Below are 72,089 nucleotides of genomic sequence, written 5' to 3' on the forward strand. Positions count from 1 at the left end.
GAGGTTTTGAATTAGGAAGAAAAGTTGCATACATAAAATCAAATGAAGCCAAGTTTTTGTGTCTGTTTTTAGAGCATTTGAATTAGGAAGAAAGATTGTATAAATGAAATCAAATGAAACCAAATGAAACCGAACTTTGTATAAATGAAACCAAACTTGAATAAGTCTTATATGTATGTGGCTTTATGTGCCTTACTTAAGATGGCCACTTAAGACAATATGATTAAGAGTCATATGTCTTAGTAGCGGCTTGCAGCCACGTGGGGGTGGGGGATTGTTTAAATCTTATCTTATAACTAATTAATTAATTAGGTGATGTCCCATTATCCGATAATGTCACGACCCCGGTTCGCCCTCCGTGAACCATTGTGACGGCACCTAGTATCTACGACTAGGTAAGCCTAACAATGCGGGAAATAAACCAATTTGTGGAAGAAATAATTAAAACCCGAAGTAGTGAAATAAAACAGTATTTTAAAGTGCCACTTAGCATACACAATATCAACTCTCGAAAGCTAATAACTTTTCCCAAAACCCGGAATCTCATGATCACAAGCCTTTGAAAGTCTATAAACATCTAACTCATGAAGATCTAACAAAGACACAAAGTACAGAAGGGCTAATACAAAAGGGAGAGTAGAAAGGGACTCTTCAGTCTGCGAGCGCGGCAGATATACCTCGGAGTCTCTACATACGCCTCGTCTCAAGCGTGATAAGTCTGAGTGGAGGTACTTAGATCTGCACAAGAAAAACATGTACAGAAAGGGCATGGGTATACCACAGCGGTACTCAGTAAGTGTCAAGCCTAACCTCGGTCGGGTAGTGACGAGGAAGGTCAGGGTCCTACTAAGATTAAATAAAATATAAGGTATGACAGAATAAGATAAGCAGTATAGCTGAAAGCTAATAGTAAGAATTTAATACAGGATAATAAGGAATACAATAACTGGAACTAAGACAAAAACAATCACAAGGAAATACCACTCTTCACAAGGATAATAACCGGGGATCTCTCGGTATCCTTAATATAAGCTAGGGATCTCTTGGTATCCCGATGATCTCTCAGTATCCTCAATACAAGCTAGGGATCTCTTGGTATCCCGAGGATCTCTCGGTATCCTTAATATAAGCTAGGGATCTCTCGGTATGCTCAATATAAGCTAGGGATCTCTTGGTATCCCGAGGATCTCTCGGTATCCTCAATATAAGCTAGGGATCTCTTGGTATCCCGAGGATCTCTTGGTATCTTCAATATATGTGCTAGGGATCTCTCGGTATCCCGCACCTCAGCTCAAATCATAAATATGTGCACGGGATCTCCCGGGATGCCGTCCCGTAGTCCCAAAGTAAAACACACAGCAACAACACAAAGAATACTCAACTAAGCTCAATTTCGTAACAAGTAAAATAGGTAATTCTAACCTATCATGCTTCACATAATACAACTAAGGCAATTTAAGCAATAAATCAATTAAGTCGATTAAACATGCTTTTCTAAGCTAACAACAAGCTTAAATTTCAAGTAGAGTAAGTAGGAAAGGAAAAACACAATTAAAGCTACTTTAGTGAAAACATGTTTTTCAACAATTAGCACAAGTACGCACTCATCACCTCACGTACAAGGCATTTCATTTACCACATTACCAAATCCTAAGGGGAATGTCCCCCACACACAAGGTTAGGCAAGCTACTTATCTCGAACCAGCTCAAATTCAACCCGAAACCGCGCTCTTGCCAGGAGTACTTGACTCTAAATGCACCAAATCTATTCAATTCAATTGCATAATGTAAATAACACTTCAAGTAATTGATTCTACAAATAAATTCTAAGCTAATACGTGAAATTAGGTAAAATGACCAAAACACCCCTAGGGCCTATGTCTAGGAATCGGGTAAAATTTATATTTTCAAAATCCTCATACTCTCATGAGTTCATTCATACCAAAATTATCCAAATCAATGTCAATTTCCCAATCAAAATTCGAATTCTAGGTCTAAGAACTTTCTTCCAATTTTTCCTCAATTTTCAACTCCAATCCGAAATTAAATGACAAAACTAATAATAGATTAATGGAATACAATTAGAAAGGATTAAGGAATTGTTAACCAATGATTTCCTCTTCAAATTCCTCCTAAAATCGCCCTCTCCCGAGCTTCAATTTGATTTTTCCAAGTTTTGAACCAAACCCTTGAAATTTTATATTTCTGCCCAGCGATTACCGCATCTACGGTCAAGGGAGCGTACCTGCGGTCCCACACCTGCGGAAGAAGGCATCGCAGGTGCAAAAATCACTTAACGGGCTGGGTCCGCTTCTGAGGTCGCTTGGCCGCATCTGCGGCACCGCATTTGCAAAAACCCAGCCGCACCTGTGGTCTTGGAGCTTTGGCCCAAACTCGCTTCTACAGCCACCTAGCCGCTTCTGCAGTGCCGCGCCTGTGGTCCCACACATGCAGGTGCGGTTATGACAGGTTTAGCAATTCAAATTCTTCCTAAGTCCAATTCAATTTCCGTTAAGCACCCAAAACTCATCCGAGGCCCCGGGGACCTCAACCAAACATGACAACCAATCCTAAAACATCATTCAAACTTGTTCCAACCTTCGGAACTCTCAAAAAAACATCAAAACACCAATGTAACATCGGATTCAAGCCTAAGAACTTCGAAAACTCACAAATTACGCCTTCGATCAAAAAGTCTATCAAACCTCGTCCGAATGACCTAAAATTTTGCACACACGTCACATTTGACACTACAGAGCTACTCCAACTTCCGGCATTCCATTTCGACCCTCGGATCAAAATCTCACTATCGAACCGAAAACTTCAAAAATTCAACTTTCGGCATTTCAAGCCTAAATTAGCTACGGACCTCCAAAACACAATCCGATCATGCCCCTAAGCTCGAAATCACTCAATGGAGCTAACAGAACCAACAAAATTCCATTTCGAGGCCGTCTTCACACTTGCTCCGACTACTGTCCAATTTTTAGAACTTAAACTCTCATTTAGGGACTAAGTGTCCCAAAACTCTCCGAAACTCAAAACCAAACATCCCGGCAAGTCAAAATAGCAGAAACAAATATGGGGAAAGCAGTTAATAAGGGATCAGGGTATTAATTCTTAAAACGACCGGCCAGGTCATCACATCCTCCCATACTTAAACATTCGTTCGTCCTCGAACGAGCGTAGAGACATACTTGAAGTAGTGAAAAAATGAGGGTAATGGCTGCGCATATCCTGCTCGGTCTCCCAGGTCGCCTCCTCAACCGGCTGACCCACCACTGAACCTTTACTGACGCAATGTTCTTTGACCTCAGCTTTCGAACCTGCCTGTCCAATATCGCTACTAGCTCCTCGACATAAGATAGATCTTTGTCCAACTGGACTGAACTGAAATCTAACACGTGCGACGGGTCACCGTGATACTTACGGAGAATCAAAATATGAAATACCGGATGAACCCCTGCCAAGCTAGGAGGTAAGGCAAGCTCATAAGCAACCTCCCCAACACGTCTCAATATCTCGAAAGGACCAATAAACCTCGGACTCAACTTCCCTTTCTTCCCAAATCTCATAACGCTCTTCATAGGCGAAACCCGAAGCAGAACCCGCTCTCCAACCATATAGGAAACATCACGAACCTTCCGGTTCGCGTAACTCTTCTATCTGGACTGGGTTGTACGAAGTCTATCCTGAATCACCTTAACCTTCTCCAAAGTATCCTGAACCAAGTCTGTGCCCAATAATCTGGCCTCACCCGGCTCAAACCAACCCACCAGGGATCTACACCGCCTACCATATAAAGCCTTATACGGCGCCATCTGAATGTTGGACTGATAGTTGTCGTTGTAGGAAAACTCTGCCAATGGCAAGAACTGATCCCATGACCCTCCAAACTCAATCACACACGCACAGAGCATATCCTCAAGAATCTGAGTAGTGCACTCGGACTGTCCATCCGTTTGAGGGTGAAATGTTGTACTCAACTCCACCCGAGTACCCAACTCATGCTGAACGGCCCTCTAAAACCGTGATGTGAACTGAGTACCTCTATCCGAAATGATGGAAACTAGAATACCATGCAGACGAACAATCTCCCGGATATAAATATCTGCCAACCGCTTTTAAGAATAAGTAGTACACATAGTAATGAAATGCGCAGACCTGGTCAGCTGATCCATAATCACCCAAATGGAGTCGAACTTCTTCAAAGTCCGTGGGAGTCCAACTACGAAGTCCATGGTGATTTTCTCCCACTTCCACTCCGAAATCTCTATCTGCTGAAGCAACCCTCCCGGTCTCTGGTGCTCATACTTCACTTGCTGACAATTGAGGCATCGAGCTACAAATCCAACTATATCTTTCATCATCTGCCTACACCAATAGTGTTGCCTCAAATCCTGATACATCTTCGCGACACTCGGATGAATGGAATACCATGAACTATGTGCCTCCTCTAGAATCAACTCCCGAATCCCATCAATTTTGGGTACACAAATCTGACCCAGTATCCTCAATACCCAGTCATCACCAATAGTCACATCTCTAGCATAACCATGCTGAACCTTGTCCTTGAGGACAAGCAAATGAGAGTCATCATACTGACTCTCCCTGATACGATCAAATAAGGAAGACCGAGAAACCACGCAAGCTAGAACCTGACTGGGCTCTGAAAGATCCAATCTCACAAACTGGTTGGCTAAGGCCTGAACATCCATCGCCATGGGCCTCTCCAATGCTGGTAAATAAGCTAAACTCTTCAAACTCTCTTCCCGACGACTCAAAGCATCAGCCACCACATTGGTCTTGCCCGGTTGATACAAAATAATGATATCATAGTCCTTCAGCAACTCTATCCACCTTCTCTGGCACAAATTTAGATCCTCTTGATTGAACAGGTGCTGCAAGCTCCAATGATTAGTATAAATCTCACAAGGAACACCGTACAAATAATGACGCCAGATCATCAAGGCGTGAACAATGGCAGCTAACTCGAGATCATGGACATGATAATTCTTCTCATGTACCTTCAACTACCTGGGCGCGTAAGCAATCACCCTACCGTCCTGCATCAATACCGCTCCAAGGCCAATCCTCGAGGCATCACAATAAAAAGTATAAGACCCTGAACCTATAGGCAATATCAAAACTGGGGCTATAGTCAAAGCTGTCTTGAGCTTCTGAAAACTTGCCTTACACTCTTTCGTCCACTAAAATGGAGCACTCTTTTGGGTCAGCCTGGTCATAGGTGCTGCAATAGATGAAAACCCCTCAACAAATCAACGGTAATAGCCTGCCAAGCCAAGAAAACTACGGATCTCTATCGCTGAGGATGGTCTGGGCCAATTCTGCACTGCTTCCACTTTCTTCGGATCCACCTGTATACCCTCACTCGATACTATGTGACCCACGAAAGCCACAGAATCCAACCAAAACTCACATTTTGAGAACTTTGCATATAACTTCTTTTCCCTCAATGTCTGAAGCATTGTCCTTAGGTGTTGCTCATGATCTTCCCGACTCCGGGAGTATACAAGGATATCATCAATAAAGACAATGATGAATGAATCAAGATATGGTCGGAACGCACTGTGCATCAAATGCATAAAGTTTGTTGGGGCATTGGTCAGCCCAAAAGGCATAACAAGGAACTCGTAATGACCATACCAAGTCCTGAAAGTAGTCTTCGGGATATCTGGCTCCCGAATCTTCAACTGATGGTAACCTGAGCGCAAGTCAACCTTAGAAAACACTTGTGCGCCCTGAAGCTGGTCAAACAAATCGTCAATACGAGACAAAGGATAACGGTTCTTCGCCGTAACTTTGTTCAACTGGCGATAATCAATGCACATACGCATAGAACCATCCTTTTTCTTCACAAAAAAGACATGAGCACCCCAAGGTGATACATTGGGATGAATAAAACCCTTATCAAGCAATTCCTGTAACTGATCCTTCAACTTTTTCAACTCAGGAGGAGCCATACGATATGGAGGAATAGAAATGGTCTGAGTGCCCAACAACAAATCAATGCCAAAATTAATATCTCTATCGGGCGGCATGCCCAAAAGGTCAGATGGAAACACATCAAAAAAATCCCATACTACTAGTACTGAATCAACGGAAGTGGTATCAATACTGACATCTCTCACATAAGCTAGATACGCGCCACACCCCTTCCTCAACCGTACGTTGAGCCTTAAGGAAAGAAATAACTCTACTGAGAGTGTGATCTAAATCACCCCTCCACTCCACACGCGATACACCTAGCATAGCCAGCATTACGGTTTTGGCATGACAATCAAGAATAACATAGTGGGGTGACAACCAGTCCATGCCCAAGATAATATTAAAATCAACCATGCTGAGTAACAATAAATCGACTCTGGTCTCAAACCACTAAGAGCAACCAAACACGACTGATAAATGTGGTCCACAATAAGAGAATCTCCCACAGGGGTAGAAACATAAATAGGGGAACTCAAAGAATCCCGAGGTATACCCAAATGTGGAGCAAAATAAGAAGACATATAAGAATAAGTGGAGCCCGGATCTAATAGAACCGATGCATCTTTGTGACAAACCAGTACGATACTTGTGATGACAGAATCAGAGGCAACAACCTCGGTATGGGCAGGAAGGTCATAGTATTGGGCTTGGTCTCCCCCTCTAGGACGACCTCTACCTCCCCGACCTCCACCTCTAGCTAGCTGAGCAGGTGGGGTAGCAACTGAAGCTGTAACCATAGCTTGAGTACTCTACGGGGTACGCTGTGGCTGAGAAGTTTGTGGAGGCGCACTCCTCCCAAGTCTAGGGCAATCCCTCACCACATGGAGTGTGTCACCACACTCAAAACAAGCTCTGGGAGGACGTGACGGCTGTGACTAGCTTGATCCAGGTCTGCTAGACTGACCTCTGAAAGCACTCCCGCAGGAAGCACGCTAGAAACTCAAGGTGCATAATAAGGCTCTTGAGGCCTAGGAGGAGCTGGAATACCACTGGCTGCTGGAAGAGATGAATGAACATGGCGACTCATATAACCCCTACCATGACGACCTGTAGCTGGGGCACGGGCACCAGAATAATAGCTCAACTCTCGAGACCTCTTGGCCTCCCTCTCCTCTCTCTTTCCCTAGCATGCATACCCTCAATCCTCCTAGCAATGCTCACCACCTGCTGATAAGAAATATCTATTTCCAACTCACGAGCCATGCTAGACTTGATGTTGGGAATAAGCCCCTCAATAAACCAGCGAACCCTCTCGCGAACAGTAGAAACCAAGGCTGGGGCATGTCTAGCCAAACTGGTATAATGGACAGCATACTCCAAGACATTCATAACACCCTGGCGCAAATACTCAAATTCTGCGTGACATGCATCCCTGAGGCTCTGAGGAACAAACTCTTTCAGGAACATATCTGAAAACCGAGTCCAAGTTAGTGAAGCTGCCTCATCCGGACTGTCTAACTCATAGGTGCGCCACCACTCATAGGCGGCTCCTCGAAGCTGGAAGGCAGTGAAAGAAACCCCGCTCGATCTTGATATACCCATAGTGTGGAGGATACAGTGACACTCCTCCAGAAATCCCAGGGCGTCATATGAAGCTAACCCACTAAATACAGGAGGATCATACTTCCTTAACCTCTGAAGCCTCCGCTGCTCATCCTCTAAAACCGCTGCCCTGTCCTCAGGCTGACCTGGGGCTGCAGGCGATACTGGAATAATCTCTCGAACCTGATCCATATGCACTCGCTGCTCAGGAGTGCGGGCGGCGGGAGTCTGTGTTCCTCCCCCGGCCTAGGATGTAGCTGCAACAAGGGGAAGTAACCCTGCCTGAGCCAAAGTGGTGTACATGCTCATGAACTGTGCTAGAGTCTCCTGAAGTGCTGGAGTAGTAGTAGCGGTAGGCGTATCAGGTGCCTGGACTCTGGCTGGAACTACTGGTGGTACCTCGGCGGCAGCTCGTGCAGGTGCTCTGGCTGCACCACGTGCGCGTCCTCGGCCTCTACCCCGGCCCTAGCCTCTGATGACTGTCGTAGGGGGCGCGGGTACATGATCATCTCGGGTAGCACGCGTCCTCACCATCTGTGAGAGAATAGAAGATAGAAGTTTAGATTTGTGATATCAAAATCTCGCATGACAAGGAAATCAAATGAAATGGAAATTTTTCCTAACAGTTACATAGCCTCTCACAGATAAGTACAGACGTCTCTGTACCGATCTGCGAGACTCTAATAAACCGGCTTATGATTCATGACTCCTATGAACCTAGAGCTCTAATACCAATTTGTCACGACCCAGGTTCGCCCTACGTGAACCATCGTGACGACACCTAGTCTCTACGACTAGGTAAGCCTAACAATGCGGGAAATAAACCAATTTGCGTAAGAAAAAATTAAAACCCGAAGTAGTGAAATGAAACAGTATTTTAAAGTACCACTTGGCATATACAATATCAACTCTCGAAAGCTAATAACTTTTCCCAAAACCCGGAATCTCATGATCACAAACCTTTGAAAGTCTACAAACATCTAACTCCAGAAGATCTAACAAAGACACAAAGTACAGAAGGGCTAATACAAAAGGGAGAGTAGAAAGGGACTCTTAGGTCTGCGGACGCTGTAGATATACCTCGGAGTCTCTACGAATGCCTCGTCTCAAGCATGATAAGTCTGAGTGGAGGTACCTGGATCTGCACATGAAAAATATGCACAGAAAAGGCATGAGTACACCATAGTGGTACTCTGCAAGTGCCAAGCCTAATCTCGGTCGGGTAGTGACGAGGAAAGTCAGGGCCCTACTGAGATTAAATAAAATATAAGGTATGACAGAATAAGATAAGCAGTACAGTTGAAAGCTAATAGTAAGAATTTAATACATGATAATAAGGAATACAATAACTAGAACTGAGACAAAAACAATCACAAGGAAATATCGCTCTTCACAAGGATAATAACCAGGGATCTCTCGGTATCCCGAGGATCTCTTAGTACCCTAAATATATGCCAAGGATCTCTTGATATCCCGAGGATCTCTCGGTATCCTCAATACAAGTTAGGGATCTCTTGGTATCCTCAATATATGCTAGGGATCTCTTGGTATCCCTAGGATCTCTTGGTATCCTCAATATATGTGCTAGAGATATCTCGGTATCCCGCACCTCAGCTCAAATTATAAATACGTGCAGGGGATCTCCCGGGATGTCGTCTCGTAGTCCCAAAGTAAAACACACAGCAACAATACAAAGAATACTCAACTAAGCTCAATTTCATACCAAATAAAACAGGTAATTCTAACCTATCATGCTTCACATAATACAACTAAGGTAGTTAATAAAAGAATTAAGTCGATTAAGCATGCTTTTCTAAGCTAACAGCAGGCATAAATTTCAAGTAGAGTACGTAGGAAAGGAAAAATACAATTAAAGCTACTTTAGTAAGAACATATTTTTCAACAATTAGCACAAGTACGCACTCGTCACCTCACGTACAAGGCATTTCAATTACCACATCACCAAATCCTAAGGGTAATGTCCCCCACACAAGGTTAGGCAAGCCAATTACCTCGAGACAGCTCAAATTCAACCTGAAACCACGCTCTTACCACGAGTACTCGACTCCAAATGACCCGAATCTATTCAATTTAATTGCATAATATAAATAACACTTCAAGTAACTAATTCTACAAATAAATTCTAAGCTAATACGCGAAATTAGGTAAAATGACCAAAACGCCCCTCGGGCCTACATCTCAGAATCGGGTAAAATTTATATTTTCAGAATCCTCATACTCTTATGAGTTCATGCATACCCAAATTATCCAAATCCAAGGTCAAATTCTCAATCAAAATTCGAATTTGAGGTCTAAGAACTCTCTTTCAATTTCCCCCCAATTTTCACCTCCAATCCGAAATTAAATGACAAAACTAACAATAGATTAATGGAATACAACTAGAAAGGATTAAGGAATTATTACCCAATGATTTCCTCTTCAAATTCCTCCCAAAATCGCCCTCTCCCGAGCTCCAATTTGATTTTTCCAAGTTTTGAACGAAACCCTCGAAATTTTATATTTCTGCCCAGCGATTACCGCATCTGCGGTCAAGGGAGCGCACCTGTGGTCCCATACTTGCGCAAGAAGGCATTGCATGTGCGAAAATCACTTAACGGACTGGGTCCGCTTCTGTGGTCGCTTGGCCGCATCTGCGGCTAGGGGTGTGCATTCGATTTATCGTTTCGATTTTGACCCTTATCAATAATTATTTATCGATTATCGATTTGTACATATGCTTATCATTATCGTTTAAATAAGGTTTTGATTTATCGATTTTTGCGGCTTATCGATTCGGTTATCGATTACACCAATAAGAAAATTTACGGAATTCCACGGAAAGTATATCGCTATAAACACGCCTAACTAATATGGACAAAAAGAAGCTAAAATAAGACAAACACCATTGATAATATAAAAATTGTGTCAACAAGCACATGCAACGAAACTAAAGTAAGAGATCAAATGTATGCCACCAACACTCCAACGGTATAAAAAACAAAACAAAATACATCATCACAGCTAATTCTGTTTTCCATTAGTTTGAACTTCATTCCCTTGAGCTTTAAATATGATCATTCCTTAAATGTGGTAGTAGAAATAATAGAGTTAGGCATTTAGGGTAAAGGAAAGGGTATTATAGAATAAGGATAATTTTTTTTGTCTTTTTGTCTTTTTAGTATATCTTATCGGTTTATCGATAAACCGATAACCGAAGAGGACAAAATCGAAATCGAAATCGATAACTCGATAAGAGAAATTTCAAAATCAAAATCGATAAATCGATAAACCGATAACAAATAATCGATTCGATTATCGATAAACCGGTTCGAATGCACACCCCTATCTGCGGCACCGCATTTGCGAAACCCAGCCGCACCTGCGGTCCTGGATCTTTGGCCCAAACTTGCTTTTGCGGTGCTGCACCTGTGGTCCCACACACGCAGGTGCGGTTATGACAGGTTCATCAATTCAAATTCTTTCTAAGTCTAATTCAATTTCCGTTAAGCACCCGAAACTCATCCAAGGCCCCTGGGACCTCAACTAAATATGCCAACCAATCCTAGAACAACATTCAAACTTGTTCCAACTTTTGGAACGCTCAAAACAACATCAAAACACCAATTTAACATCGGATTCAAGCCTAAGAACTTCAAAAACTCATAAATTATGCTTTCGATCAAATATCAAACCTTTTCTGAATGAACCTGAAATTTTGCACACACGTCACATTCGATACTACTGAGCTAGTCCAACTTCCGGAATTCCATTCCGACACTCGGATCAAAATCTCACTTTCGAACCGGAAACTTCAAAAATTCAACTTTCGGTATTTCAAGCCTAAATTAGCTACGGACCTCCAAAACACAATCTGATCACACCCCTAAGCCCCAAATCACTCAACGGAGCTAACGGAACCAACATAATTCCATTATGAGGCCGTCTTCACACTGCTCCGACTACGGTCCAATTTCTAGAACTTAAACCCTCATTTAGGGACTAAGTGTCCCAAAACTCTCCGAAACTCAAAACCAAACATCCCGACAAGTCCAAATAGCAGAAACAAATACGGGGAAAGTAGTTAATAGGTGATCAGGGCGTTAATTCCTAAAATGACCGGCCGGGTAGTTACAGATAATTAACCAATTACCCACATAATTAAGAATTATCTCAAAATTACTTAAAATATTACTCATTTTTAATATATTTTATACATCATACGATCATGGTCATATGCTACCTTGTATGGTACTAGTCCATAAATATCGGGTATTAACGCTCAGCCCGTATTTTATCCCAACATGCCAAACTTGAACGAAAATTTATTTTTTGACTTGCTTCCCCTTTTATCTTCACGAATTTACTCATCACTTGTGAAATATCATAATCCTTCAACGTACAATACTACAGGGTGCAACATCGTCGTAATTTAATACTGCGAAGCGTAACATCATCGTAATGTAATACTGCAAGGCGTGGCATCATCGTACTATAATATTGCAGGACGTAACATCATCGTAATATAATACTGCGGGACGTAATATCGACGTAATATTGCGGGGCGTAACATCACCCCGCTGTATGTTTGAACGAGTTTGAAGATGACGAAATGCTGCATTTGATCCCAAAGTGTGATCACGTTTTACACCCTGAATGTATTCCAGATTGAGAGTCAAAGCTGCCCGTTTCGATCTGTATTTGGGAGAATTGTGGTTGTATTCATGGAGAAAGACCGGAGTTAAGAGAGATAGGGTGGAGAAAAATCTGAAAGAATGAGAGAGAAAAATAATACAAGGTGTATTTTATGGCTTAAGAGTATGAGGTGACCATAAATAGATATTTGGCTATAAAAATCAAAAGGTAGCTATGGAATATAATTTTTTAAAACGGTATTTATTTAAAATAAATAAGGTATCAACCTTTGCTATATGATGTAAAAATTCCTAACATTTAACTTAACTCAAATTTTAAACTTCTCCGAGTCCCAAAGGGAAAGTGATTGCTTAACATTAATAGCCTGTTTGGCCAAGGTGGAGAAATCAACTTATTTTGAGAAGTATTTTTTTTAAAAGTGCTTTTGAAAAAAGTACTTTTTTAAAAGTGCTTTTGAAAAAAGTACTTTTTGAGAGAAGAATTTTGTGTTTGGCTAATTACTATGGAAAAAAATTTTGAGCAATAATTTGTGTTTGACCAAGCTTTTAAGAAAGTGCTTTTAAGTATCAAATTACGAATAAAGATATGAATAGATTTACTTAATAGTTAATATTATAAGTAAATAAATAATCTCAAAAATTTGTTATTACATGCAATAATTAAATGTTTTCATTTTATTTAAGTAAAATATGACAATAAAATTAAAAATTACTTAATTCTTTTAATATAAGTTAAATATATTAAAAATATTCAACAAATATAAAAACATTCACCCCTAAAGTTGCTATATATTAGAGGAAGAAGTCAACTCTTTCCAAAGCAAGGGGGCATCGCTCTAATCACTTATGTGATTTTTTTATGTAATAACCCTCCTTTTGAATACCTAGGTTGTAAAGAAGAAGGGCCCTGTTCCTATGGGTTCACGTGCTAAGGCTCTACTAAAAAATGCTCTTTTTTAAGAGAGAGGTTTAAGGCGCATTAATCACGCCTTGAATGAGGAAAGTAGTGGAGTAGGAGAAGTGAAGACTCTTCTTGCTCACCTTTCTGGGATAGTTTCCATCATCGTCCTTAGTTATATCCTAAGTATTAGATTTAACGGTTATTTTGGTATATACTAAATTTTGTTAAGGATATTTTTGATAAAAAGAAAAGTCAAAACTAGTTCTGCTTTTGAGAAAAAGCTACCTTTTTTTGCTTCTCATAAAGAGCTTCTGCTTCTTTCCAAAAGTATTTTTCCCTAAAAAAAAATTTGACCAAATAACTTAAGTTAAGAAAAAAAAGAAGTGCTTTTTAAAATAAAATAAAATTTTGGCCTATCCAGATGCTTGGCCAAACATTCTATAACTAATCTCAACCCTTCCCCGAGTCCATAAGGGTAAGTGATTGCTAATTTGTGTATTTATAGGAATGGAATGAAAATGTCCTGCTTTCTGTAATCTCTTTATCGCCACTCTAGTCTAGGATAAACCCCACCCAGAATTCAGAAAGCAGAAACTTGTGAGGTTTCGCAATGGCGATTCTTGCACTCCCATTAGTCACTTCCATTCTCAAACCTCACAAGACTCACTTCTCCTTTCTCCTAACCACCACTAAGCCTCTTCCTATCATTTTTCACAGGCGTTTTCTCTCTAAATCTTCCACTGTCTCTGCACTCTCCACTTCTTCTTCTTCTACTTCTTCTGTGTCTCACAATACAGAACATCAAAAGAAACCATCTGTTCCAACTTTCCAACAAGCCATTCAAAGGCTCCAGGTATTTTTCTACTTAATGGGGTTGTGTAATTGTGTTACAATTTCCTTTCTTGAGCAAAATATACATTGAATAACTAATGTAGAGAAGCTTCATTCATTTTTCTTGGACAAAGTTTATTTGTTGCTAAAAAATTGATCTTTAGTATTTCAAGATTGTACCAAGTCAACAAGTTTTAAGTCTTAGCATTAATCCTACCACAAGCAAGAAGCTATGCAAAAAAAAAAACAACAACATTTTTTTCAATAAGCCATTCAATTTTTATTTTTATTTTGATAAGGTAAAACTTTTATTCATAATAGAAAGTTCAATTCTGTAGATGGCTAATGAATTCAAGCAACTTCCCCTCCTTAATCTTTTTAACCTTGCCACTCGGTGTAGATACACTTCATATCTGTTTTAAAATTATTTATGGATTAACCTGTCTTTTTAACATGGTAGGAGTATTGGGGTTCTGTAGGATGTGCCGTGATGCAATGCAGCAACACTGAGGTATGATTATCATCCTTTTTTAGGGCTCAAAAAATATACTCTAGCACATAACAGGAAAAAAATGAACTTGCTTTTCTGCTGGAATTGATGCTTTTCTTTTTAATGAAACTTGATATCTTATCAAAGTCGTAAATGGTGATTTGCAAGTTGCAAGAACTAAGTATTATCTTCCTTGCATACTTTTTTTTTTTTGGGATAGGTAGTGTGTAACTTTTCTATGATAACAACATAAAGGAAATGCATCTTGGTAGATATAGTCTTCCGTGTATCTTCTTTGAGATCTAGCTAGCTGGGAGTAGCTAAGCTGTGCTTTGTAATGCTGTTCTTTGGTGATTAATGATAATTTTAATTACCGAAAAAAAACTGAAAGGAAATGCTGAGCATATTCTCCTTCCGTACTTTGGGACTGCATGTTTATATGTAATGTGTATCGCACTTAATCTGGATTAGATATGTATTGCACTTACATATGGTTGGTGATGATAGTGCTTTGTACAGCCATAACATGAATGGGCTTTTAGTGGTTATTAGATCTTTAAGTGTTTAAATTGAACTTACAATCTTTAGAGTTTTTTGCATCTACTTTACTAACTTGTTTAAGTTTAAATTGCATTGACCAGGTTGGCGCTGGGACTATGAATCCTCTAACATACTTAAGGGTTCTTGGACCAGAACCATGGAATGTTGCGTAAGATTTTTTGATAATTTCATCTCTAAAGTTCTTGAATACAATTATCATTCTCATATTTGACCAGAATTCTTTAGAAGAAGAGAGTAAATGCGTAGGGAAGTCGTGCACATCTTAGATAGTCTCTTTAATGCAAAGTAACATATTAGTCATTGTTACTTGTCCTCCCATGAAGAAACGGGGGACCTATGGCATCAATAAGTTCTCTTGTTGCTCCTGGGTTGGCATTGCCTGGTGCCACTCTTTAGTAAGATTCTCTTTTGTTCCTCCTTTGTAAGGTAAAAGAAATCAAAGTTTTATTAGGTCATTACTCTCTCCTGCCACCTAAAGCAAAGTAGGGGGGGGGGGGCATCTTCCGTGGTGATCTAGCTCTATTTAAGCTAAAATAATGCTGTTCATGTCACGAGTCAGTAAATATTGATTGAACATGGGCTACACGCTGACTTAAATATTAGGGCTTCTGATATTTGGAGATGATCTTCTTAATCTAAAAAGACGAATACATGTCATGTTCTCTATCCTGAACCAAAAGTTCTGCACACAATAAATCATTTATACAGAAAAATTAAGTTGAAGGACATGGTAACTGTTAGAATCTGGAGATATTGAGTCCCCTATAAAATCGGACAGGAGCTTTGGGATGCAGAGCTCATTTCTTTTCTTGCTAATTTCAGATGGTTTTCTTATCATGCTTTTCCCACCTCTCAGAAGAATTGGAATTTTTGTCATTCTAACTAGATGAAAATAAATTCGGCACAGAGAATGGATAAGTCTTATTTTGTTGAGGTGTGCCTGTGGAAGTGCCTGTTGTAACTGATTCACTATCTAGTTCTTTGTGCTTCATTTTCTCTTTTCTGGTTCTCATAATCTTGATAATGAGCAAGAAGAATGATGTCATATTAGCAATGAAGCGAAGACATTACTTTGTTTTCTTGTATGGCTATCAATTGTAACTGTGTCTGATGGCAGGTATGTGGAGCCTAGTATTCGTCCAGACGATAGTCGGTATGGGGAAAATCCAAATAGGCTTCAAAGGCATACTCAATTTCAGGTTAGTTTGCCTTCAATTTATTGTCTAACATTTTGAATCACAGTTGATTGTTTAGTACTATTGTATGATTTTATTGTACTTTTGACTACTCCAGATGCCTTTCCTGTTTGAACTGCAATGCAGGTGATTTTGAAGCCTGATCCAGGAAATTCGCAGGACTTGTTCATCCGTAGCTTGTCAGCTTTAGGTTTTGCAACCTATATCTACTTTCTTTTTCTTTTTCCTTCATTATGTCTTTTGGACTAATTTATGTGGTAAAAATAACTTCAATTTGATGTTATTTCCGGGATAAGTCAATTTGATACTTATGGTAAGTGATAAGACTGTAAGGCTTACCAATAACAAAGACTTGCAAACTATCCCATGTTTAAGCCTTGAAGCATTGGAGGAATGGAGGAGTTATTCCATGATTTCTTTTTTTATTCTTCTAATTTTTTGATTTTGTGGTGTGGCTAGAATGCCGTGGTCACTGAATTTGGATATGTCTCTGATCTGCTTGGTAAAAGGCATGTGTGGCAACCATTTTTTAGAAATAGAGCACAAATTTAGAGTTCGAAGTAGGATTAAAATATAATATAAGGTTGAGGCAAAGAACCTGTTGCTGGAAAATGTGATTAGGAAGAATTGCAAGGATGAACTGAAGGAAACATGTGCCATATAGGTGATTGAGCATCCTTGCTTGAATAGGGCAACGAAACTAGAGTTTTTTTCTATTCATTATTCACATAAAAGAGAACATACTTTGCTTCATATTGGAGGCCTTGATATGTGATAAAGAAATGGCTTTTAGGCCTAACTCAACCCCAGAAGCTAGATCAAGAGGTGAGGAATGCCCAAGGTCATATAAGGAGATCAAAGGACCAACACTTCACCAATGTGGGATATCCAACACCCCCTTGCACGCCCAGGAAACTGCAGCGTAGAAAACATAAGATGGGGGCCCAACATCAGGTGAAACAAGTGGATGAACCCGGCTCTGATACCATGATAAAGAAATGGCTTTTAGGCCTAACTCAACCCCAGAAGCTAGCTCAAGAGGTGAGGATTGCCCAAGACCATATAAGGAGACCGAAGGACCAACACTTCACCAACGTGGGATATCCAACAATATGTTAAAAGGGAATTGAGGAAAAGCCTTGTGGCGTAGCTTTGATTTGAAGGTGTCGCCGTTGGGTGATGCCACATTCCCATTTCAGTCCGCAAATGAAGAGCAAGTTTCAAAAGTCTTCAAGAGGACGGAGAATGGGTAGGGGCAGTTGAAGACTAGCTAGGCTGTGACTAGCTAGTCTGTGTTGAACCCGAGGCAGTTGAAGACTTCATTGTTATTGATATTACTTGGGTTCTTAGAGATATCCAAAATGCCCCTAAGATAGCTGAAGACTTTGAGAGGGCAGACGGTACTTGGGAGTTCTTTAAGAAGGTGGAGGATTTGTGTGGGACATGTGGAAATTGGAGGTGAGGAAAGGAGAATTTTTACTTGCAGCTCATATTAGAAATCAGGGCAATAGGGAGGAGCAGAGATTTGAAGGATTGTATGGACAAATATAGGGAAGAGATGTCCACAATAACGGCAGGTTTGGGTATTCAGTGGGTGTTGGGGAGGGAGTTTTAGGTACCATAAGATCCCGGAAGAAAATGAGGGTGCAGAACATGTCTAGGGCAATTGAGGAGTTCTTGGAGTTCCTCTAGAAGGGGCTAGATTTACATGAGCAAGGTGAGGATTTGTCATCAAGAACAAGACCTGGTAGATTCGTGGTGTCCACTTTATAGGAGGAGATTGTGCTGAATGTGTTATAAGTTTGACTTCCTAGACATCTTCTCCCATGTCGAATCATCTGGCACCTATTGACTATTTATTTCATATCCTCTTTTATTTTACAAATTTCCCGATACAAGTTATTGCTAACCTAGAAAATGCTTAAACATTTCACTTCGATCCTGGAATTCAAGCCTGGTATATACAAGGAAGACAGGATAGAGAAATTTATCACACTGGCTCTATATAGTCAGCCATTTACTTACCTTCTAAGCTTCAACTAAAAGTGTATGATTTTTTTTTTTTTTTGAGTCTGTTTAAGTGGCTTAAATGGTAAATGGGATTCTTCTGAAGAGCAGTTTAGAAGGTTTTAAAGTTCTATGTTAGTTGAATAAATGGATTAGTCTTTTTCTCCTTTTCTTGTTCTTATTTTTATATAACTAAGAATTGTGTGACTTTATGCTTAGATTCAACCATACTTAACCAAATAGGGATACCCTTTACGGTTTGTTATTTCTCCTTCTACTTGGTGGATTCGTGCAAGTTTCACGGTTGTGTGTGTGCGTGTATATATATATTTTATAGTAGCTCTAGATACCGTTCTGGCTTGAGATTTTACTTTGTTGTGTTGACAGGTATTGATGTCAATGCACATGATATTCGCTTTGTTGAGGACAACTGGGAGAGCCCTGTAAGATTATTCTTTCTCTTGATTAACTTTCCTATATATGCACATATAATGTTTCATGAACAGTGCATCTCCTTTGTACTTCATTTCCTTTGTACTTATTTCCTTGTTCAGGCAAATTTCCAACTTTTTGTTTGGATTGCATTAATGATGTCTTTTGCTGCATGAAACAAAGCTGTATTGTTAAATGTTCTGTTGACTTGAACTACTAGTAGGTGCTTGGTGCCTGGGGATTGGGCTGGGAGGTGTGGATGGATGGGATGGAAATCACACAATTCACCTACTTCCAGCAGGTTATTCTCTCTCTTCTGACAAAAAGTGTACTGCAGTTTTAGAGTCCTTTTTTTCCCAACAAGAACAAGTCTCAAATTTTTCATTTGCTTTTGGCTACTAATGACTTATAAGAACTTGTCCTTCTGCTTTTCTATTCTGTTCTTTTTCTATTTTTGAGCGCATACAGTTATTTAACTTTTATTTTCCAGGCGGGAAGTATACAGTTGATGCCAGTATCGGTTGAAATCACTTATGGGCTTGAACGTATCCTTATGTCACTTCAGGTTAATTTTGCCTGTTGAGATCACTTTCAGGCTTGTTCTTTCTCCTCTTATGATTTCTTTCTTTCCTTTTTCTTCTTCAAACATATGATGAGGCTCATTGTATACATTCTGCATCCTCTTCTCCCACCATAGGAGAAAAAGGCCTTATCTATCTATTTTTGCACCAGAGCCTCCAGCATGATAGCTACATTTACTATGTCTCTTAGCTAGCAGAAAAATCTTCATGTAGGAGGTCATTACTGCCGGCATCTTAGAAAATGAAGAGCATAAACTAACTAAGCATTTCTCTTCTGGTTCTCCAATATTTTGCTTGTTATGACCCATTATTACTTGTCTGCAGGGTGTTGATCATTTTAAAAAGATTCAGTATGCAGATGGCATTACATATGGAGAGCTTTTTCTGGAAAATGAGTAAAAAACCTACTCCAGCCAAAACGTTTTCTTTTTTCTGCGTATTGACTGCCTTACTATTTGGATAGATCATGTTGCTTCTCATTAATTTTCTTTTGCTCTTTCAGAACTGTTATTATCTGGTCTTTCTTTAGGCTCTAACTATCTTCAATATTTGAACAATATCTACTTCATTTTCTTTTTGTTGAGCATAAATGTTGCTTTCCCAAGTTCTAACTGTACAAGTAAAGGAACCTTGCATTTATGATGTCTGAAAAAAAGCACTAGTTACAGAGGAGGAATGTAAATTGGACTAGGCATATTTACTGGCAACCTAAGTGTATCAACATGTCAGATATAGACACTAGCACTAGAGCATGGGTTTCTTTTTGAAATTGCGGATTGGTCATGAAATTTTCAAACTGATTTGTATTAGACTATTATCTAGATTAGTATTTTGTAGTGGTCTACTGGAAAAGCATATAAAACTGTTCTCTTTGTTTCAAATGAAATATTTACCTTTTCTGTTTAGTCCATTAATATTTGAATTGAACTTAAGACATCTGCAAGTTCAGATACCATGTTGGAGTGGGATTATCTCATCTAAAAGCTTAAACTATTGGAGAGAGCACTTTTTATTTGCTTAATTATATCTTCAACATTAACCTTGCGAAGTCGAGCATGGTGATTCCTTTGGGACGAATGTAATTTCAAATAAATGCTCTAAGAATAGCATATGATTGAGGCAATGTCTAGACTATTTTGCCAAGATTTTGTTATTTCCGATTTAATTTGGAACTCTGAATTATCTGTATCTCAAGGGTTTTTTTATGTGGTTTACTATGCGATAATAAAATTTGGAGTATGTGTGCGTGATAAATCTGTCATTTTTAGAAAAGAGATTCTAATTGGTGCTTCTGTTTCAGGAAGGAAATGAGTGCGTATTATCTGGAGCATGCTAGTGTTGACCATATACAAAAACATTTTGATCTCTTTGAAGCAGAAGCTCGCCGTTTGCTTGATTTAGGCCTTGCAATACCTGCGTATGTACTTATATCTTAATAATTTTATTATTTTTCACGGAATAGAGAGAAGAAGAATTTGTGTTTTTTCTTCATGTGTTAACTTCTACATTGAATAACATTATTCCCTACACTGTGCTAGGTATGATCAGCTTTTGAAAACTTCTCATGCTTTCAATGTTTTAGATTCGAGAGGCTTTGTTGGGGTGACAGAACGTGCTCGTTATTTTGGGCGTATGCGTAGGTAGACATTTTTATCACTTCTTTTAATTACTGAATATATAATGATTAAAGTTTAATTTTACAAAAGAAAAGGCATGATGATCGAGCAGCTTACCTTTTCAGTCACATCTAAAAATTTGCTCACGCAAGTTCCAATTTCTAGTATCGTGCTTAATATATATTCCCTATGTTCCATTTTTATAGCACTTTTTTTAGTCTGTTCTAAGGTCATCTTTTAATGTCTGGAAAAGCTTTAACTTCTAAACTTCCTTTTTACATTTAATTACATGTTCTTATAACCACAAAAATGTCACATATTTAAGACCACAAGTTCTAGTGGTACTTTTGGTGTGTGTCAAAAGTCTTTCTTTATTTCTTAAATTCCGTGTCCAGTCAAACACCGCCATGTAAAAAGAAATGGAGGGAGTAAATCTTTATTACAAAGAGATCAGAACTACGGTGCCAAATTACTTTACTCTAAAAAGATTGGAAGTTTTCAAATGACACTTTTTTTGCCTGATTTTTACCTCCACTGTGCAGTTTAGCCCGTCAATGCGCACACCTTTGGTTGAAGACAAGGGAGTCTCTTGACCATCCACTGGGTGTTGTTTCTCAGTGTGATCATCTTCTTGTTCAAAGAGAAGTCTTGGAGGAGGCAGCACGAAAGGTATGTTTTTTGGCTTTAGGCTTCGCTTGGAAATTAGAAAGCAAGGATATGTTAAAAATTTGCTTTCTATTGCTTCGTTTATATAATAGAGAAAGCCCTTTTTTTTGCCCCACAATTTTAGTTCAATAAGAAAATAAATAAAAAATCTCTTTCCTTTCTGATGTTTCTAGCTAACAAAACAATGCAAAGAAGCTGATATTCCTTGCTTTGTACTCTTTTCTTTTCTCTTGTTCTTTTGGCCCGTCTCATCCTTTCCCTAGTTAGCGTAAATCATTTGGGCCCATAAATTGCTGTGTATCTGCCAAAAGAGTTGCAGCTTCATCCCGTTTCTTTTATTTCTATATTCTTTGGTTAATCCTCAGGAACTATACTGGTCATCCTTTTCTATTGGGTCTATTTAGCTTTTCCTTTTCCTTCTCATTTTCCCATTTGGTTCTTTGCTCAATAGGATAAACATCTCCACTTTCTCTTAATTTACCCGAGTTGGGACTGAGTACTTGTGTGCATATTTTTTTATGGTTTCTTGATGTGATCCAGAATATATTTATGGAACATTGACTTTCATAACTTGCCAGATTTTCTTTCACATTCTCTTTGTAACCTATACATGTTTCTAAAGGATTATGTAAATTTGCTTGCACACCCTTTTCCGGCCATACAGGTGCCTTCAGAGCCGCGGTTGCTTGTTCTTGAAATTGGGACTGAGGAGTTGCCTCCAAATGATGTATCGAGTGCATGCAAGCAAGTATATATCTTCTTTTTCATGTGATTTTCATTTTTACTACTTGCAAATCTCTATTACTGAAGTTTATATTGTAAATATGGTAAGGGAAGTGGGAAAAGAGAAACCAGGGCTACATTTTCTTGCCTTAATTTGTTTTGATGTCATCCGGTGTGAGTTCTCAAGCAATTCCGCTTAGTTGGTCGTATTACTGCTCTGTTAAATCTGTTTTTTTGTGCTGGTCATTGCAGCTCAAGGATCTGGTTGTTCAGTTACTGGACAAACAAAGGTTGCCTCATGGGGAAGTACAAACGCATGGCACCCCACGAAGATTAGTGGTAGGATTTGTCTCATTATGGTTGGTCCCCTTTACATATTCTGTTAGTCTGGTTTGCTTTGAAAAGCTGTACGAAATGTCTACGAGAAAGGAGGTAGTAGGAAAAGGAGTGCATTATCTTTGAACATTTTATCTAGCATTCTCAATAAACTTTTTTGATTGTTCTCAGATCCATGTAACTTAAAAAAGGAAAAGATTGAGCCGAGCTCCAATACATGCAACTTCTTGTTGAAACCTTTGCCAAAGCGGTTATATGTTACATGAGTTGCTCAATAAGAATAAAGCCAATATCAAATCTTGTATTAATGCTACAAGAGTTCTTAAAATAGTTTTTTTTTGATGAAGTAAGGAGATTTCATTAAAAGCATCCAGCGGATGCAGGCAAAAGATTACAATTGAGAGAGATGGTGTCTGCTCATATACACAAAAAAACTATTCTATCACTAAGGATCAGACACAATCAAAAAATTGAACAGAACTAGTTACAGGTGCCTGATTTAGCCAACTAAACAAATTCAATAAGCATTTTGCTTTGACTACATGGATCAGAGTTGAGATCCCATCAAAACATCTACGGTTCCTTTCCTTCCAGATGCACCAAAAGATAGCAGCAGGTACCATTACCCAATTTTTTTTGATGGATTTACCAACTCTCCATGAGCACCAACATTCATATGCTTCCTTGATGCTGTTAGGCTTGACCCAGGCTAGTCCAAAAATAGAGAGGAACATGTTCCAAATATCACATGCTAAAGGACAGTGCAAAAAGAGATGTCTAACACTTTCAGAATCCAAATTGCACATGTAGCACCTATTCACCATTGGTATACTCCTTCTGCTGAGATTGTCTTGAGTGAGGCATGCTTCATTTAAGGCAACCCAACTGAAACAAATCACTTTAGGAGGCAGTTTTGTTCTCCAAATTAGTTTCCATGGCCAATTGTTTATCAGATCATTGTTGGAGCATAGGTGTGCATATACTTTCTTCATTGTAAATTTCCCGTCCCCCCATTCCAGTTTGTCCTTCAGCTGGGGTTTGACAGTAATCTGTGCTAGTTTGGCCAGTTATTCCATTAGGTCATTTATCTCCCAATCTTGAAAATCTCTCCTGAATTGAGGGTACCAAGAGCTGTTCTGCGAACATTGTTCTACAGTGGATTCTTGATCTACTGCTAGTAGGTACAAATTTGGAAATTCATCTTTTAGTGCCATTGTTCCCAGCCACTTGTCTTTCCAAACCTTGATGAGTGTTCCACTTCCTAAGTTGAGTTTTGAGTTAAGTTGGAACTCATCCCATAAAACTTTACAAGAGTTCTTAAAATAGTACAAAGCCAGTTTCTTCCGGATCTGTTTTTATGGAACGTCTAATGTCTTTTAAAGAGTAAGACAAGTTTCAGAAATTACAAACATAAGCTCCTTTTTTTTGAAAATAGAATGTCTGGATAGGAAAATCCGTGAACTCACACAACTGGACTTTCATTCTTTCCTCCCTTAGTTTCTATCTTTACGTGAGCATCATCTCGAAGTTCCTTCATGTCTATGTATTCCACCTCATCCAACACTGTGATTCCTGAGGTCCACACAATTACATCCTTATCATCGTGATCATCGTCATCCTCTTTATCTTTTTCTCCTCATCACCACTTCAATTTTCCCTTCTTAGAGGGCCTCCTGCACCTTCCATAGTTGGAAGACGTTGCCGATGGCCGGTCTTTGCGACGTTCATTTAGTCCAACTTGGAGTTGACTCAGTGTCGCTTTCCTTGCTCTGTGCCTTGTGTATGTTTCGAACATATTGCCGGTCCATGCTCTTACTGTCTCCTAGTTAATCCATTTTGTCATGATTCACTGGGTTAATTATGGAGTCTCGGTAATCTGATAATCAATAGTGTCCAAGATAGTATCAGGACACCCTGATTTTCTATGATGCCCATATGGATCAGTTGACTTACCTGAAGCAGGTCCTCCAGTGGTTTCAGATAGTATCAGGACTCAAAATCAACCTCGGCAAGTGTGAGATTTTCCCGGTGGGTGAGGTTGCTAATATTGATGCTTTGTCTTATGTTCTCGGATGTAAGGTGGGCTCCCTCTCCTCTACTTACCTGGGTTTCCCATTGGGCGCGATACTACTGTTTGGAATCCAGTGATTGAAAGGGTTGAAAAAAGATTAGCAGGCTGACAGAAACGGTATTTGTCAAAAGGCGGTAAGGAAGTGCTTATTAAAAGCACTTTATCGAGTATGCCCACCTATTACTTGTCCCTGTTGCAAGCGCCGGTGAGCATCACAGAAAAACTGGAGCGACTTCAAAGGAATTTTCTTTGGGATGCGGCGGATGGAACTAGAAAGTTTCATCTAGTGAATTGGCAGACAGTCACTTCCCCAAAGAAGTGGGGTGGACTTGGAGTAAAAGATCTTAGGGTATTCAATAGAGCTTTATTGGGGAAGTGACTGTGGAGATTCGGGGTAGAAGAGCATGCCCTATAGAGGGAGGTCATAGTAGAAAAGTATGATTCCACGGGAGGGGGTTGGAGGACCAAGGCAATCACATCACCTTTCGGGTGTGGCATGTGGAGGAGCATCATGAAGAATTTGGAAGCATTCAGTGGCATGGGAGATGGGAGGAGAATCAGCTTTTGGAATCATAAGTGGTGTGGAGAGGATACTCTGAGGGTCTCCTTCCCTCACGTCTTCAGAGTTTCAAACCAGAAGGAATTGATTGTCCAACAGATTCGTAACGAGCATGGAGGGGGTAGTATGAGACCTCTCATTTAGAAGGAACATGCAAGATTGGGAGATTGCGGAGCTCCAAGATTTGTTGATACTGCTATATGGGCAAGACAGGCCCCGACCATCTTGTGATTCTTGGAGATGGGGTTTGCGTGGTGATGGTTTGTTTACCGTAAAGTCCTTTTACCAGAGTATGTTGGTGAGAGAGGAGGCCACTTTTCCATACTCCTCGATCTGGATTCCTAAGGCGCCCACGAAGGTGTGCTTTTTTGCATGGCTAGCGGCGAGGGGAATGATCTTGACTGTTGAAAATCTTCGAAAGAGAGGAATTACACTTGTTAGTGCTACATGTGTAAAAGCTCAGGGGAAGAAGTTGATCATCTTTTGTTGCATTGCCCTGTGTCCTCGGCTTTGTGGAGGGCAATCCTGAATCTTTTTGGTGTTCAATGGGTGATGCCAAGCGCTGTAAAGGAGATGTTATATAGCTGGGTCGGTTTCCGTAGAAGAAGAAAGCAAAAGGCGTGGAAGTTCGCCCCATTAGCTCTCATGTGGATAGTTTGGGGGAGAGAAATAGGAGAGCTTTTGAGGGGATTGAGTCTCCTTTTTCACATCTTAAGAATAGTCTTTTATCTTTGATCGCTTTTTGGTGCACTCATATAGCCCCTACTTGTATAGAAGATTGGGCGCCTTTTGTAGAGAATCATGTTCTGATGTAAATTCTCTACTTTTTGATATACTTCCTGAATACGGGAGTTCTCTCCCTTTTGATTAATACAATTTACCTTATAAAAAAAATAGTATCCAAGACCTTCTCGTATTTTTTGGTATAGTTTATGCAAGGGATGTAATGAACCTAACTATCCATTTCCAGCAGTGCCTTGACTGATTTCTTGCTAAATGAATCGGGTTAATAAAAGTAATTACAATGTTTATAGCACTTCTGGGTCTTTTCAAGTGGCACCATAGGCTTTGTGCTGACCTTGGAGCATTTATCTTTTCCATGCATTAACTTAGTTCCTCAAAATTCTCGCTATTCATTGGTTTCTCTTCACCTTATAGATGCTGATAAAGATCATTTGCAGGTTAGCGTTGAGGAACTATTTCCTAAGCAAGTGGAAAATGAGGTTGAGGTTCGTGGACCTCCTGTTTCAAAAGCTTTTGATAAGGAAGGAAATCCTACCAAGGTGGAGTGAATTGAATTTTGTTTATTGTTTTATTTAGTTTATTCCGTATTACAATGTGCCTTAAGAACTATATTGGCATATGTTGCTTGTTTGTTAGACTTTGATTTAATTTTGAGCAGAGCTTTAATCAAGTTTCTTATTTCGATGAATGCAAGATCAGTTTGTGTTTGCTAATTCATAGTCGATATTATCAACTCATACAACTTTCAGGCTGCTGAAGGTTTTTGTCGCAGAAATAATGTCCCTTTAGACTCCATGTATAGACGAGCTGAAGGTACGTTACATCAGATGAACATTCTTTCGATGTCAGTGTTTGTTCATGTGAATTCTGGTGTTCATTTAGTCTATCATATGCTATTCATAGAAAATACTTGCGCTTAAATGTGGAAAACTGCTTAGATTTGTTTTGTGACGTCTGATCTGCTATTCGTTATCTGTGTCAACCTGAAAATTAATTACTAAAAAATCTGATAACTTTCTCTGAATTTTCTATTCCATTTTATCTTTTTATTTCAAAGTTTCAGTGTCTGGTTAAGGATCTTGTACCTTCAAAAACCTATGGTACCTTTTCAATGTCTTAGCAGATATTTGTTAAAATGTCTGACAAAAGGATCTGTTATTTGAAGGTTGTCAACACTAAAAGCAAATATTGGGTCTTGGAATGTATTCATTGATATTCTATGACTTGTGTCGGCTTGATCTTAGTGCCTAAGTGTGTTAACCAGAATCCGCCATTTTGATTGGTGGCAATGCTTTTCTAAATTATTTTGCCTGAATCTTTTTTCACTTTCTGCTGATGGACTTGAAGTTTGGAATTATCATTATTGACCAGAAAAATTGATAGGAGATGTATCTCCAGTTGACCTCGAGGCTAATTTGATGGATTTTTCGATCTTATATCGGTAAAGAGTCATTCACTTATAAAAATAAAATTTGAAATACATGAAAACTACTATAAGTTGCTACTTTTTTCCATTTCAGAATGAGGATATATTACATTATTTTGGTCAAATATTGCTCCTTTAACTTGGGAGGTGAAAATGACAACAATTCCGAGAAAGAGGCAGCGCCTTTTTTTTGTCTTTTTTTTTCTCCCCAATTTTGCATAGATCTAAAGCGTATTAATGATCCCGATTAGGCCTTCTAAATATGCCACTCATGTGTAAACTATACATAGCCAGAATCAACTTATGCAGAGCTTGTTAATTTACAAGATTGTTGTTGCATTGCTAATATACTAGTGTTTTTGTGTCAATAGTTTGCATGTTACTTGTTAGTGTAACACCGTTTGTGCTAACAATGTTTGTGTTTTCAATGTGTATCTCTGATTGCAGGGAAAACAGAATATGTGTATGCTCGTTTGGTGGAGCCAGCACGGCTTGCATTTGAGGTACACTGAGAAAATAAGTGTTTTGTGTATGTTTTCATCAGAAAGTAAAATTTCCCTTTTCAGCAACTAGCTAACTTTAGTAGGGTGTGTGACCAAGGCTACTGCTACAAATTGCAGAGTTAACCATTGAGATTCCTTGTGATGTTTGGCTGTATTTGATAACGATTGTATGAACAGGATAATGGAAATGTGTATATTACCTTTGTTCAAGTCCACGTAAGCGAATTGGCTGCAAAATAGTTCTGTCGCACATTTAATGTTTATGATTGGCGTCAAGCTCCATCAAAATGGTGTGGCTTCTTTTCTTCTGAAGCTTTCTCTGTCTATTTGTGTGTCAATCCTGCATTTCTCTGTCTATAAGCATCCTGCATGCAACCAAAGATATACTGTTACTCAAAATTCTTCTTTCACTTTGATTTGTCCGAGGATGAAGCTCACCCTCCTAAAGAAGTTCACTATTTTTATAGTTTATGCTGAGGCTTCAAGTGATTTGCAGTAACGCGAGGTCATAGGACTGAGAATTACCATTTTGAAATAGCTGGAATAAGAGGCTGCAACACTATGTTCCCTCAAGAAGTGACTGGTGGGTAGGAAGTGTATAGATATCTCATCATATGCTTGTTCATCATACGTTAGTGTTTTCTGACGCAGAGGTGTCTCAACTACTACATTTCAAGCACATAATGCTATGGTTTCAGGTAGTTTCAGATCTAAAGTTCATCTCAATACATGTGCGATTATTCTAGAGGGAGAGGTAGAGAACATTGAGCAGCTTTTGCACATTACTTAATTGTAAGGGTGGATCAGTCTTAACAATGTACCTGGGTCTACCAATGGAACCACCTATAAGAAACGTGTAGCACATTGTGGCAGTTTGCTGGTCACTGGTTGTCAAGTTCCGGGACAGATTAAGAGAAATGACCACTGTAATTGGAGAATTCGGTAGTAAATCTTGACAAAGAGCTATTTGTTCAACTTGGGCTGGCTTTCGTCCAAGGACCCAATCTTATTTCATTTTCTATTTTCTTTTTATTTTTATAATTTTAAATATATTTTCAATGATTCCGAATGCTGAGTTGGCAAATAAGGGTAAATATGTTCCAATTTTATAATGAGGGCATGATTGACCCCACCTATTAACGGAGGGTTAAGTTAGACCATTTCACATAGTGGAAGGGCAAATCTGGACCTTCTCCCTTTTCATTTGTATCTTTAACTGACACCTGAAAAATTTAACCTTTTCTGTTTGGTACTAGTTCAAGTTAATTTTTGCAGTTTCGTTTATGCCATCCTCACCAATAGTACATAAAACCTTAAGCCGTTCCAGTGGAAATTATAGCCTTTTGCATATGCTTATTGTGTCCCTGAACAATCTCTTAAAAGTTGCTACGTGCAGTTCTTCTGTTGCTCTGTATAAATTTATAATATACTAACAAGTATGTTTTAATTTTTATTTTTAATTCCTTAGTTTTTCTTAGATCTCATTGTTTGAGTCACTATCGACAGGTTTTGTCTGAAGAGCTACCTGTCATAATCTCCAGCATATCATTCCCCAAGTCTATGCGTTGGAACTCGGATGTATGTACTATCACTTTGACTAACCCTTTGTCTTTGGAATATGCGTGAGTCGTGACCAAATTTGTGTTTTTCTTTTTCAGTTGGTTTATTATAAAGTGTTTTATTGCCTTGTTTGATCCTTAAAAAAAAGGAATATTATGCGGCAAACCGGTTTCTATAACCAGAATAATTTGTCTTCTTGTTAACCTTCCTATCAAGCTTGCAGGGTGGCAAGGGAAAAAGATGGCAAGTAGATATTAGGATGTAAAGTTGGGTTGGAACTAAACTCTAATGCCAGAAACACTTTGGCTGTTACCATGAGAAATTGAGGTTTCACCAGAAAGTTAGTTTCAAATGCATTTAGCAGCTATCTTGTCCCTATTGTTGTCAAAAGGAAAAGAAGCCTTTGTTTTCATTCATAAGAAATTTTTTGATAGAGAAGCAGGATATACTGAAGAGGAGTAATTCTGCTCAGGCCAAATAAGAGATACGCCAGATAAAAGAAATCCTCCAGTCATGAGCGGGCAATTATTCATGAAGAAGACCTATCTCTTTACATCGCTTGAATACTTACTCTGTCATAGCATATGTTGCTGGAAAAAAAAATCAATCTTGGAATGTTCAGACGTTTTGCTTTATCCTGATATGCAATATCACACCTAATTAAGCTAATAAGATATTCTGTTCCATTTCTTTGGGGATTGTGGGGGGTGTGTTTTCTTCATTGTCCTTTCCCTTTTAAAGGAACTTTCTCCAATTTTCAGCACGTATGTGTGTTCTTGTAGATAGAGATCCAATCATGTTTCTTTTCTGATTTTTCATATCCTTTCTTCTTTTTGAATTGAAGTTAGAGGTTTGTCATAATCTATTTGTCCACGATTTTTTTTGATGTTAGGAAAAAAGACTAATTTATATGTTTTATGGCATTGAGATTGAAACTTGAAAAAGAATTTTTGAAAATTGAAGTTGTGCTTGGACATGCATTTTATTTGAAGAAAAGTTTGAAGTTTTATGGGTGGAAGAAAAAACACCAAAAAACTGCCGTAAACCATTTTTTGGTAACTTGAAATTTTTTGAAACCCCCCTCCCCCTAACAAAAATATGTTCATATTTCATAAACAAATAATGTTTTCAAATTTGTTTTTGAAAAAATGAAACTAAAAATTTATGATCACCCTCCTGAAATTAGTAAAAGAAAGGAAAGTACAGTCAACCCTGAATATTAAGTGTATATATTATATGGTGTCCTTTCAACTTTCTCTCTTCTCCTTTTTAGTATTGCGACAAAGTAATCAACTTGGGTTATGTCCATGGGAGCAAATCTTTTTCATTTTCTGGTGCTATAATTGCTATAATTGGCATTTCTTCAAAATGTATTCATAAATTTATCTTGAATTCTTTCTTCACAGCTCCTAACTTGTTAAAATCTATAACTATAAAAGAATGTATAAATTCTATATGAATATAGCGTGCATTGAGATATTGTTATGTAGGTTGCATTCAGCAGACCCATCCGTTGGATTTTGGCCCTTCATGGAGATGTAGTTCTTCCATTCATTTATGCTGGAGTTGTAAGGCAAGTTTGAGCACCTGCTTGCACTTTTTTTTTTTGGTTCAAAAGAAGTTCCATTCCTACTTTATTCCAAATGTGCCTAACAGGAGGGTTGAGGTTTCAGTAATTTATCAACTCCTAAATTATATTGGCATTGATTTATCTCCTCCTATTGCACTCACCTATCACCAAAGGGAGGGGGGCAGGTGGGGGAAAGGCAGCTAATTCTCTGTTTGATGTCCTCTGTCAAGAAAGTCTCGAGAATTTTTGTCAAGTGACTTCAGTAAAATGTTAAATAGAATGAAAAAAGCTCTGTTGGATGTGGTTATTTGAAGGGAAAATGAAAGTTTAGTAGAAGAAACTAGTGAGTGATCTCAGCTTTCTTTCAATATCCGACTATTTTAGGGCAGTGCACCCGCACTTGCAGGGAAGTCTTTCTTGAAGTTGACTTTGTGATACACTTGATTGTCTTTTTCTTTCTTCCTGTGAAACTTCCAGTGTAGATGTATCCAGTATTTCCTTATTTTACAACTACCATAATTTTACATTCTCAGCAGGCTGCAGTAATTTTAGCTTTGATTTTCATTTTTCAAATTACTTCAGAATGCATCCTGTTGGAGTTCACCAGATTTGTTAATGAAATTCAAAATCTTGAATTTGTGCCACAGCCCTTGGTAATTCAAAATACACACCGGGGGCACATTTTTTCGAGAAAAACTTGGACTGCATATATTTTTGTGCATTTATCAGTAGTATTCCCGATTTTATGTGGTCAGTGTTCATTTTTAGTTTTTTACTGGTTTTATGGCGTTTGGTTTGTCTCTTACTAGTTACTACTTATTTGTTTATTTTCCTACAGTGGAAATGTATCTCATGGTCTACGCAATACTCCATCAGCTACAGTTAAGGTCTGTGAACAAAATTGTAGACATTTCGCTTCCGCCTTTCTCACCATATTTTTATCCTTTTGTTGCATCTGCCATGTGTTCTCTCTTATTACGATTGAATATCAAGGGAATTTATATTGTTATATGTGCAAAATATGCCTAGAGTCATTGAATTTGAGTATGCGACTATTATACAATATTCCGTTGTATTTTATAAGATATCATAGGATATTATGTCTGAACATTAGGAAGTTATATAACTTATTAGAAAAGAAATCTTTCTTGTACATTGTTGATATCCAACTTAATACAACTGCTCTTTTCTTTTTTCTCTATTTTCACGTGGTGTTAGAACCATTACGATCTTGTGTTTTTTCTTGAGAAGGTTAGAACCGTTACGTTTTTGTTAAAGGCATAAGTAGCTTTTGCCTTCGGCAGTCAGCCTTACACCGCCTGCCTAGACAGAGTTTTTCGTTCTTTTCATAGTTTCACTGGTCTCGTCTCTTCTGGTGGTCGGTTCGGTGTCACAGCTCTTTTCTGTTTCTTCCACAATATTTGACTATTTTAGAATGTCTTTAGTGTTTGAATATTGTGTATAGGCCAGCTTTTTAAGTAAATTGGAATTTGGAAATACTCCTAATGAAATTCCTATTTTCATAGAAGATGGAGCAAGAAAGCCTCTTTTTGGTATGTTGAAAGGCGGTTACCATTCTTAAAGAGATGGTGAGGCCTTGAGGTGAAAGATCTTAAAGTTTATGATAAGGCCCTATTGGGAAAGTGGCTATGAAAATTTGAGATTGAGAGGCATGCTTGTTGAAGGGAGGTGATAGTGAAAATGTCACACTTCCATTTGGGAGGTCGTAGAATTCTGAATGAAATGCTCTATAAAACACATTATAATACAGGTTAGCCAGGACAAGTAGGCGTGAGTACGGGAGCATGGACTAGTCATAGTTATGGCGTATTATCCCAAGCTTTTTATTAGTGAGGAATCTGGCTTCTCACCCATCAGCTGGATCCCTAGGGTTCCAAAAAATATATGCTTTTTAACATGGTTGACATCCAGGGTAGTGGTCCAATCAGTTGAAATTTTGATACTCTCTAACCCTCTCTGTCTATCTATACATCCGGTCCATTATTATATCTCCTTTAAAAAAAGGATGAAGTAAAGAAACAATATGTTAAGTCTTTAATCCATGTCTAAATCCTTGAACAAAGTTACATGTGCAAGAGGGGGTTAGGGAATTCTATACTTGTCCCTCATCGGTTATGTAAGAGTTTCCACTGGGGTTTAATGGTTTTGGACTACGCCATTTGTTGCCTTAAGGTTTTGGGTTGGATGTTTAGATTTTTTCATATGGTATTAGAGCCAAACCCATCCCTATTCTTGGTTTACCCAACATTAGGCTCCCACGTTATGTTGTCCCCGCACTAGATGTCCACTCGTGGACGTCCAGGGGAGGACGGGTGAAGTGTCCTAGATTGGTTGAGGGAATGTGATGTTGTATCCTAGATGGTCTTGGATGATCCTTATCTCATGAGTTGTCTTTTGAGGTTGAGTTAAGCCCAAGACACATTTTCTTAATAGCGAGATTTTCCCACTGTTAATTATGTTACCATCAAGAAAAAATATTTACCAATGTAGAGACTAATTACTTATTATGTCTTACATAGCCTAAAAGACTCCTATATTAAGGCTGTATTGTGGGCCGGGCCTGGGCCTAAACGGGCTGAGCCAAACGGTCTCGGGCCTTGATGGGCCGGGCTTTGGCGGTCCCGGGCCAAATAGTCCCGGTCTTCACGGTCCCAATGGGTGGAACCGGCCCACAGTGGTCCTAAGCCCACATGGTCCCGGGCTAAATGGACCGGGCCCACGGGCCTAAACGGGCCTAATGAGCTTTTTTGTTCCGGGCTATTTTTTTTTTTTAATTTTTTTATCTAAGGCAATTTCTTGTAAACTATATATGTATATACTAGTATAAATTGCTTATATATAGCTATATAAATATATATAGTATGTATAGTATGTATATATAAGGGTGTATTATGTGTATATATAGTTATATATTGCCTTATGTAATATTTTGTAGATCTCGATTTAATCTAACCACTTTAAGGATAGTAATTAATAATTCTCTAACTGATTTTCCAACTGATTTTTCGGCTAAAGAAATTTTCGAATCTTCAAATGAAAAGGGAAAAGAAATTTCTGATCAGATTGATTCGATTAATGAAAATTCTGATATGTTTTTAGGAATGATGCAGGTTGTTACGGCTCATAAGTGGTACATTAAATGTACTATCTTGATTGATAATATTTTCTCTTGTATATATATATATATATATATATATATAATATGTATTAGAGATATATATAGTGGGTTGTAACATATAAACTATATATATATATATATATATATAGTTTGTATGTATTAGATATATAATATATATACTATATCAAATTTAAACACAAAATAAATTGCAAAGAAATATTCAAGGGAATGTCTTATAATTTTTATTATTACGACATTAACAAAGAATGACAATATCTATTTTAGTCTTCCTCCCCCAATGGAATGAGCACAACAAGGTACTAATACCACCATTCAAAGGAAAAAAAACTAAGGAAGATATGCCAAAATACAAGTTACATATTAGTCTATGTATTATCTCTAACAAATCTCATAAATCCTTCAAGGTCCGGAGGAATTTCTGTTGGTGGTGGTAGAAAAGAAGCTTGTTCATCACCGCTTCCGGGCGAAGCAGCATCCTGCGCAAGTTCCGCTAGTATTTCTTCATAAGCTTCATCTATCTCCGGTTGTGATTCTGCAAGTCCAAAATTTCTTCTTTCTGAACGGATCCAATCTCTGAAGAGTACTGATTTTTCCAAGCTCTCCCTCATAGACGCTCTATGATCACCGATTTGAAGTCTCGCCTGACTGAAAGCGCTCTCCGATGCCACTGTTGAAGCTTGAACACTTAAAATATCTCAAGCCATCCTTGAAAGAACCGGATAGTGTGTTTGTTTGTCCTTCCACCATTCCAAAACATCGAAAGAGCCGTCGGGATTCTCTGATTCAAGTCCCTGCGACAAATAAACTTGAAGCTCATTTAGTTGTGAACTATCACCAAAATTATCACCTTGAGAACCCCTGAACTCCATCCAAGAACAAAGGGCTTTTAGGCCCGCAGTTCTTTTAGATGATTGCGAACTAGACGAAGTAGGAGTTGGAACATTTGGCCTAGCATGATCTAAGACAAGTTGATAAGCATTATAAATTGTTTGAGCATTTATTTTAACTGAGGCTTTTGCATCTCCAAGTATAGCAAATTCCTCGGCTGAAAGTGATAAAGCGTTATAAATTTTTGAATACCAAAAGTGAGGACCTCCTAATTTCATTGTAGGATTTAACAATGCAGCAACACCAAAAATAGAGGGATAGGGAAAAAATATTTTTTAAACTTAGCTTTCATAGAATTAATAGCTTCTTGATAAATTACTCCACCCTCTGAAAATTGAGTAAATAAATCTACAAGTGCTGCAATATAAACTAAACAGTTAGAAATAGTAGGATAATATTGGCCAGATAATTCATTTATAGCAACATGAAATTGTTCTAAAAAGTCTACAAGCATTTTAACATTACTCCAATCTTGATTTGTAAGGTGCTCATCATCATCATCACCATCACCTACACGAGCATTATATGTTGCGCTTATTGGGTTCTTATATTCATATGCAACAACTAAACTTTCATACATGTAATTCCATCTAGTCGGACAAGGTTTAGGAACCAAACGGCTATTTTTAAACTCCCAAACGGTTGGAAATTGAAGACCAACGGCTAGATTTTAAAAATAGCCATTGGGGCCCGTTAGGCCCGGTTGAACCGGCCCAGGCCCGCCTGCCGGTCCCGGGCTTAACGGTCCCGGACTCACGGGCTATTTGGGTTGGACCGGCCCGCTTCGGGCTTATGCACCATTAGAGACTGGCCCATTTGAGACCAGCCCGTTTGGCCCGCGGTCTCGGGCCGATCCCGGGATGGGCCCGGCCCACAATACACCTTATCCTATATATGTTTTTAATAATCATTCAATTCAAGTTCTTGTTTCCTTTGTCTCTATTTTAAATATTTTATTGAAATTCATAGCTTCACTTTCTAAGGAGAATTACTATACTACTTCCTTTACCTTTGGAAGCAAAATCTCTGATGGATTCTCTCAACAAAATACTACAGATTTTGGATGCAGAAACCTATGCAAATGTAATGCAGGATGCTGGGATTCTTGTTGATGTCAAGGTAATTCAAGTTTTGTATGAACTTCCATTTGTATTTCCTATGCTTGTTGATGATTTTTCGAAATATTCAACCTTTATCAAATATCAGCAACGCAAGAAGACAATTATGGAGCAGTCAAATGATTTAGCAAAAAGTATACATGGCCATATTGTAATGAAAAATGATTTGCTTGATGAGGTAACAGATGAAGTTTCAGACTTTTTCTATTCAATCGTCAGACGAATAGTATTTAAGCATTTTCCTGGATGCTTAGGTTGTAAATCTTGTTGAGGCACCACTACCTGTACTTGGCGAATTTGATGACTCCTTCTTAGAGCTTCCAAAGGAGCTTCTTATAATGGTAAACTCGAGTACTCTCTGGAACTTTAAATTGTTTTGTCCCTTTTGTCATTTTGTGATTTTATTAGGGTTGAGCAGAAAATACTAATGCCTCTGGTGATGGGAATAAGAATTTCGAAATTCTACTTAAGGGCAATCCCTTTTTAACCCATCTCTCTCTCAGGATCAGAAATTTAGATGCTACAGTTCTGGGAAGATTATGTAATATTTCTGCTAGTGTAGGCTGAAATACTATAAGAGCTTTTCTTTAGGATTAAACACTATATGTGTCAACACTCAACAGTCCTTTCTTGGACCAAAATAATAACATATCCCTACTTCTCGTTCTTTCATTCGGACTATCCAAAAAGTAATAGCTTAATTCATATATAACTGCTTACCGGTTGCAGTGCAGGGAAGAATTACATGGTTCCATGCATATCTGTTATCATCCCCTACCTAGTAAATTGAGGTGCTAGTAACTGTCATCAAGCATGCCTTGACTGCAGGGTCATTGAGGGTACTGGTTTAAGAATGACATTCTGTGTTTGTCATTTTCCTTGCTATTGCATATGGCTATTTTTGAGCATTTCTGGAGCTCTTCGTCCTGTTAGAGTCAGTTTATCTAAAAGCTGTGTTTCGCGTATTGCAGGTGATGCAGAAGCATCAAAGATACTTCGCCATGACAGATGAGAACGGTAAACTGTTGCCGTACTTCATCACGGTGAGAAATCCTTACTATCTTGTATCTGTGGAAAACAGTGGCATGCTTAGCTGAACGTGAGATGTTAATTTGTGTCTGTAACTTGATATGGATTTGATCTTTCAGGTTGCAAATGGATCAATTGATGACAAGGTAGTCAGAAAAGGAAATGAAGCTGTGCTGAGGTTACTATCCTTTAGTTGGGCTCTTTCCCTGAACATTCTAAAGTTTTGATCTAGGTGCTACATGCAGGAGTCGAAGCAGGCTCAAATAAGATACTTGCACCTTTTATGATTTCACTTTGATCCTGTATCAGCTTTCTTTATGATAACTGGTATGTGCTTAAAGATATGAACTGCATATGCATCTGTGCAGAGCTCGATTTGAAGATGCAAAATTTTTCTACGAGATGGACACAAGTAGAAAATTTTCTGAATTTCGTCCTCAACTGAAAGGGATTCTTTTCCATGTAAGTCTTAGATTTCCATCTTAACACTTTTCTTTTTTTTAGATAATTGCAGCTTTTGTTGGTCTCTCTGATCAGGGAATTCTTATTTATTGTTAAACATAGATACAAGGTTTAGTATTTAATTCTTTATTCTGTGAAAAGGAAGTCTTGTAGAATTGTCTATAATATATCAAATCTTAAATTAGTCTTTTTGATGGACATACCAGCACTTTCTTGGTGCAATTACTGAATCTCACTTATTAAATGAATATACATATGAAACTATAATCTCATATCGTATATCTGACTAGTGCTTTGAACAATTTTGTTATGAGACCATAGTCTCACATGGTATATCTGGCTAGTGATTGAAGCAAATTTGTTGGTTCTTAGCCCTTAATTTCTGCTGATCTAGTTTTTGCAAAATGATAATGTTGTCTATGCAGGAGAAGCTAGGAACTATGTTAGATAAAATGTCACGAGTTCAGAATTTGGTTAGTGAAGTTGGGTTGTCTCTTGGAATAGGCGAAGATAAACTAAAAGTCATCCAAGATGCAGCCTCATTAGCCAATGCAGATCTTGCAACCGCAGTTGTTACAGAGTTTACCTCTCTCTCAGGGACAATGGGGCGCCACTATGCACTTAGAGATGGCTATTCAGAGGAGGTAGTTAGAACCACATTTTTATGGATATTTTCGTGGCAAGTTGAGACTTCAATTTTCGATTAATCCTAGTTTTTGGTTTTTGATTATCTTCTAATTGTCCACGGTGTGGGATAATACTGGGTATGTTGTTGTTGTTGTTAATTATCTTCTAAGGGGTCGTTTGGTTGGAATATGCCTTATGCCGGTATAAGTTATGCTGGGATTGTTGTTTATTCACTGTTTGGTATGTTGTATTAAGAATGCCAATTGCATAATTTCTAAGAATAAGGTATAAGTTATACTGGTGCTAATTACCCCACCCTCTATAAGGTATAAGTTATCCTGGTGTTAAAATTAACACCGGGATAATTTATACCTGGTTTGCTAACCAAATAGAATATTAAGGTGGTATTAAATTTTTATCACCCCTATACCTTCTTATACCTCATACCAAACGATCCCTAATTGTATTTGCTAATTGATCATATACATATGTGTTTATTCTAAATGTACATTACCTTATGTCTGGTCTGTGGTTTAATCGTTATATTAGCACCACTGCAAAAAAAGTGTCTTCCAAAGCACTGAGGAAATGAAGTTAGTCCGATCTTTTTCTCTTTTAACAGGAGTGGTTCTCTTGGATTTTAACCTTCACTTAGATCAAATTCCGGTGGAATCAATGTTTAATTCGTGTTTTAGCAGCAATAATCAACATCAGAAGAGGTTTATTTCAAAGAGAGGAAGTTTTGCAGCAAATATGCTGAGAAGATTCCAGTGTTGTCAAATGCTCATTTAAAGCGTGCTTAAGCCTTGAAGCTCAGGAAAGCTCAGGGAGGGTGCTTCCCCTCGCTTAAGCTGCAATTCGATGTAGTCAAGTAACTAAGGCGTGCACTTCACTGCCCATAAGTTCTATCTTGAATCGAACAGTCTAAATAACACAAACTCGGCAAATAAGTGTACTTCTTTTTAAGGAAAACATTATGAATGAATTCATTACTTTTTCTTTAATTACATATATATTTTTATCTTTTTTCCTTCGTTGTGCCTTTTTTGTACAAAGCGCACACTTAAATTGTATTTGCACTTAAAGCCCCAGTAGACCTATAGCGCTTTTTAGAGCTTTTCGCCTTTGACAATACTTGAGGGTTCATTGTTCTATCCTTTTATTTTGAATAAGAGAAGAATTTCTTTTAATATGGACGAGTACAGAGAAGAGGACCAGGTATCTGCAGGCTAGAAAAAATAAATTAAGGGGAATACATAGATGTGTCTTTCGCCATTGGCTTAATATGTTTGCATTCATGTGTATGCACTCTTGTAACAGCATAGTGATGTCAGTTTCATGCGGCAAAGGCAATGCAATATGGATTGTTTTCACAGAGAGTTGCGGTCTACTTTGTCAAATCACATGTTACAGGCTTGATGCAGAATATTGCTGAGTGATTTTTGAATAGATTGCTTAATTACTATTTAATAACATTATCATGTAATTAAGTCCCAATGATATACTTGGCTGAGGCAAAGGTTCACTATTTCAAAGAATTGCCTGTTGTTTAACTTTGTATGTAGATTCTTCACTTTGATTAAGAAGCTATGTTTCTCGGACTCTCTAAAAGTGCTGCCGCACCCGTGTTGGGTCCTCCAAAAATGCAATAAATTTTGAGGATCCGACACATACCCAACAACATTTTTGAAGAGTTTGAGTAACGTAGTTAAGAAGAGTGTAGATTCGCACTTTTGTGGTTTATTTCATTATTTTGGTGTTACATTGATTCTCTTTTGATTATAAAAATGTAGCCTTTTGTGAAAGCCCCTAGGGCTTTCGTCTAGTTGTAAGAGGGCAACACGTGATGCGGGGGTTAGGCGCGCGTCACCGGGTCGAACTCTACTGAGACAAAAGCCTGATATTTAAGTGGAGAAGGGTAGTAGGGTGGACCCATTATCCACCGAGTTCCAAACTGTGTATCCCTTGCCTTCCGGGATTTCTCAGTTATAATAAAGTAAACTTTTGTTATTTATTTCATTGTTTTGGTGTTATTTTCATGTTCGTTGACTACATTAAAAGATTCGCTGTCTTGTGCTTTACAGATTGCAGAGGCGTTGTTTGAGATCTCGCTTCCACGATTTTCTGGAGATATGCTCCCAAAAACTGAAGTTGGGGCCGTTTTAGCTATTACTGACAGGTATGACTAATGTTGATCACCTTTCAGTTTAAGTTTTCTAGATGGTCATTAGGATTATGAAAAGTATGGTTCATGTCACTGCGTGTCACATGAATTGCCTCTAGCGTTCTAAACAAATATGGGACATCTTTTTTTGCAAATATTTTTCCAGTTGCTTGAGATCAGTGTAGAATGATTCGTAGTTGAGATGTTGCACGTGTTTTGCATTAACCTTGGGGAGAAATTTGCAAATGCATCGAAAAGTGTAGTGTACTTGCAATCTTATTCTGATTTGTAGTCCGTACTCTACTAACCTGCTTGCCTCAAATTGGTTATTCTTAGAAATTAGCTACCACTGATATCGTATGCAAGGTTGTTTTTATATTGCAATACTTCTACGTGCTTTAACTCCAATGCACTTAATATCCTAGTGACACTATGATAAATGTCTTTCCCTGAATCTCATTCTCTTGACTGTGCAGTTCCCAATTTTTATTTCGTCTCTCATATAGTGCTATCTCTACTGCAGGCTGGATAGCCTTGTTGGCTTATTTGCTGCTGGCTGTCAGCCAAGCTCAAGTAATGATCCATTTGGCCTGCGAAGGATCTCATATGGTCTTGTATGTCTTAATCTTTGAAAAACTTTGTTCATTTAAAGAACTGTAAAATAATGCTTGCGTTTGTTTTATTGCAGGTGCAACTCTTGGTTGAAAGTAACAAAAATATAGACTTAAGACAGGCTTTAGACCTTGCTGCTGCAATACAGCCCATTGAAGTAGATGTCAGGACAATCAATGATGTAAGATTGCACCCTATTCGTTTATTAGTTTGTAGAATTGCAGCAGTAGCCCTACTTGGTTCTGTTGAAATAAAGGAAAAATTCACTAGCCCTATTTGGTCCTGTATGCTAGAAAATTAAATATGCTATATACTAGTAATACTAAGTTAATCCTGGTAAACTTCAATGATAAATTGGAAGTCTTTCGTCCTTTATATGATGCAATCGGTCCTTTGCTTATTCTCACAAAGTCAGGAGTCATAATCTGACAAGATACATCTTTTTCTTTTTTCCATTTAAGGTACAACAATTTGTATCACGAAGACTAGAGCAATTTCTGGTATGTCTCATTTTCATGAACACCTATTATTCTGCTGTTGTTATTTGTTTTTCTCGTTTTCTTTTCTTTTTCTTTTCACAGTTAGTATTCCTTCTATTATGTCCCTGTTTTATCTGGAGTTGGATTTAGCTTTGCCTCTAGGGTTCCAGATCTTAGCACGTGAACTAGTTCTAAGTTTCTTTTTGTCCAGTATTTGAACATCATGGGATAATTTTGATCTCTTCAGTGATCCTTTTTATCATTTATCCATGTGACGAAGAGTATGATCATTTCCTTATTGACAGTCTTGAGACCTTTCCATTCCATTACTTATCCATGTGAAAAAGACCATTCCTTATTTCCTTATTGACATGTTCTGCGTTTCAATTACAGATGGACAAAGGTATAAGCCCTGAAGTCGTAAGGTCTGTTCTTTCCGAGCGTGCAAGTCAACCTTGTTTGGCAACTAAATCGGTGTACAAGGTAACTACCTTTCTTTCCTTTTATTGTGCACTCATTTGTTTTATGCTTTGCTGATACTTTTGGCCTCTTTCATATCTTAAGAGGCAACATTTCTTCTATTACATACGGCAATTTGAAAAAAATTCTATTTATGTTTATCAACAAAAGTCAGAATATCCTCTATCCATAAGGTGCAAGGAGTTCTTCTCTTCTCCATTCAATCCGTTATACATTGTGGAAAAGACAATTAAGTAAATAAAATATGCTCTCTCTAACAGCTTAAGCTTTTAGATGACATGATCACACACTTCAACATTGGTAGGCCCACTCCATTTTAACCTCGATTTATCGTTACCGATGTTGGGCCCCCATTTATATTGTCGACGCTCCAATTTGCAGGCCTGGGCGTGAGGGAGGCGTTGAGTCCCACATCGGTGGGTGTGGGAGGCCATTTGTCTCCTTATATGGCCTTGGATAATTCTCACTCACGAGCTAGCTTTTGGGAATGAGTTAGACCTATCTTTAATATGATTTCAAAGCAGGCAGAGGTCCTGGGTTCGAGTCTCACCACCACCATTTTAAAAAATGAATTTCCACGTACTTGGCCAATGAAAAAAATGAATGAAGCCTGCACATGAGGGCGCCTGTTGAAGAGACAATTAAGTAAATAAAGCGTGCTCTCTCTAACAATTTAAGTTTTTAGATGAGATGGCCACACACTTCAACATACATGTTGAAATTTCATTAGCACATCTAAAATATAATAGTAGTTTGATTATTTTGTAAATGCACTAATGAGTTTTCTTTCTCTTCAAAGCTCCTTATTGCTCAGTTCATGTAGTCCACATAACTGCTCGAGGGCAGTGTCCTTTTGAAAAATTGGACGCGTTAGAGATACATCTGAACGTTCAGGAGTTTGATGTTCCCATGATGCATCTGCAATATGTTATATCTGCACTAGATGTTCAACTGTTGTCTCCTTCCAAACACCCCTACTCTCCCCCTGGGCTGCCCTCTACAATAGTACAATCCGAAAAAATTAAGGATTTCTAATTTTATATGAACTTACTCTTTCGTACTACTCCCCAATTGCACCATAGTTCGACTTTCAAAGCAAAGTTTGTAATTTTGAACATGTCCTATTGTACCATTAATTGAAAAAAAGAACATGTTCATTAGGATTCTGTCACTAATTATTCTGAAAATCTAATCATGATAATAGTGTTTTGTGTATTTTTTGAATTACTCCTATTTAATTATCAATTCTTTAATTTATCTAAAAGAGTTTATGCATATGTGCAATTTGGACCTCAATATGTTGTGTTAAGTCATTGATTTCTACGTAAGGTGGCAAGATGATATCTTGAGTAGTTTTATATCCAGGGCCTTGGACAAAGACGCATCAGAATGCCACATAAATTGGGAGGATGATGTGTTCTTTTTAACCCTCTTTTCGTAAATTTTCCTGCATGTACTCATAGTGAAAGTTACCTCTTCAGCTGTATTTGAATATCGTGTAATTGAAATATAAAGTATTACTCTTTATCAAGAAACAAGAAATATAAAATATAACCCAGGAGCTCTGAGCTTTAATTCTTCAAAATGTGGCCGAGTGTTGGAAATTGTTTCATTGCAGTTAAACATGTACTTTGTCTTCGTTTCGTGTTGAATATAAAGTGTACAATTGGCTCTGATTGGAGCAATGAGTGAGTATTGTGATGTTTTAAACTGTAATTGATATTCATTGCCATCATACGTAGATGGAGTCCTTGTCCAAAGGAGAGCTTTTGCCTAAGGTTGTTGAAGCATATTCTCGTCCAACAAGAATTGTTCGTGGGAAGGATGCAAATGTCGATGCGGAGGTGAATCTTATTCTATGCTCAACAAATTTCGTTGTATAGTTTAATTGCTATTATACTCCATTATACAAGTTTTGCAACATTCTCTGTTGCCATTCCATTGATTTTCCTGTATAGAATAACTATGCATGTCAATTGCACCTGTAACGAAATGGTGTTCCTTATGCAAAAGGCATTTACTGAGGTGTTATGTAGGACAGTAGAAGCTTTTCTCTATGGCTCAACTATAAATAATTTGTTTCTGATCTGCTCTGCTGTACTAGTTAATACAATTGTTAATATTGTCAAGCTCCATGGTCATCTGACGATGTGTAGCTTTGGACTCCCATTTTAGCTGGCTGACTATTAGTGTTGTTCGTTCTTATCAAGTAAAACATATTCTCATTGTAAATTCAGGTGGATGATCAAGCTTTTGAAACAAATGAAGAAAAAGCTTTGTGGAGCACTTTCTTGTCACTAAGAAGTAAAACTCATCCAGGTATTGCCTCTCCTCCAGATTAATTGCATTTCCTAATATATTCAAACAAATATAGCTGTCTGTTATCCAGATTGATTGCATTGTAAATACATTCAACATTTAGCTAGTTGATTGAGTTTTTACCAACATATTTGCAAGTGAAGCGTGCATGTATGACTGTTCATTTACAGACATGGAAGTTGATGATTTTGTTGAAGCATCGTCAGTTCTTATAGAACCGCTGGAGGATTTTTTCAACGAGGTCTTTGTAATGGTGGTAAGATCCTCTGATTTCTTTTTACTTCTTAGATTTGAAAAACTTAAATAGTTCTGAAGCATTAACCAATTTTTATAAGCGCATTGGATAGAGTAGTATCATCTTTGCTTTGCTTAGTTTATTCTTTTCAGCATCCTATTGGGGGAGGGCTTCCTTGCTTGGTGCATGCACCCATCTGCTTATCTTTGTTAACATAACTCCTCTCTCAATCTTAAAAAAGTGTAGTTTGTCCGTGATTGTCCAGTGCTGGTACAAGTATACTGTATAGCTGTGCCTCCCTAATTCTTCATATTAATTGTTCTGTATGCATCTTGCAGGAAGACGAACGGATCAGGACAAACCGGCTTGCTCTGCTGAAGAAAATAGCAGATTTGCCAAGGGGAATAGTAGATTTCTCAGTTTTACCGGGATTTTGAAGTACGCAGTGTCCACTTAGGTCATGTCATACTATCATCTGAGGCAACAAAGAAAAAACAGCTATCGCCTATTAGCCAATAGTAAACGGAGTCATTTTTTTCACGGAGGCAGCTAGGAAAAGGGATAGGACCACAGCAGAGAAACTAGAAAATAAACTCTTACACAAATCTTGTAACAATGTCACAGTTTGCATTTTAGACTGTTGTACAATGTGACAAGTGAATCAATAAACTCGCCTGTATGATCAGTTTGCATTTTTGACTGTTGTACAGTCGTCTAAACTCTTAATATCCAGGGTCTTCTGGTAGTCCACCAAACATCCAACTCCATGATTTCAAAGACTTGTCCAATGTTTGACATAAAACCTGACAAGTACTTGTAAATGTATAGATTGCAATATAGTATTTTAGAGCTTTACGTACTACAAGATGCACAACTTTCACATGTCTAATATTTATGCTTGAACATACTTAATTTATCTTTGGAAAATAAATATTAGTATAAAATATTCAAAATTTTTTAAAGGAACCGAACAAATTGCAAAAGTTGCAATGTTAAAGTATCATCATTTTTTCAAAAATGACATACAAGATTTCTCAAAATAGTGTTGGATGATACGATTTTATTAGAAACTTAGAGGTCACGTGAAGGTTAATGAAGGTCACATAAAAACATGAAATACTAACGTAATCGCAATAATTAAAAATTCAAAAATATTTAATATTAGAAATAGACGAGAAGGATAATTTGAACTTGAGATTAGATTAAAATTATGGTAAAAACACTCAACTATAATAGGACCACAAATTAAAGTTTTACTAGGATATCTTAAATAACAATTGGATAACAAATTAACTAATAATTAGTTTAGCCATATGTCATAACCAGAAAAAGCCACATATAACTTATTTCTTAATTAATTAATTATAAATAAGTAAATCAAAATATTAGAAGTTTTACTATATAATACTTAAAAATAATATTAATAAATTTAAATAATTTTATATATATATTAAAAAAATTACATGTTGATTTATATTATATTAAAGGATATAAATGGATAATGATATTAAATAAAGAGAAAAGTTAATGAAGGTCACATGAAAACATGAAATACTATATATTAGGTAACATAATAGCAATAATTAAAAATTACTATGTATTACTAAAAGGAGAGGAAAAAGCCTGCACATTAAGTCAAGCGGCAACCTCACAATAAGCCACTTGACAATTTAGGATAAAGTTAGTTAGGTTAGATAATAATTAGTTTTCTTTCTGAATTTATATTTTCAAAAATTTAAATTATGCATTATGTGTTGTTAATAATTAGTTACTCTCTTTGAGTTAACAAATTTGGAGTTTTAAAATTATTCTAAAATAAAAGGCAAAAATAAAAAAAACAAAACTGTCAATTCAAATTGGGGAGTAGTTTCTTTCTAATATGGTAGTCTATACCTATAAAATACTACACATATTTTCTTATATAGAAAATAATTTGATTTCGAATTTAAAAATAAAAATATTATTTTGAATTTATAGATGGAAATAAAACAAAAGTCCATTTCCTTATGGAAAATAATGCAAAAATATCAATTATTAAGAATATCAGTAAATTTATGACAAAATAGTAAGATTACTTATCTGTTTATATTTTTTAAAAATTCAAAATTATAATTTGATTTAAATATGATAGTATTTTGATTATATCTAAAATTCAAAATTAAAAAAATCTATAATATTAGTAAAATGAGATTTAAAAGATAAGAATATTTCTAGGGTAAGACAATATGTATCTATGTTATATTAAAAGAGAATTATTGTCAAAATATTAAGCCAATTGACAAGTTAATAAAAGTCATATTAGTAAATGTATAGTACTAAGTAGGAGCGCACATTTAGTTAGGGTTTACTAACGTGCACCATCCAGATGACTCAATGAAAATGACGACGAGCCCTACCTCACCTAAAACGCAAGCAGCAACGACTAGGTAGATAACCCCTGAATCTGGTATTCCATAGAGTCTAGCACCTCTACAGCTGACTCAATAGATGACAGGAATGGGAGTGCACCAACGATTTTGAAAGGGAAACCTTCGACATCAGAATTAGAAAGTCTAACGGAGGAAATTGGAACGGAGAGTGCTCCAATTCTTCTGCAAAAGGCCCCTATGATGCAAGCACAAGAAGTATCACCGGAATTGGAAGCTAATGTCTCAGCTAAAGGGACTTCTAATAAATCTACCATGATTGACATCGTCAAAGGAAACAGAACTCAGCAAACGAGTATGAAAATTGATTACTTCCCCCTGTCTTAAAAGATGTAGTCAAAGTTGCTAAGTTAAACTTAGTAGAGATAGAGGAACAAAGCAAAAAATGGTAATCGGCTTTGATTGGCTATGTTATAGGAGGTGACCCTTCATTTAAGGAGATGTTGAAATATGTCTATGGAGTTTGGAACTTTGTCTGTACTCCACAACTGTTTTTGCATAATGATGGTTATTTCATCTTCCGATTTGAGAATGAGGAAGACAAGAGCGCAATCCTGATGTCTGGACCCTATATGTTCAACTACAGACCCCTGATATTGAAGCAGTGGGACTAGGATTTTCTAATGGAGAATGAACCAGCACAACTCATCCCTCTGTGGGTCACATTTCCTAATTTGCCAATTCAATATTGGGCGACAGAAAATCTAGTAAGATTGGCCAACTGTGTGGGAAAACCTATATGTGCGGATAAGCTAACTTCATAAGGGGCTAGGGTGTCCTATGCTAGGATACTCATTCAAATTGATATCTCCCAACCCCTACCTGATGAGATATCAATTTAAATTCCTAAAAAGGGGGAAAGAATGCAAGCTGTGGAGTATGAATGGCGACCTCTATATTATCAAGACTGCCTGCGAATTGGCCAAAGACAGGGGCTTGCAAGACAGTACCTGCAGATCATGCCCCTATTGAGAAGCAGAAGCATACCAGGAAGAAAGGGCAGAAGAAGCAGGAATGGATACCAAAGCAACCAGTACAACCAAAGGAGACTGAACCAACAGCTGTGATCCCAAAAGTGGTCAACCAAGTCGATCAACCATCCTCTTCTACAATTGAGGATGAACAGGGTCAAATCCACTCTAAAGACAGAGGGAAAGCAAAGATGGATCAACTTCGAAAGCCTTCACAAACTGAGGTTATGGAAAGGATATTGACTCAAAACAGGTTTGGTGCTCTTAGAATTCAGCCAGAAGTAACCACTAATACAGTGGGAGGGACATCCACTCCAATAGTACAGAACCCCCATGATTTTCGGATCATGGAACATTAGGGGGCTGAACAAGCCCTTCAAGCAGAAGGAATTTAAATCCTTCCTTCTTACAAATAAAGTGGTTCTAATGGGATGTCTAGAGACTAAAGTTAGAGTTAAAGGGGTTGAAAAGGTAAAGAGGAATCTAGGAAAAGAGTGAGAAATTGCAACTGATTACATCTCAGCTCCAAATGGAAGGATCTGGTTATACTGGAAGCCATCACCTGTAGAGATTAAAATCCTAATAACTGGAGCCCAAATTGTCCATTGTCAAGTTAAGGACAAAGGGTCACAGTTTAGCTGCCATACCACCTTTGTATATGGTTTCAACACAGTGTCAGGTAGTGAAAAAATCTGGTAACAGGCGAGGTTGATCAATACTACCATGATTGAACCTTGGATAGTATTAGGAGTCTTTAACATAATTTTGACAACTAATAATAGAATTAATGGGGGCACCTGTGCAACAGGCAGATGTGCAAGACTTTCAGGATTGTGTTGAAGATATAGGGCTTGGTCAAATCTGTAGAAGAGGGTACCAATATTCCTGGTCTAACAAGCGTGATCCTAAAGATAGAATTTACAGCCTTATAGATTGGGCCTTTGGTAATAAATACTGGTTCAATAAATACAACACCCTTGTGGTATATTATCACCAACTAGGATGCTCCCCAATTCTAATATCTACTGAAGTGGCTAAACATACACTGCCTCGACCTTTCAGACTCTTCAATGTCCTGCTAAAATATGAAGCACCTGCAGCAACCACACAGTCTATTTAGAGACAAAATGTATCTGGTCACACTGTGTATGCAATATGCAAGAAGTTGAAACTCCTTAAAATTGCTGTGACACATATGAATAGAGAAGTGTCTAAGTTGGACCACAGAATAGAGAAGTTACATGGCAAGCTTCAATCTGTACAAGAGAAGCTAGAAACTGACCTATATAATCCTCTTCTCATCAAGGAAGAGAAAGAAGTCTTATTAACCCTGGAAAAATGGTCAGATATTCGTGAAAGGGTACCTAGAAAAAAAATCTAGAGCTACATGGTTAATGCAAGGAGACTCCAATACAAAGTTCTTCTATGCACAACTTAAAGCAAGATAAACCAGGAACAACATTGCCACTATTTGTGATAGCCAACGTGTGACACTAACAGATCCTGACAGAGTGCAAAAAGAGTGTCAATTTTTCCCAAGATCTTCTAGGTACTAGTGCTGCAGAATTACCATGTATTGACATCAACATTGTAAGGGATGGACCTTGTCTCACTAGAGCACAACAGCTGGAACTTATACAGTCTGTCACTAGTGAGGATATCACTTAGGTCCTCAAGGATTTACCTAATGATAAAGCCCCACGAATTGATAGTTTTATGATGGTAGGCTATAATCTCATGTTTTAGTCAATTATTACATTCCAACTTATTGTACTTCAATTAAGTTTGGGTTTTAATCGCTAGTGTTTTATACTAATTGTGTGTTTTATGCCTTGTAATAGTGATTCTGAGCTATGTAGATGTTATGGAATGAATTCAAGTGATTTGAAACTTTAAAGTATGAGTAAAATCCCAAAGAATTAAGCTTGGATTATGTTCGGGGATCAACGGATGATAATTAAGAACAAACAAAGAATCGAGCAGGCATACTGCGCACTGTCTAGTAAAATACACATAACTTTTCAAAGGGCTACAAATTTCATATTTTAAGTTTTTTAAAATTAACATCAGAACAGGATGAAAAGTGCACGACAAGTGAGCGGCCACGCACTGACCGCACATATGGGGCAGAACACTGTGAAAAGTGCGCGGCCGCGCATGTCCTGTCCAGGAAAAGTGTCCTTTTTCGCGTAAGAGAAGGTGTATGTTTTGACCCTACTTGGTATATACATGAAAAAATGGTATTTTGAGGACTTTTGACATATCTTAGACCTAAGAAGGCTAAGGAGAAGTTGGAGAAGCAAGAGCAAAAGGAATCCATCATTCAATCTCAACTCAAGACAATCGCCGGCTTGGATTGGAAGGAAGGGCTTCGCGAGTTTGGATTGTTTTATGTTTTCCTTTAACTTAAACTTAATTGTGATAAATTTCTCCATATCCATGGAGTAATTCTTCTTTAGGGTTTGATGGATTTGGTGTATTGATACTTGTTTGTGGATAATATACTCTAACTCTTATGTATTGAATCGTTTTGGATGTTTTAATCGTTGCTTCTATATTCACTAGTTCATGTAATCGAGAGAGGCACAACTTGTGATATTGTTGCATTATATTTTGTTGGTTGAAGTCTTTAATTCTTCTTAGTAATCGAAATAGGCTAGTGTAATTGTTGATTGAACCTAGTTAGGAGAATAATCGAGAGAGATTCTCCTAAAGACCAATCCACTACGAATTCTTGCATATCTTCACATACTTAATATTGGTTTATCTTGTGAGGTTGAGACTTAATCCAGAGAGGAGTTTCTACTAAACAATTGAACTAATAACCAAGTGAATTTGAGAGACTCACTTGAACATTAGAAGTGAATTATCTAGAGTTAAATCCCAAATAATTGTCTTGCACCTATCCTATCAACCATATTTTCTCCCAATTGATATCTTCCTTTGCCTACTACTTGCGTTGTTTGTCATCAGTCAATAGTTTAAACTCTTAGTTAATTTTAGTTTTAAATCGCATAATTCTCAATTGTTGATCATCTTGAATAGCAATCTAGCTACAAACTACGATAATAACTATTTAACTCCAATCCCTGTGGATATGATATTATAATTTACTATATTCGACTAGCGAGCATATTTAAGTATGTGTTTCAAGCTCGTCAAATTTTGGTGCCGTTGCCGGGGATTGACAATCAATAGTGTTTGAAATAGTTTGTAGTGCTAATTCAGGATTTCTTCTTTTTCTTTTTATTTTATTTTTCTCTTTTTACGTTTGGGTGTTCTTTGACTATCCGCAGGCTACAGGTTAGATTGGTGCATGACCTGATCTTCTGGGAAGGAATTGCAACCATACGAACCATAAATTAAGAAACATAGGCGACAATTGAGAAAGGAAAGAAATCTCTCCGAGAATACAAAAACGATTGGGCAATCCTCAACTAAAGAAAAGATGGCGGAAGATGATGAGAATGTTGATTTGGCTGCGAGAGAGGCAGCCCAACTCAGAGAGAAAACTGCAAGAGATGTTGAAGAAGCAACACTCAGAGATGCACAAATTGCTTATGAGGAGGAGAGAGCTCGAAGAATAGCTCAGAATCAGCCCGTGGGAATAGACTAGTTCGGAAATATAGCTCCCGACCAAGGGAGACAACTTGGTGATTATGCGAGACCAGTCTACAACTAAGGCTTATCGAGTGTAAGACCACCTCCTGTTGCAGCTAATAATTTTGAGTTGAAGCAAGGGTTGCTTCAAACCCTCCAAAACAACTATGTCTTCAGAGGAAAGATGAACGAAGATCCAAACAATCATCTGATAGACTTTGAAGAGATCATGAACACCTTTCAATACAATGGTGTGTTACAAGATGCAGTTTATCTAAGGGCATTCCCCTTCACACTTAAAGATGATGCAAAGCATTGGCTTCGAAGCTTGCCCCAGGGATCAATTAGAACATAGGAGGAGATGACCAGAATATTTCTTGCTAAATATTTCTCCTCAGCTAAAGCGGGCAAGTTTAGGAGAGAAATCCATAACTTCTGCCAGAATGAGATTAAGACTGTGTTTGAAGCATGGGAGAGGTTTAAGGAGATAGTGCGAAAGTGTCAACATAGCGGAATAGAACTCTGGATGCAACTCGAGGATTTTTGGATGGTTTGACACCAACCTCACGCAGAACATTGAGCAATGCAAATGGAGGTCCATTAATGAAGAAACTCCAGAGGAGATAGTCGCTATTTAGATGAGTTATCTAAAGATGCAAATCAGTGGCCCTCTGAGATTACTGAAAGAAGAAGATTAACTAGTGTTAAAAAGGTTGATGCTAACACATCTGTGTAGGTACAACTTGATGCCATGGCAAAAAAAATAAGGAAGCTAACCTTAGCTTCAATACATAATGAGCCTCATGCAGCATGTGACATATGTGGAAGAGGACACCCTAATCATGAGTGTCAAGCTTCAATGGAGGAAATTAATGCTGTTGGTAATTATAATTTCAATGCAATGGGTCAGAAGCACCCCGATTATTCGTGGAGTTCACCTGGGGGTACAACAAATTCATGGCAACAAAATAACTCCAGATTTCAAGGAGCTCTTGGTTTTGTGAATCAACAGAGGCCACAGTTTCAGCCTCAACAACCAATTTATTCTGGGTTAGAAGATCTAATGAAATCCTTCATTGTCAAAACCGATAAGAGATTAGATACTCACGGCGCAAGCTATCAAAGAACTTGAGACATGTTTGCGTAATTTAGAGAGACAAGTGGGACAAATTACAATTATATTATATGAGATAATCCCAGGTACTTTGCCAGCTAATACTGAAAAGAATTCCAAAGAAACGGTAAATGATGTGACCTTGAGAAGTGGACAAGTGTTGAAAGATCCCACTCTAGTTCAAAAAGAAGTTGCGCCTGAAAAAGAAAGTGGGAAGGAGCTGAAAATTGAAGATGGTAAGAAGAAAAAAGGCAAGAAGGGAGCTGAGAAAAATAAGGAGGAGGAAACTTCAAGATGGGAGGAATCTGACGATGTGAGCAAGCACATGTCTGCTCTACCTTTTCCCCAAAAGCTCTATAGAGAAAAGTTGGACAAGCAGTTGAGAGATTTCTAGATATGTTGAGTCAGGTTAATGTAAACTTGCCATTTTAAAAAGTTCTCTCATAAATGCCAGCTTACGCCAAATTCTGGAAGGAGATCCTTACAAATAAGAGGAAGATAGAAGAGACCTCAGTGGTCAAGCTCACAGAGCATTGCAATGCGATCTTACAAAATAAACTCCCACAAAAGTGTGGAGATCTAGGGAGTTTTACTATACCTTGTTCTTTAGGCACTCTAAATTTTGATAAGTCTTTTATGTGATTCTGGTGCCTCAATTAATCTAATGCCATTGTCTATTTACAGGAAACTGGAGAAGGAGATTGGAGAGATAAGGTCGGTACAAATATCTTTGCAGCTGGCAGACCAAACAACTATAACACCCGAGGGGATAGTAGAAGGTATTTTGGTACGGGTGGATAAGTTCGTATTTCCTGTAGATTTCGTAGTGATGAATATGGAGGAGAACAAGGAGGTCCCCCTCATCTTAGGAAGACCATTTTTAGCAACGGGTAGTGCTATACAGGATATACATGATAGAAAACTCATGCTTAGAGTGAGCGAAAAGACGGTGATTTTTGAGATGAATGTAGTAACTGGAGTGAAAAAGGAGAAGCCAACTGCAAGTGTTGAGTGGAAGGCGAAGGGCGTGAAAAGAACGCTGCTGTTAGTGAAAAAGATAAGTGTGGGGTGTACCCTAAGAAGGCTGAGAAGAAGCTGTCTGCATGGATGTGCGCATTAGTTCAGGCGCTTGGAATGGAGCCCGACTTTGATTCAGACCCCGACTAGAGATTTAGGGAAGTTTCCTCTACCTTATACTTTTTAATTGTGTGTCACGGGGACATGCCACAACTTAAAGTGTGGGGTAGGGGTTATTTGTATGTTGTATGTAGATTAGTCTTAGTTTTTTCTTTAATTAGCTTGATTGTTTTTGCTTTTGCTAGTTTGAGTATTAGAAAAAAAATTGAAAAAAAACATAATTTTTTTAAAATTTTCGATTTTTCCCAGCGATGGATATCATTCGACGGGTTTCTTAAGGGAATTAAGTCGAAAGAAAAAAACAAAAAAAATTTCTTTTGTAGTTAGTGTATTAATTTCCCCTTGATTTTTCTTTGTGCCGCGATTATTTTTCAAGGGTTTTGTTTGAACCGGGTGTAGTTAGTTTTTATTTTTGTTAGAAGTAGGAAACATTGTGCTATGGTTTGAAATGAAAGTAATATCTCTTGACTTTGTTATGCCTTGAGAATAGTAAGTGTTTTAGTTGTGACGCTTAAGCTCAATTTTTGACTCTTGTATAGGTACCTTAATTGTATGATTTTAACTTTGCTTAACTGCTTTGACTAGAGTGTCTTAAGAGGTCAATCCTGAGTGAGTTATGTGTCATGTGTGTGAGGTTTGTATATTCTGTGCATTGTATTCGATGTCTAGAACTTGCCCCGTGTGTTTGCAAAGCGAAATGGTAGTTTTGTTCAATCTAGGAAGTGATATAGTCATTTCTTTATTGAGTCAGTAATATGCTTTTACCACCTAATTGTTATGTATCTTAGTTAATCCCTTTGAGCTTGTAATCCTGTTTCTTTGGCAACCACATTACAATCCTTACCCAATTATTTGAATTGACAATCTATTTGAACCTTGTACCTCTCGTGAGCACTTGAATTTGTTATGAACTTTGTAAAAGATGAAGTATGGGGTGGTTGGTTTGGTTTTTGAGTGGAACTATTGAAATAAGGAGAAAAGTACATTATTTTGAAAAAGTAAGAACCACTTGAATTGAAAAAGAAAGAAAAAATGTTGTATTGTTGTGAAAAATATTCTTTGATAGTGGTGAATCTTGATGTAAACGTGCTTAAATAATTTGGGAGTTAATGTATGTTGATGTTAAGGTGGAGATATGGTTTGACATAAGTGTGGGATTTCAATTGTTAAAGTGTATGTATTAAAGTGCTTAGGGAGGTGTAGTCACTCTTATATCTAAATATATCCTACCCGTCCTGCAACCTACATTACAACCGGTTAAAAGTTCTACTTGATCCTTGATTGAATGAGCTCAATTAGTAGAATAGTACACTACGGGCAAGCCTATGGTTCATCTTTTGTGGCATATGAATGTTGTTTCTGAGAGTGAGTGAATTCTTTCTATTTGAAGTTCCTAATCGTTCTTAAATATTATTGTGTTTGGAACTACTCTCTTTTGTTGTGTAAGGGCACTTGATTCATGAAGAAAAGGTAATTCTTGATCTCTATGTTAGAGTAAGTGAGTAAGTTGTGAATAATGGGTGGTGCTTGTGAGTCAATTCTTGAAGTGAAGATGTTACACTATTGTGCTTAGTCTATTTTAAATATTCTTGGTGTGAGGAGTCGAGAGAGTTGCATAAGCCTCATTTGTTTGCACTTAATGGAGGTTTGAATCTTAATCATTCAGATCTCAAACATTAAGTGCGTTTGTTTTTAAAGTCTGAATCTTAATTATTCAGATCTTAATCATTAAGTGTGTTTGTTTATTTTATTTCATAACCACTTAATGGGTCTGAATAGGTCTGTATGATTAAGATCAATAACAGAGACTTAATTTCATTAAGATGCTATCACATATTCATTATTAACTGCCACCACCACCTATCATTATCAACTACTACCATGCTGCCACTACCATCATACTCAACTACCACCACCACCTCCATCACCACCACGCCACCATCATCCTCAATCATAGCCGCTACCATTATCGACCATCACCACCCACTATCCCCACCACTCCGACCACCATCATTCGCACCCACAATCAATACTCATCCATCTCAACTACCACAACTGACCACCACATCACCATCAACAACCACAGCCGGCAGTGCCCATCATTATAACCTACCACCACTCACCCACCACCTTCCTCAATCACAACTACTACCACCACCTGCCATTATTAACTATCACCAACCACCACTACCAATCACTACTAACTACTAGCATGAACCACCACCATCAACCAAAACTACTACCAACCACCGTCTCTAGTCGTCATTTATACGTTAGCCATCACTACCAACAACTATCATATTTTTAAAAACTATATTCTATTGATAGAGTATTAGATTAGTTATTTCATTTTGAATTTTATGCTTATTAATTTTCAAATAAAGGTAAATTTTATACATTCAGATGTAAAAATCAAACAGTCTTAATTATTTCTATTCAGATCTTAATACACATCTTAATATATTCAGATGTGTATTCAGATTCAGACGTTTTAATCTTAAAAAAACAAAATGAGGCCTTAGTAAGGTCGTGTCTATATAAAGTGTGGTTTGATTGCTCAAGGACGAGCAATAGTTTAAGTGTGGGGTGTTGATGATAGGCTATAATCTCATATTTTTGTCAATTATTACATTCCAATTTACTGCACTTCAGTTGAGTTTGAGCTTTAATCACTAATATTTTGCACTAATTATGTGTTTTATGCCTTGTAGGAGTGATTCCGAGCTATATAGATGCTATGGAATGGATTCAAATAATTTGGAGCTTTGAAGTCTAAGAAAAAGCCCAAGAAATTAAACAGGGATCGTGTTCGGGGATCAACGGATGATAGTTAAGAACAAACGAAGAATCGAGCAGGCATACTGCACACTATCTAGTAAAATACATATAACTTTTCTCTCAGAACTCCGTTCTGACTTCACAATATATTTTTGGAAAGCTAATTCAAAGGGCTACAACTTTCATGTTTTATGTTTTTTTTTTCAAATTCCCAACAAAATAGGGTGAATAGTGAGCGGCAAGTGCGCGGCCGCGCATTGACCGCGCACTAACCGCGCATATGGGGTAGAATAGTGTGAAAAGTGCGCGGGCACACTTTCAGGTGCTCGGCCGCACATGTTTTGTCCGAAAAAGGTTTTCTTTTTCGCGTAGTAGAAGGTGTATGTGTTTGGGCCCGACCCTACTTGGTATATATACATGGAAAAACGATATTTTTGAGGACTTTTTACATATCTTAGACCTAAGGAGGCTAAGGAGAATTTGGAGAAGCAAGAGCACAAGGAATCCACCATTCGATCTCAACTTAAGACAAGGGTTTGGACTTTTTTATGTTTTCCTTTAACTTAAACTTAATTGTGGCGAATTTCTCCATATCCATGAAGTAATTCTTCTTTAGGATTTGATGGATTTAGTGTATTGATACTTGTTTGTGGATAATTAACTCTAGTTTATGTATTGAATCATTTTGGATGTTTTAATCGTTGCTTCTATATTCACTAGTTCATGTAATCAAGAGAGGCACAACTTGTAATATTGTTGCTTTATATTTTGTTGGTTGAAGTTTTTAATTCTTCTTAGTAATCGAAAAAGGCTAGTTAAATTGTTGATTGAACCTAGTTAGGAGAATAATCGAGAGAGGTTCTCCTAAAGACCAATCCACTACGAATTCTTGTATATCTTCACATGCTTAAAATTGGTTTATCTTGTGAGGTTGAGACTTAATCGAGAGAGGAGCTTCTACTAAATAATTGAACTAATAACCAAGTGAATTCGAGAGATTCACTTGAACATTAGAAGTAAATTATCTAGAGTTAAATCCCAAACATTTATCTTGCACCTATCTTATCAACCATATTTTCTCCCAATTAATATCTTCCTTTGCCTACTACTTGCGTTGTTTGTCATGAGTCAATAGTTTGACTCTTAGTTAATATTAGTTTTAAATCACATAATTCTCAATTGTTGATCATCTTGAATAGCAATCTAGCTACAAACTACGATAATAACTATTTAACTCCAATTCATGTGGATACAATATTATAATTTACTATATTCGACTAGAGAACATATTTAAGTGTGTGTTTCAAACTCGTCATTTTACTGCTGAATTCTTCAAAGAATATTTCAGCATTGTTGGGAATGATTTAACATAGGCAAGAGTGCAATTTTTTGAAACTGGTAGGCTACTCAAAGAACCAATAGTACTACGATCACATTGGTACCAAAAATACTCAATCCTACATTTGTGAAGGAATTCCGATCAATTGATTGGTGTATAACTCTCTACAAGATAATAGCAAAAGTACTTACGGATAGACTCAAACTGGTTGTGGACTACTTGGTTGGATCATCAGAATTTGCTTTCATAGTAGGGAGGATTATCTTAGATAATGTCATAGTAGCACATGAGCTTGTCAAAGGATATTCCCAGAAAGGTTTATATCCAAGATGTCTGGTGAAAGTGGATATAAGGAAAGCATATGATTCTATTGAATGAGAAATTTTAAAAGCAATTCTGGTGGAGTTCGGTTTTCCAGAAATATTTGTTAACTTAATCATGAAATGTGTTTCAGAGTGAACTATTCTATTCTAATCAATGGGGTTCTTAATCCTACGTTAAAGGCAAAGAATGGACTAAGACAAGGAGAACTAGTGTCCCCTTACTTATTTGTGTTGGCAATTAAATATCTAAACAGATCATTGAAGCAATTGAGGCACAACCCTGACTTTAATTACCACCCTAGATGTGGTAAGCTAAAGTTAGTGCACATTTCTTTTGTGGATGATTTGTTAATGTACTGCAGGCCAGATGAAACTTCTATAAGATTGGTGCTTCAAGCATTCAATCACTTTTCTGATGCCACAGGACTTAAAGCCAATCAAGAAAAGAGTTCCTTGTATATAATTGGAGTCTCTCAAGCACTGAAGGAGCAGATTTTGTCCGAGACACAATTCTCATTAGGGGAGATCCCATTCAAATACCTTAGGGCACCTTTATCCTCTTGGAAGGTCAACATACAACAATGTATTCCACTGGTAGAGAGAATGACTACCAAAATCAGGTGTTGGACAACAAAATTCCTATCATAAGTGGCAAAGTGTAATTGATTAAGAGTATTCTATTAAAAATGCAAACTTGCCGGGCTCAGGTATTCCTACTGCCAAAAAAAGTTCTACAACTGTTTACTAGTGTTTGTAGAACTTTCTTATAGACTGGGAATGCTCAAGCATCTAAAAGAGCATTAGTGGCTTGGGAAAAACTGTGTATGCAAAAAATCTGCCGGGGTTCTAAACATAATTTATTTCTTCATAGGAATAGGGTAGCCATATGTAAATTGCTTTGGGCAGTAGCCTAAAAAAAGACACTCTCTAGGTCAAGTGGATCCACAGCTTCTGCATAAAAGGCAAAGAAGTGGGTAGAATGAAGACTCCACAAAAAGCTTGATGGATTGTAAGAAAGATAATTGATGCTAGACAGTGGTTGATAGGTGGTGACCCTCTATGTCACGATCTAAAATCCATTAAAGGTCGTGATGGCGTCGGATACCTCGGTCAGGCAAGCCAACATTAAATAATTAATTAAACTCTCATTTTAATATCTTTGAAACCATAAATTTCCTATAATTTAACTAGTAAAAAAGCAATCTTCACATAATAAATAAAAGTGCTTACAATTTTTAATACTGAATATCCGATAATTACCCGAGAACCCAGTGTCACAAGTGCATGAACAATCATTAGGAAATCAAATGAAGTACAATAATTGTCCGGAATACAAGTTTGGACAGAAAGCAAATATAATACTCTGAAAGAGACTCTGCTGGCTACGAGTCGTCTTGAGATATGCAGCTCACCTAAGTCTCCATATCAATCATGTTGCTACGCCCACTGGGCCACTAGAGGTACATGTGTCTGTGCAACAAAAATGCACAACAAGTGTAGTATGAGTACGCAAATAACGCATACCCAGTAAGTATCCTGTCTAATCTCGAAGAAGTAGGGACGAAAGGTCGACTTTGACACTTACTAGTGGTCCAATAATAATATACCGATAAAATAGTAAATCGAGGGTTTTCATATAAACGGTTGTAACTCAATAGCATGAAGCAAATAAATAATTCTTTTATTAATAGGGAATCTCCAAATTTATTTTCATTATTTATACATTTATCTCAAGCCAGAGAATCAATATCATCATTTATAAATTTGCAAGTCAAGCAATACAAACATGCACAAATCATGCCAAGGTCGTATGGCCCGATCCAATATAATAATAAAATGTGCATTGCCAGAGGGTCGAATGGCGTGAACTATAAATGCATCCATTTAATCTACCGAGGTGTTCGACCTGTTCCACAATAGATAAACACATTCAAACAGTCAATCAAGAATTTATTAAGGAGCAATTATCCAAGAAAGGGCAATTTTTCTTTCAAAAGTCAAGAAAATGATGTCTAGCCTTTTAGAAATTTATTACACGTTCGGTATGTTTTAAGCATTTTAAATTGACAACAAGATTGCAAATATTACCAGTAAAGCATGCTTTTGGGTCCTAGACTACCCGGGCTTAAGCACAATAGTAGCTACGCACGGATTCTCGCCACCTCGTGTGTACGCAGCCCCCCACAAATAGGAGCACATATTTAATTATTTCACCTATGGGGACAATTCCCTCTTACAAGGTTAGAAAAGAGACTTACCTCGCTCTAAAGTTCCATAACCGGCTTCCAAGTCCTTCCGATGACCCAAATCGATGCACAACGCTCCAAAACTAGCCAATAATTATGCAAACCCATTAATATATGCTCAAACACTCATTATAATCCAATATATAACAATTCTTAACCCCGATCAAAAATTTGATAAAATTATCCTTGGGCCCACGTGCCCGGATTCCAAAATTTTTTGAAGATAAAGTTTACCCACAACCTCACAAACTCAAATATATAATTTACTCTCAATTTTATGCCCGAAATCGTGGCCAAAATCCAAGAATACCAAATTTCTAAGTCTTCCTCAAAATTTCAAATTTCTACTAATTTTCATGTCTAAATCCGTATATAATCATGTATTTAACTCAAAACTAGCATAAATCACTTACCTCATGCTTGGTGGTGAAAATGACACTCCCAAGTTACTCCAAAATCGTCCCATCGAGGAAATATGGTGAAAATGAGCCAAACCCTCGCTTTTAAAAGAACACACTACCCAACCCGATTCTCGCACCTATGGTCACTTGACCGCTTCTGCGGTTCCGCAGGTACGACCCCACTACAACTTCTACTATCTTTCACCAGGCCCGTCACTCCGTTTCTGCGCTTCCCCTTCCGCAGGTGCGATCCCGCTTCTATGGCAAGATGACTGCATCTGCAGTCCCAACATTTCTCTTCTCAACCGCATCTGCGGCTCCTTTGGCCGCTTCTGCGGCTCCGCACCTACGGCTAAGACCTCGCAGGTGCGGTTACACCAGATGACAGTAGGCTTCATCTCTTTCTCCCAACCCCAATCCGATCTGTTAACCACCCGAAATCCACCCGAGGCCCTCCGGGACCCTGTCCAATTACACCAGTCAATTCCAAAACACATTACGAACCTAGTCGAGCCTTCAAATCACATCAAACAATGCCAAAATCATGAACCACACTCCAATTCGAGCTTTCTGAACTTTAGAATTTTGAACTTTTTCATTCGATGCCGAAATCTATCAAATCACTTCCGATTGACCTCAAATTTTGCACACAAGTCATATTCAATATTGCGGACCTACTCCAACTTCTTGAATCGGAATCCACCCCAATATCAAAAAGTCCACTTCCGGTCAAACTTCTCAAAACCTTCAAATTTCTAACTTAAGACAAATGACTCCAAAATGACTTACATACCTCCGAATTTACTTCTGATCGCGCTCCTAATACCGGAATCACCATACAGAGTTATTCTCAGACTCGGGATCCCAACTGGACATCAATAATAGTGAAATGCACTTCAATCCAAACTTATAAATTTTTTCCAAAAGGCTAACTTCCACAATAGGCGCCGAAACGCTCTCGGGTCATCCAAAATTCGATCTGGACATACGCCTAAGTCCAAAATCATCATACGAATCTGTTGAAACCTTCAAATTCCGATTCTGAGGTCGTTTATTCAAAATCCGATCTTAGCCAATTCTTTCAACTTAAAGCTTTCAAAATGAGAATTTCATTTCCAAATCAACTCCGAGCTTCCCGAAATTCAATTCCGACCATGCGTACAAGTCATAATACCTGAAGTGAAGCTACTCATGGCCTTAAACTGCCAAACTATATGCTAGGGCTCAAAACAACCGGTTGAATTGCAGAATTTTGTCCAAGGAGGGAAGTTTAATATTAAGAAGGCATACCTATCTCTCACCCTGCAGTATCAAAAAGGTGATGGAAGTAGCAGAGAATGTGTACTATATAACTCTGGTGCAGAGGAAAACTTAGCTCACCTCTTCTTTGCCTGTACATTCTCTGCTACTATTTGGAATGTACTATTGAAATGGATGGGAGAACACAGACAAGTGGGAACATAGACGGAGGAAGTTAAGTGGATAATCAGAAGAGTGAACAACAATAGAGTGCGAGTAGAAGTATTGGGCTGGCTCTTTGCTGAAACAATTTTATCACATTTGGAGGGAGCACAATGCTCGAAAATTTCAACAGAAGCAACATCACACCAAGCATATCATCAGGGAGATTGTACTCCAACTACACATTAGAGGACAACGACAAAGTAGATGAAGAAAGATACTAAATAGTTTAGATAGTTTTCCTTGCTGGCCATAGCGGATAGATATAGAGTTTAGTTCTGTCTATGTAATAGGTAGAATATGAAATAGGAGGCCTTGTTCTTATAGTCCAAAAAGAACGAGCGGCTGTAAATATATTCTTGGTAAATGAAATTTTTAATTACTATATGATGCGTATCCTTTGATTTGTATATATTTTACTATATTTCTGTGCACTACAATAAATAATAAAATAATAACTAATATTTATTAAAATAATATGATAAATTATACAATAACTTTATAATATTAATATTCTTTCAAATTATCTGCACATCACGCGGGTACTAACATTATTAGATATATTAATGAAAAAAGTCATGAAAAAGCCAGTGGCAGATCTAGGAATTTAAGTTCGTGGGTGCTTAGATTTTTCTAGCGTAAAGTTATTACCAATCACATTGTATAAATACATAACTATTTGAACACGATGGTGAAAAAAGTTAACGAGAACTCCTTTTAATTATAAGAAGGTAAGCATCAAAATCCAGAAAATCATAGTATTAATATTATGGACGCCGTAAGACTGTGATGGATAATGCAGTTGATGAGAAGAGATATTGATGGGTTTGTCCCTTCAGATGAATTGCTCGTCTTCACAAGTGTCGAACTTTGAAGTCCTTTTTCTTTCTTTATAGTGAATTGAATTTTGTAAAATAATAAGAGATAAACCAAAGTTAGCAAAAATGACTCTTAAAAGGTAGTAATGTGTAGAAAAAGTGGCTGGTGAAAACTAGTAGAAAATAGCTTTGATAATATGAGGGAAAAATAAAAAGAAATATATTGCCTGTTTTAAAAGGCATGTTGAGAAACGGTTTCGAACCCCCTCGCCCCTTCAACCTTTATAAACTTCCAACCCCCTCCCTTAATCAAAGCACCCATTAGACTTTTTGTCTTTCTGGTGCTTTCTGCTCTTTTATATTAATTTCCTCAAATTTTGTATAGGACTACATCTACTAGGAGCCGAGGTTAATGGGTGTTCGAGCACCCAAAATTAGTGTATGTGTAGATCCGCCCCGGGGAAAAACAACAACACCAGCAAAATAGTAGCAATACCAAAGCAGAAGCAGGTATATATACACAATAAAATACCGTACTTGTTCTTCATCGAGGATATACAAAGAGGGCAATGGAAAAGCCGTCTCTCAGGATGGTCACCGAAGGGAATATGGCGGACCCCAAAAAATGGTAAAAAAAAATAATTGTATTTGTTATGATAAAAATCAAAATATGGTGGATGTCTACTCTTCCTCCATGATCTTTCTCTCAAATGGTTAATGACATATTCAATGACATATTTTCTATGTTCAATGACATATTCCATGACATATTTTCTTCACTTTTCATGCCTATATAAAGGCTTTGTAATAGATAGGAAAATACACACAATTAGAGAAGAAAATCTCTTCCTTCTCTCTATCTCTATTCTTGTTCATGTTTTACTAAATTGCTTTTATTTCTTGTTCATGTTTTACTAAATTGCTTTTATTTCGTAACACGTTATCAGCACGAGTCTCTAACCAATTGTATATATATCTACAAAAAAATTTCCTACATCCGAAAAAATTACAATTAGAAGCTATACATATTATCACACGGTTAAATATAAAGAGAAACTACATATGGTAAGTAATGAAATGTAAGAAGGTATGATTATCTTATACTTGTCATTCCTTTAAAATCTCATATGCACACAACTTCGTACTACACTTGTATTGCATAAGCACATATTAATATTACATCTTTTATATCACATGAATGGAATAAAATTTTCGAAGTTCTATATGTGAAAATCATAGTAGCAGTTAATTGTTGATATGATGCATGCCATGGTAACCAAAGATATTTTATATAAATTGTCTTATGCATATTTGTGCGTTAATTATCTTCAATCTGTCTCGCCGCTTTTAATATTTTCTTTTACTTGGATGAATATTTTTTTTTCCTTTTGGATTTTTACACTTGCATGTAGTACCAAAAAAAAAAAGGAATAAAATATAATAATAAAATTGGTCCCACTGATTAAAAGCATAAATCATCTTGAAGAAAACAAGAAATACTTCACATCTTTATCTAGGTTGATTAATTACTTCTTTGAAATTTAAAAAACAAACCAGCTATTGAGAAAGTATACTTCATAATTTATGGTCGTATCATTTGAAAGCAAACAATGATTAGTATGACTACTAGAAGAGGTATTTTTGAGTATCCATGACCTACTTGATGCTTGCTACTGACTTACCATTTTTAAGTATTTTATATGAATGATGCACAAGCTACAACTGGTAAGTTGTGACCTATAATGTCACTTTTCAGGTAATATAAATGTTGAATTTATGTATTAGTACTATATATGTGTGTTGTTACCTATATGGTGTACTTTTGATAAATTTATTCACTAATTGCTTGGTTGAATTGAGTGAAGGAAAGTCATGGCGTTTAATCAAATCCAATAGGTAGGGTATACCCCGAAAACAACAATATTTTTGAGAGAGACTCAATAAATATTATGACAATGATTTTATGATCCTTTTAAACTCTAATAGAATTTAGAAGAAATATTCTGACTACAAACGGTTGTATTTCATATAGATGCTACAAATGATTAATAAAGCTTTACGCTGATTTGAGATTTGTACACTTATTTAACAAAGCAAATTTGATTTGCTAAGATGCAAATTAGTTGTGTATAACTTTCTTGGCATGTGATTGAAATTAAGTCTTGAGAATGAATCTCAATATTGTTTAGCCTATTATGCCATTGATTGAGGGTAAGACATCGGGATCAAGTCCTGATGCTCCATAATGATAAGAGTTGAGTTTGAGTCCCAATTTATTATGGCCTAACATGCCTTTATATTGGTAAGATATTGGGTTTGAGTCCCAATGTACCATATTTATGATATAATGATGACTAAAGAAAAATAATATATTTTCCATGAAAAGGCATGAAAATTGTCCCACTTGATTTGCTACATTTTTGAAGTAAATATGATAGCAGTGCATAATAAGTCTAAATGAAGACAAGTGGTTGAACAATGAACGAGAGCGTTCCAAATAATAATAATAATCATCACAATGATTAAAAAAGGAGAACAACAAGGGTTCTCAAAATAGTCCTTCAAAATGTGAAGGCAATGTTTATCATCAAATTGGTATGAAGCACATCGTTGATTATGATCCATTCCTTGAAGAGAATGTGACTTGTGATAAGCATTGAGGATGCAGACCCATTCCTAAAGGTGAATGTGGTAATATGTGATAAAAGTAATGAATAAAGACATGCAAGACATGATTGGATGAGTACCACACAACTCACCTTTGAGGGAGGTTTGAGTGAAATAAAGAGAACAAATATTATTATGTGGTTACATGAATATGTCATTGGTCTCGTACATGTGATACGCCAAAATATTTTGGCATACCTTATAAAAATTATTAAAGGCAAAATTAAAGCAAGAAATAATTTTGCTTATGATAATTTTGACCATGACAATTTATTATGATATAAGTTTCTCCGTGAAGGAGACATTTACCATATGAATGGTATGATAAAAGATCTTGTAGTACAAAAGTTGTTAAGAGCTCCGGAAAAACTGATTTGTTACTACCCAGATGAATAAAATTATTCATGACATTGATATTGTAAAGTCTCAAAAGAAACTTTTTGAGTTTCAAATGTATAAGTCAAAGTGGTTGTCAAATTGAGACTATAAATGAAAGGAAGATTGAATATCTTCATATTTCTATAATCATACCGGATAAATATAAAAGGTTACCCGATTTTCTTCCTATTTGTACTACACAAATATAAGCATGATGATGAAATCATATGACACAAGTAAACTAGAGGTTTACTAAAACAAATATTAGTTGGCATAACCGGTTGACCATCCTGATTCAATTATGATGCAAAAAAATTAATTAAGAATTATATTGACATATATTGAAGAATAGAAAATTCTTCAAGAATTCTCTTGTGTTGCTTATTCTCATGATATACCAGTTAAGGTTGAGTTTGAATCTCTTGATTTCTGGAACGAATAAAAGGTGATAAATATATGGGCCCAGTCACCTGCCATGTGGACCGTTTACTAATATATGATTTTTAATAGATGCATCTATTCTATGGTCACATGTGCATTTGTTATCAACTTGCAGTTTGGCTTTTGCAAGATTGCTTGCTCAAATTATTAGAGCACAGTTCCAGAATATAAATTATGATGATTTATCTTGATAATACTGGTTTAAATCCAAGTTGGTTTAGCAGAAATTGTATGCCTCCAATTATAGCTAAATCATTGGTTATGAGAACAAAACTCCAAAAAAAATGAATTTTGGTATGAGATGTATTATTTAATATACAACAGCACTTGTACGCATCTAGCCAAGTTATGAAAATTTCTCCCTATCACAATCGGTTCAGGGTCAGGAACCAAATAATTTCTATATAGAAATATGAATGTGCTATATGATTTAATTATGCCACCAAAATGCACAAACATGAGTTCCCAAAGATGGTTGGGAAATGTGTTGGTGATCCCAACATTAGGGGGAGAAAATGGGCAGCTGAGAAAGTGATACGTGAAATGAATTATTATGAATACATATAGATCCTCGTACAAGAAAATATAAACTTGAAGTTCAAGTGATATTCATTTACAAATTATTGCCAGACGCATTTGCTGACCCAAAGCTAAATGTCATATTTCAGCTGCTAATGCTCCAAATAGAATAAAGTCCATGAGGGACAGAGTCTATGGCACACATGAAGTGTAACAGACCAATCGGTTCCAAAGATAAAACTCCTTGAAGAAGGAGAGGGGCAAATATTCAAAATGGTCATAATAAGGAGGCAAGTGCCCTAGAAGAGCACCACGACATAACACTTCATAAGACCTCATGGGAGAGGCTCAGGTACCTGAAAATAATGAAATAAAGAGATCTCAATAAGTTATGTCTTTATTGGGTAATAATGGAACCGACATAAAATGATTGTCGGCGATATTGTTAATATAATGTAGCGCTCAATATGATTAATATTGACGAGGATCTTGAGATCAAATCTGTCATGAAATTTGGACGGATAAAAGATTGGCCAAATAAAAATACGCAATGAAATTGACTTCACTTGAAAAATGTGAAGTTGGACGGATAGTCCAAAACCTGAAAGTATAAAGTCAATTGAGGTATAAATGTGTTCTTGTTCGAAAGGTTCAAGTCGATAGACATAAAGACGACTTGTGGCACAAGAAAATTAGTAAATATCCTCACATTGAATATATGAAGCCATGTTCTCTTATAGTAGATATCATTGAAAGATTTAAATTGTCTTGGAGCATATTAAGGTTTCCAAGAAATTTATTAAATAAAGCTTCAAAAATTCTTATACGGATTGAAACAATCAGGGCGCATGTGGTATAATCGCCCGAGAGAGTACTTGTTGAAATGAAGGGTATAAGAATAATTCAATTTGTCCTTGTATCCTTATAAAAGGATATGAATTTGAATTTGTTATAATCGCCATGTATGTTGATGATTCAAATATCATTAGAACTCTCGAAGAGCTTCCTAAAGCAGCAGACTGTTTAAAGAAAGAATTTGAAATGAAAATCTTAGAAAGACAAAATTTTGTCTTGGTCTACAAATTGAATATATGAAAGATGGAATTTTTGTCCTTCAATCAGCATACACTAAAAAGATTTTAAAGAGCTTCTATGTGGATAAAGCACATCCATTAAGTACCCCGATAGTTGTGAGATTACTCGATATAAATAAAGATCCACTCCGACCTTATGAAAATAATGAAGAGCTTCTTGGTCCTAAAGTACCATATCTTAATGCAATTGGTGCGCTAATATATCTTGCTAACACTACAAGGCATGATATAACTTTTTCAGTTAATGTCTTAGCAAGATATAGCTCCGCTCAAGGAGAAATTGGAATGAAATCAAGCACATATTACGTTATCTAAGGGGGATTACCGGTGTGAGCTTATTTTATGGCAATGATTGCAATACCGATCTTGTTGGTTATGTCGATGTGGGGTATTTATCTGACACACACAAGGCTTGATCTCAAACATGTTATGTGTTTACATGTGTGGCATTGTCATATCTTGGCGACCGACTAAGCAATCAATCGTGGCTACTTCTTCTAATCATGCTGAGATAATTGTTATTCATGAAGCAAGTCGAGAATGTGTATAGTTGAGGTCTACTATACATCTTATTCGAGACAAATGTGGTTTGAAGTGTGATAAACTACCCACAGTTTTGTATGAAGAAAATACAACATGCATAGCCCAATTAAAGGGAGGATTCATAAAGGAGTTAGGACAAAGCACATTTCACCTAAATTATTGTTCACACATGATCTTCAAAAGAATGGTGATATTAATGTGCAACGGATCCGTTCAAGTGATAATATGGCTGATTTGTTCACCAAATATCTACCGGCGTCAACCTTCAAGAAACTAGTGTACAAGATTGGGATACGAAGGCTCAACGATGTGAACTGATGATCTCATCAGGGGGAGTTAATACGCGTTGTACTCTTTTTCCCTTACAAGGTTTTGTCCCATTGGGTTTTCCTTGCAAGGTTTTTAACGAGGCAACCAAAAGGCGTATTTCTAAATATGTGTACTCTTTTTCCTTCATTAGGATTTTTTTCCCATAGGGTTTTTTCCTAATAAGGTTTTAACGAGGCACATTATTTATGGACATCCAAGGGGGAGTGTTATGATAAAAATCAAAATATGGTGGATGTCTACTCTTCCTCCATGATCTTTCTCTCAAATGGTTAATGACATATTTTCTATGTTCAATGACATATTCCATGACATATTTTCTTCACTTTTCATGCCTATATAAAAGCTTTGTAATAGATAGGAAAATACACACAATTAGAGAAGAAAATCTCTTCCTTCTCTCTATCTCTATTCTTGTTCATGTTTTACTAAATTGCTTTTATTTCTTGTTCATGTTTTACTAAATTGCTTTTATTTCGTAACAATATTCTTATTCTTATGCTTATTCTACGTATTAATTATAGAAAATCCATCAAATTAAACTACAACTGCTTTTCTTTCACGTTGTTTTCTCTTTGATACTACTTTCTTAGCTGTGGCCCCGAGGGGACACGATGAGCTAACAAAATTGTTCACCAAGTGCAAATATGTCTTCAAATCGTGACATTTTGCTACATTATTTCCTTTGCTACTTAACTTAAGCTCCTTCCCCACCTCAGCATACACCCATTGAGTATCTTCCATGTACTTTCCAAGCCAGCTTGTCAATCTTGCCAGCGTGGCTGCTCCTTGGCTTTCCACGTCATCAATCACGAATCCCGGAACTTTTGTTATGGGATCATCAGAGTTGACAATTCTGAGAACCTTTATTCCATTTTTTTCCAATTGGCACCTAAAGCTCTTGTTACCAACCCTAGGCCCTCCAAATGATACTACTGTCACCATAGGCAAATCACTAAATTTTGTTGTTATATCGTATGCAGTAAGTGTAGCTAAGGCAGCTCCAAGACTATGTCCTGTGACTGTTATACTCAGAGACTCATTACTATAAGTATTGAGAATGCTGCCAATTTCTTCTCTTATTGTATCTTGTAAACTTGGATTCCCTTCATTTTTCGAAGTGTACAGGCTCAAGAGTCCACTCTGTACCATGGGTTCACTATTTTCAGGTGCCATGTCATCAGGCAAGCAAGTTAACGTGGCACGTAAATTTTCAAGCCATTCTGAACAAGTGGCAGTACCTCTAAAAGCAATCACCACGTCTCTGCGACCTAGCCGGGCAATCTCGTCCACGTCATCGCATACTGCCACGTAACCAATCCAGCTGGACCGCGGCGACACCAAATTAGGAAATCTCTCAGTCCACCGTGGCATTTGAACAGCACACGTGGCATGCAAGTTTTTTATTACCTTGTACCCGCTCTGACCTAGTCCGCAGTGTGTCAGCATCGTACACGTTGGATACCGACAAGTTGCATACGTGGCTGACAACATGTCAAAGTCGAAGCAGCAATAGGCTGCTTCGACAAATTCTCCGTATCTTAAAATCTCCTCGCGAAGATCATCGTCTAGTGGATCAAGCAAACCATCCCAATTTTTGATTCCTTGAAATTCCATCCACCTCTCTCCGAGTTTGACTTTATCATCAACAACGAGGTAGTTATGGCCAGAGTTACTGATCTTGATACTCCGAGCAATACTCAAATTTAGACGACTGCTCGGAGCATAACTAATTTTAGAGTTGCACTGCCAATTAGTATTAGGCAGTGCAAGTCCAAAATGCATGTGGTTGGTTAAAAGTAGTTGATTTGGGCAGTGCATTATATATATGTTGCAAATTTGCGGTTAATTTGTGCTATAATATATTTGTGTTGAGGAATAATATACTCACATTGTGGCTAAATTTATAGTTGCTAACGGAACTATATATCCCAAGGCAAAAGAGGAGGTGGTTGCGGTGAGAATGTTCTTAGGAAAATTAAGGACTAATTGATAGAGAGGAATTAGGGGGCGGACGGTGCATATATTGAGTTACATGGGATAAGTATAATCTGCTTTAATTTGGTGGGGACAAAAGTGTTAGCAACTGAAAGATGATGCATGTTGGATTTAGATCCTTAATTCTACTTCTCTTAAACTTTTTTGGGAAGATCTTAATTACTTTTAATATTGATGACGAATATAAGAAAAGCAGAATATTAAACTAATGAAAGCAACATGTCAAAACATTGATGAAAGGAAGAATGATAAAAGGTCAGTACTATAAAACTTGAAATGTCTCAAATTACCATCGAGCAACGAACGAAAAGGACGACGGAATATACTTTACAATCTGGCTTCGAAATTTTTCCTTGCTGACGCCAAATGACAATTGTATTGGGAAAAAACTGAATTTACATTGAAGGTGACGTGACATGACATGAGAACTGTTCAAATGGTCAAAACATGATGATCAGTTAAGAGGCACGAGTGACAACAAATACGGGGAAAGGAAAGCTAAATAGGCACGAGAGACAATTCGAATAATACAAGCTTCGTACCTATTTAGGTCATTTAAAGCCAAGAGATCAGAAGGCATTGAAGACGTGGATATGATGACGAAAAGGAGCCCAAATTCAATATTAAATACCCAATACGTTAGAGAATTGGTATTAAATAGGAATGATTGTGTAACGTCTTATTTAATATTATTTATTGCTCATAATTGTCTCATTAAGACTAAGGTATTACTCCTTTACTTAGAATCAACTATAAAAGGAGGAGGTCTCGTCATTTGTAGGGGGGAGGAGATCAAAAACATTACATTAGAATACAAACCTATTTACTGTTTATTTGTCATTCTCAAAAAGTCTATTATTTCTTTTTCGTCTCCTGATTATCAGTAGCCCGAATTTCTATTTGTCTTTAGCTTTGACCAAAGAATCACATTTTTTGTTAAACAAATTGGTTCCGTTACC

At 37.3% G+C, this 72,089-nt stretch overlaps 2 protein-coding genes across 5 annotated transcripts; one reads left to right on the top strand and one right to left on the bottom strand.

Annotated features, from left to right (window-relative positions):
* Positions 1-13,567: 13,567 nt before the first annotated feature.
* On the top strand, positions 13,568-45,304 carry LOC107811104 (glycine--tRNA ligase, chloroplastic/mitochondrial 2). Of its 4 annotated transcripts, XM_016635974.2 has the most exons (36): positions 13,568-13,957; positions 14,396-14,446; positions 15,067-15,134; positions 16,104-16,185; positions 16,309-16,372; positions 18,577-18,632; positions 18,845-18,922; positions 19,112-19,186; positions 19,527-19,597; positions 20,503-20,619; positions 20,741-20,842; positions 21,361-21,487; positions 22,149-22,232; positions 22,460-22,546; positions 26,355-26,456; positions 26,667-26,730; positions 27,791-27,846; positions 29,353-29,424; positions 30,897-30,979; positions 31,815-31,863; positions 36,081-36,143; positions 36,231-36,320; positions 36,397-36,483; positions 37,114-37,185; positions 37,291-37,349; positions 37,540-37,633; positions 38,059-38,277; positions 40,345-40,439; positions 40,948-41,038; positions 41,113-41,217; positions 41,498-41,536; positions 41,909-41,998; positions 43,738-43,839; positions 44,233-44,314; positions 44,485-44,570; positions 44,888-45,304. In XM_016635974.2, exons 1-36 carry the CDS (start codon positions 13,715-13,717, stop codon positions 44,984-44,986), a joined length of 3,204 nt encoding a protein of 1,067 aa, XP_016491460.1. In that variant the 5' UTR covers positions 13,568-13,714; the 3' UTR covers positions 44,987-45,304. The 4 variants fall into 4 exon arrangements, with proteins under 4 accessions (XP_016491460.1, XP_016491459.1, XP_016491461.1 ...); XM_016635973.2 differs by having other exon boundaries at positions 13,581-13,957; positions 36,081-36,320; XM_016635975.2 differs by lacking the exons at positions 13,568-13,957; positions 14,396-14,446; positions 15,067-15,134 and having other exon boundaries at positions 16,109-16,185; positions 16,280-16,372.
* Positions 45,305-69,669: 24,365 nt separating this feature from the next.
* Positions 69,670-70,761, bottom strand: LOC107764138 (phospholipase A(1) DAD1, chloroplastic-like). The gene has a single exon (XM_016582675.2). It carries the CDS (start codon positions 70,747-70,749, stop codon positions 69,670-69,672), a length of 1,080 nt encoding a protein of 359 aa, XP_016438161.1. The 5' UTR covers positions 70,750-70,761.
* Positions 70,762-72,089: the final 1,328 nt, after the last annotated feature.

This window comes from Nicotiana tabacum, chromosome 7 (assembly GCF_000715075.1).
Source record: "Nicotiana tabacum cultivar K326 chromosome 7, ASM71507v2, whole genome shotgun sequence".
Classification (NCBI taxonomy): domain Eukaryota; kingdom Viridiplantae; phylum Streptophyta; class Magnoliopsida; order Solanales; family Solanaceae; genus Nicotiana; species Nicotiana tabacum.

Excerpts from the sequence above, each read along its gene's own strand:
- LOC107811104 (XM_016635973.2), top strand. The coding sequence starts at position 13,715 with ATGGCGATTCTTGCACTCCCATTAGTCACTTCCATTCTCAAACCTCAC. Across the intron at positions 36,484-37,113 it reads CAAAGGAGCTTCTTATAATG|GTGATGCAGAAGCATCAAAG; the intron begins GTAAACTCGAGT and ends CGCGTATTGCAG. Across the intron at positions 37,634-38,058 it reads TGAAAGGGATTCTTTTCCAT|GAGAAGCTAGGAACTATGTT; the intron begins GTAAGTCTTAGA and ends TTGTCTATGCAG.
- LOC107764138 (XM_016582675.2), bottom strand. The coding sequence starts at position 70,749 with ATGGAATTTCAAGGAATCAAAAATTGGGATGGTTTGCTTGATCCACTA.